The sequence below is a fragment of the Crinia signifera genome, chromosome 3 (assembly GCF_055691185.1).
Source record: "Crinia signifera chromosome 3, ASM5569118v1, whole genome shotgun sequence".
Classification (NCBI taxonomy): Eukaryota; Metazoa; Chordata; class Amphibia; order Anura; family Myobatrachidae; genus Crinia; species Crinia signifera.
The window spans coordinates 185307461-185379549 of record NC_139219.1 but is presented as its reverse complement, the minus strand read 5'-3'; the positions used below and the strand labels follow the sequence as shown (position 1 = coordinate 185379549).

General features: G+C 43.3%; 1 protein-coding gene across 1 annotated transcript; it reads left to right on the top strand.

Annotated features, from left to right (window-relative positions):
* The first annotated feature begins 29585 nt into the window (after positions 1–29585).
* Positions 29586–66995, top strand: PM20D2 (peptidase M20 domain containing 2). Its single transcript, XM_083177064.1, has 7 exons — positions 29586–30255; positions 40053–40201; positions 44525–44667; positions 46069–46223; positions 47658–47793; positions 61002–61109; positions 65261–66995. The coding sequence occupies exons 1-7, from the start codon at positions 29833–29835 to the stop codon at positions 65461–65463; spliced, it is 1317 nt and encodes a 438-aa protein (XP_083033190.1). The 5' UTR covers positions 29586–29832; the 3' UTR covers positions 65464–66995.
* Positions 66996–72089: the final 5094 nt, after the last annotated feature.

Here is a 72089-nt window from a genome sequence, read left to right as displayed (position 1 = left end):
TGTGGGTGCGAACTTGAGGCCCTTGTCGAGTATTTTCATGTAATCCATTGATATTTCTTGATCACTCAGGTTGAAGATACCTTTCCCTATCTTCGTCCCTTGTGGTTGGTTTTCCTCTGTTTTTTGCTGTTTGTCCCCGCCTCTGCAGCCTCTTCGTGTTTTTTGGGGTGGGTTTTTGTTCTTTTGCTTTGTCTGATGTTCGGGGGTTTGGTGCCCCGATTCTTCTCTAAAAAAAGGGGGTGTATTGTAACTTGTTTTTCTTGTGTGTCTTCTTGTTGTTTCTCGGATGTCGTTGCTTCTTGATCTTCAGGTGTCTCGGTATCTGTTGTTGGTGGATTTCTTGGTGTCGGGCTTGTGGTGATTGGGGTTAGGTCGAGGATCGGTGTGGGGTTGATTGATGGTGTATCGTCTAACTCGGTGTATTCCTCATCTGAGTTTCGGCTTGTGTCTGTCTTCAGGGTTGTGTGCTCTTTTCTTTGGTTGTTCTCGGTATTGTACAGTGTGCTGGTTATGCTGCTGTTGTCTCTCAAAGGTGGTGTCTTGTACTGAGGTTTCTTGTTCTATCTCTTCTCGTTCTGTTATTTGTTGTTCTGTTTTTTCTTGGTTGTTTGGGCTCTTCTTTGTGTTTTTCGTTTCTATGGAGTTTGGACATGTATTGTTGGTATGTTAGGTTGAGTCTTTTGTATACCGGGCTTCGTTTGTTGTGTCCGTCTCTGTCTGTTTCTTTGATTGGAGTTTTTGTTTTTTTCATTTTCTTGTCTTTTGGTTTGTCTGTCTGTTTCGTTACTTTAGTTTTTTCTACCTGTTTCTTGGTTCTGTTGATGTTGTATTTGTCTCGTATAATTTTCTTCCTTTTTGTGTGGATGATCTTGTTTTCGCTTCTTTGTAGGCGGTTGAAGGTGAGGGTGGATAGCGTGATGAATTCTGCTTGTTCTTTGTAGTGTTCCAGATCTTTGTCGAGTTGTGTTATTTCTTTGTCCAAATCAGTTAGTTTTGTTTCGTTATCTTCTATTAATAGTACTATCAGTTTTGTTGAGCAATCCTTTAGGATGGTGTCCCATTTGTTCATGAATTCCTTGTCATCTTGATTGTGTGTTGGGGATTTCTTGATGCGCAATCCCTTTGGTATGATGGAATTTTCTGTGTACCATTTAAGGGTCTGTGTGTCCCACCATAATTGTGTTTCTTTGTTTAATAGGCGTTCCAGGTGTAGGAAGCTGTTGCAGAATCTGTCTTTGTTGTCTCTTGTTGGTAGGTGATCTGTTATTGTGGCAAAAGCATCTTGCGCCCTTTGATCCCTGTTTTTTCTGATGTCACTGATTCCCATGGGTGAGCACTTGCTGCTGGTTGTTGGTCGATCGGTAACTGTAGATACTTGGGGGTAACCTGCTCACTGTGCTTTGTTCGGTGCTAGCGGCGGCACCAGCCGTTTGACCTGGCACGGCTAGTTTTGATAAATGCAGAAGAGGGTAGTGGTGCCGCGCTCTGCCCCTATAGTCCTTTTTGCTGGTGTGATGTATATGAACAAATGATGACTGGAAACTCTGGTCTATTTTGAAGAATATTGTAACTTTACTCATGAATAAATGTGAACATTGTATGCATTCCAAATGCTTTCACAGATAGGTTTATACAGTGTTAGTATCCACTGATATTGTTACTAATAAATAAAACAATGAAATGGGGATTAGGATAAACGTACAGATTAACAAATGCAAACACATCTATGCAGATTCATAAATGCAATCATATAAATGCAGATGTATATTTCTGTATGTGAGGGGTATTGGGCGGTGTAGGTGGGGGTGCACAGGGGGTCTGCAGGAAGGTGGATGGGGGCGTCCTGGAACGGAGATGGGCTGCCTTGCGGGGATGTTGTTGCTCGTCCCGGTAGATTTGAATCTACAGGTTCCCCGTGCTGGTCAGGGGGTGCTGGTATTCTCGTGTTGTCTGTTGTTCGTGTCGACCGTTTTCCTGGCGTCAGGTCTGCGGGTGGATGTCAGGTCTGCGGGTGGTAGCGGTGCACTAGCGGGTTGGGGGTTGGCGGTGGTTGGTCCGGAGGAACCTTATGCCGTTCTCCCTAGAAGAAGGCCCATCCAAAGGCCGAAACGCGTTGGAGAGAGAGACACCAAGGAACCAAAAAGCACCCACAATCCACAGCCTTCCCAAGAACCCTGAAGAGGAAAAAAAAAAAAAAAACCCACCCCTTAACCAGCCAGGGGCCTGCACAAATCAACAACAGCAGAGAAAGATTGGAACAGCCGGCAAACATCACTCGCAGTGATCCGAGACCACCAACTGACGGCATCACAAAGAGCGAGGACACGGAGAAGACCAAACAGCTGAAGAACACCGGCGGGTGCAGAGACTCGCAGCACGGGCATAACGGAGAGGGAGTAGGTGAGTAGGCACTCTGTCGGCAGGAGAGCGCAGCGGCAGGCGGCTAATCAGCGCAAACCGCTCCCGCCTCCCTGTCAGAAGAACCACACTAGACCGAACAGGAGTGACAGACAGCGCAGCAACCTGGACGGCGAACGGCGCTGAACTGTCACCCTGAAGAGGAACGGCATAAGGTTCCTCCGGACCAACCACCGCCAACCCCCAACCCGCTAGTGCACCGCTACCACCTGCAGACCTGACATCCACCCGCAGACCTGACGCCAGGAAAACGGTCGACACGAACAACAGACAACACGAGAATACCAGCACCCCCTGACCAGCACGGGGAACCTGTAGATTCAAATCTACCGGGACGAGCAACAACATCCCAGCAAGGCAGCCCATCTCCGTTCCAGGACGCCCCCATCCACCTTCCTGCAGACCCCCTGTGCACCCCCACCTACACCGCCCAATACCCCTCACATACAGAAATATACATCTGCATTTATATGATTGCATTTATGAATCTGCATAGATGTGTTTGCATTTGTTAATCTGTACGTTTATCCTAATCCCCATTTCATTGTTTTATTTATTAGTAACAATATCAGTGGATACTAACACTGTATAAACCTATCTGTGAAAGCATTTGGAATGCATACAATGTTCACATTTATTCATGAGTAAAGTTACAATATTCTTCAAAATAGACCAGAGTTTCCAGTCATCATTTGTTCATATACATCACACCAGCAAAAAGGACTATAGGGGCAGAGCGCGGCACCACTACCCTCTTCTGCATTTATCAAAACTAGCCGTGCCAGGCCAAACGGCTGGTGCCGCCGCTAGCACCGAACAAAGCACAGTGAACAGGTTACCCCCAAGTATCTACTGTCACTACTGGTGACTGCAGTGCAGTCAGAGATAGTGGCCTGTGGCTGCCTCCTGTGATGGGCATTCCGGTGTGCAATATAATGTGTAATGGACATTACGTTGTGCGGCACAATGTCTAATGGGCATTATAGTTTGCAACATAATATGGAATGGGTACTATGATGTGTAATGGGCATTACAGTGTGTGGCATAATGTCATGGGCATTATGGTGTGCTGCATAATATGTAATGGGCACTACTGTGTGCGGTATCATGTGTAATTTGCAATACAGTGTGAATTTGTAATGGACGCTACAGTGTGTGGCATAGGGCTTTATTCTGTTTCACTCTTAGAGGCAAATTTCTTCTCAAATGGACAAAACCATGTGCACTGCAGGTGGGGCAGATATAACATGTGCAGATAGAATTAGATTTGGGTGAGTTATTTGTTTCTGTGCTGGTATACTAACTGATTGCTTTATTTTTACACTACAATATAGATCTCACTTTGAAGAAAAACCCCACCCAAATCTAATTCTATCTGCACATGTTATATCTGCCCCCTGCAGTGCACATAGTTTTGTCCATTTGAGAAGGAAGTTGCCTCTAAGAGTGAACCAGAATAAGGCCCATAATGTATAATGGGCATTATGGTGTGTAGCATAATATGTCATAGGCATTATGGTGCGCTGCATAATATGGAATGGGCACTACGGTGTGCGGTATAATGTTTAATTTGCATTACAGTGTGTAACAAAGGGCCTTATTCTGGTTAGGTCGGTGAAACGTACGTGCGGTCCGTCTCACAGTATGTTTCCCGTACGCAAGCAGTGAGCGAAAGTCCGCCCACAGAACTGCCGCACACGGACGGTCACAAACACCGACAATGGGGAGTGGCGTACACTTGAGCGTACGCCACCGCATATGGACGGATCTCCCTCTTAGCCACCGACACCTTCCGTATATCTGAGCGTACGCCACAGTGCAAGTAGAAATTGAGTCCAAAAGCATTCTTGTTGCTCTTAGATGTGGTTTATGTGTCTTTTTCCATATTAAAAACTGGTATGTTTGTGCTACAGTGAAAAAGTTGACACATGTCGACTTCTGTGAATTGAGTGTCCTGCTTTTTAAAGTATACAAAAACACTTTCTGAATGGGTGTAGATGGTTATAAAATAAACTACCTTGACATATATAAGCAGGTCTTAGAATAAGTCTTACTTAAATTTAAACCTACCTTTACATGTTGAGATGTGTAGAAAGATATGCTTCCAATGTGTTTGAGGGCTGTGTGTGGCTTGCAGGTAGTGAAATAATGGTTTTCACTTAATAGCCTGCAGCATTGCTTATTACATTCAGGTGTATGTGTTTGAGTAGTAATCAGCGTTAATTAGCAAACCCAGGCATCCGCTCTCATGCGGTATCTCTATGGGTGGTCTGGAGCTATCTTTGGCGTCCGCCTGTTTTTTGTCCAAAATGCACGGTGCGTTCGCCGATCGAGGCGGTTGTGGTACATTGCATTTTGTGTGCACACCCCCATGTACGCCCATGTTTACGCCCAGTTTTCCTCATTACTCCAGCCGCTCCCATTAAAACGCCCACATGCCGCCCACAATGACCGTGCTCTTGCGGACAGGTTTTTTCGCACGGAGAGACCCGTCTGTGAGCGGTGTGAGGTCGCCGCACATGCGCATTTCGAAAGCTACGCATGCGCAGATGAAAAAAAACCTAATCCTCCAGTTTACGGTCCCACCGTACCAAACAGAATAAACCCCAATGTGTAATGGGCGTTACTGTGTGCAGCATAATATGTCATGGGCATTATGGTGTGCGGCATTATATGGAATGGACACTACGTGTGCGGTATAATGTGTAATGGGCATCACGTGTGTGAATGTGTGATGGGCATTACAGTGTGTGAATGTGTAATAGGCACTACAGTGTGTAATGGGCTTTAAATTTGAAGTAAACAAAGCAAAAAGCCACAATGTGGGATTTTTTGTGTGTTTGGGGGGCTGAAACCATACTTTTTAACCTGAGCCCACAACTCACTTGTTCCGCCTACGGCGCAAACTATCCCTGTTGTCTCTATTTTACGAAAATTTGTAAAGCTCTGACATGATGTGTAATTAACATTACGGTGTGTGGCATTAGTTTTGCCTGTCAACAATGTATCTAAGTATAGTGCTGTAATAATCCCGCCTACTGTTATGTTGGCTCCGCCCTTTATTGATTTGTTGCCGCCCACATGAGGCCACTTTCAGAAATTTTCCAGGGCCACTTTTAGTCCCCAATCTGCCCCTGCATGGGGTGTACGCATATGGTAATGTGCCCAAACAGCCCTTCACGCCCCTCTCCACCCCCTGCCCAGGTGGTTCCATATGATCGTTTTCTGCACGGACCTCACTCCGTGTTCGGACGTGCAAAGCATTCGCACATGTGCAAATACCAGACATCGGCCGTCCGACCGCACACGGAGCCGTCCGACTCAATCAGAATAAGGGCCACAATGAGGAAAATCCTCAATTAAAATGGTGCAAAACATGAAGAAAGATTGACAGAGAAAAGTATGAAAACTTGAAAAAGGGTTGATGTGATTTCTGCTGTCCCCTGTTTGTGACAAGGACAGTGAACATGGAACAGGAAATGAGATAGTCAAAGATACATCACAGGGAGATAACTTATACCCCTTTCAGACCGCACTTATTACCGCACTTATTACCCGGTAATAATTCCACTACCTCCTGCAGGTTTATTCAAAAAGTAAAGTATTATTACAATTATTTAGTTTCTCAAAGGGGCATCACAGATTGTTCATAGGGGGAGGGGCCCTAGACTGCACACCCTAGACATAGGGGTTTATTCTAATTGCATTGGTCACCGCATGGGGGACCAATGTTCAGATGCATTTCTGCGCATGTGCTGACACTGGGTGCGAGCAGGCACAACAAAATACATGGTGAACTTCCAAGAAAATGTTGGGCGTTCCCATGGTAATGGCCGCTTCCCGCACAGGAGATCTGAGACACCACAGTGAGACACTCGCAGCCATGCGAGTCAACCAGAATAAGGTCCTTAATGTGAGGTGCTACCTGCTGATACTTTTAGTGCAGCAAGCAGAAGGAGGAGAGTGCAAGTAAATACTCTAAATACAAATGCTAAACCTATTAATATTATTGCTATATTGCATTTCAGAGGTTCTTAGCATAATGATGGCCATTATTACCACCTTGTCCACCGCGTTCAGGTGACCTCTATCGGACAAGTCCTTAACACTACTATGGGACAAGATAGGGACTGATACTTGTGGAGTATCACGGCTCCCACGACCTGCATCGTATGCAGATCGTATGCTAAAAATCGCATCGCATCGCATCGCATGTGGCATACGATGGCATACGATGCGATGCGATGTTTTACCGATTTTTGACTATTTTAGCTCAAAAATCGTATGCCATCGCATAACATCGTATGCCATATGTAGTGGCATACGATGTCATACGATGCGATACGATGTTTTACCGATTTTTGAGCAAAAATGGTGAATAATCGGTAAAACATCGGATAACATCGTATGCCATATGTAGTGGCATACGATGTCATATGATGCGATACGATGTTTTACCGATTTTTGAGCAAAAATGGTGAAAAATCGGTAAAACATCGCATGGCATTGTATGCCATCGATACGATGTTTTACAGATTTTTGAGCCATTTTAGCTCAAAAATCGTATGCGATCGCATCGGATGCCATACGATGGCATCCGATGCGATGCGATGGCACCCGATTTTGCACTGAAATGCATCAGAATGCATTGAAATGTGTATTAAAGTAGTGAAATGCCCCCAAATGCCATTTTTCATAGTGCACCACCCCCACTATCAACGTCAACCCGAAGCGTGGCGAGCGCAGCGAGCCCGCGAGGGGCGGCGGTACGCGTCCTACGACCTTTTCATACCCCCACTATCCACGTCGGCGTGGAGTTGAGAATAGAATAGTGTGGCGAGCGCAGCGAGCCACCGAGCCCGAAGCGTGGCGAGCGCAGCGAGCCCCGCGAGGGGACGCGGATACCTTCACAGCTATACGCGTCTCCTCGCGGGCTTTACAGGTATCCGCGTCCCCTCGCGGGGCTCGCCACGCTTCGGGCTCGGTGGCTCGCTGCGCTCGCCACACTATTCTATTCTCAACTCCACGCCGACGTGGATAGTGGGGGTATGAAAAGGTCGTAGGACGCGGGCTCGCTGCGCTCGCCACGCTTCGGGTTGACGTTGATAGTGGGGGTGGTGCACTATGAAAAATGGCATTTGGGGGCATTTCACTACTTTAATACACATTTCAATGCATTCTGATGCATTTCAGTGCAGCATCGGATGCCATCGTATGGCATCCGATGCGATCGCATACGATTTTTGAGCTAAAATGGCTCAAAAATCGGTAAAACATCGTATCGCATCGATGGCATACAATGTCATGCGATGTTTTACCGATTTTTCACAATTTTTGCTCAAAAATCGGTAAAACATCGTATCGCATCGTATGACATCGTATGCCACTACATATGGCATACGATGTTATCCGATGTTTTACCGATTTTTGACCATTTTTGCTCAAAAATCGGTAAAACATCGTATCGCATCGTATGACATCGTATGCCACTACATATGGCATACGATGCCATGCGATGGCATACGATTTTTGAGCAAAAATGCTCAAAAATCGGTAAAACATCGTATCGCATCGTATGACATCGTATGCCACTACATATGGCATACGATGCCATGCGATGGCATACGATTTTTGAGCAAAAATGCTCAAAAATCGGTAAAACATTGCATCGCATCGTATGCCATCGTATGCCACTACATATGGCATACGATGCCATACGATGGGAGCCGTGATACTCCACAAGTACCCAAGATAGTGTAATGGTTAGCATTGCTGCCTCACAACATTTAAGTCATGGGTTTAATTCCACCACAGCCTTAACTTGCGTGAGTTTCCTCTGGGTAGTTTGGTTTCCTCCCACAATCCAAAAATACACTGAAAGGTTAGTAATTGGCTCCCAACAAAAAATTAACCCTAGTATTTAGCAATTGCAGACTGTCGCATGTTATGAGCCACCCAGCATAGGGCAAGTCCGCCCAGCATGAAAAGGCCTGCCCTGCGATTACATTCTAATTGCAATCACATCGCAGGAACCACCACGATCACAGTGATTAGGGTAGACCCTGCCTTCTTGTTGGTGCACTTGTAGAGAAAAATAAAGGAATAATTAAAATATACCTTTTATTATTATTCAATAAAAATGGAAAGATTTATTACGTGAAATACTTCCCAAAGAATTAATAAAATAAGTATTTAACTTTAACCCCTTCTCGACATTTGACGTACATTTACGTCATGGTCGGGAAGTACTTCCCGACACATGGCGTAAATGTACGTCATGGCTTGTAACTGTCACCGCGTCTATAGACGCGGTGACAGTTTCAACATGTCTGCTGTCCCTGACAGCAGACATGTCCCTGCATGCCCAGGGGGGGCTGCGATGCCGCCCCCCCGTCGGCGATCGCTGTGATTGGCTGTTCAGTGTGAACAGCCAATTACAGCGTTTTCTGTGTCACCGGCGAATAACGTTCGCCGGTGACACGCGATCGGAGGTGATTGGTGCTGTAAAGTACAGCACCAATCACAGCGGGGTGTAAGGGTGACACTGGTGTCACCCCACCTCACCCCGCCCGCCCCCAAAGGCCGTGATTGGTTCGTCGGACCGACGGACCAATCACAGCCAAGGAGGGGGATTTAAACTAACGGTGACTGCACTGCAGACGCCATTCCGGTCTGGAATTGCGTGCAGTGCGGTCACCGTGCCTAGCTGCCGCAGTATACTGACCTGAACCGAGCAAAATACTTACCTGATCACTGCTTCATCACTGCTTGTAGTGTGCTGGATGCTTCCTGGATCCTGTTACTACTTGTGACTTCCTGTGTTGTGAACTTGTGCTGCTGCAGTGTAATAGCGTTAGATAGAGAGAGAGAGATAGATAGAGAGAGATAGTGTCAGAGAGTGCTATATTTTGTGCTGCTGCAGTGTGATATAGTTATAGATAGAGAGATAGAGAGAGAGAGATAGAGAGAGATAGAGAGATAGTGACAGATTGTGCTATATATTTTTTATATAACTGACTGCTGCCCCCCCTTTTGTGCTGATCAGTATAAATTAACTGATCAGCAACTTTTTGGGGGCGCAGGGTTTTTTTAATATATATATACCTGTCAGTGCTGCTGCTGCAGTGTTATAGAGTGATAGATAGTGAGAGATAGAGAGATAGAGAGATAGAGAGAGATAGTGACAGAGAGTGATAGAGACTGCTATATTTTGTGTCTGCTGCCCCCATTTTGTGCACCCCCAGCAACTTTTTGGGGGTGCAGGGGTTATTTTTCATATATATAACTGTCAGTGCTGCTGCTGCAGTGTCATAGAGTGATAGATAGTGAGAGATAGAGAGATAGAGAGAGATAGTGACAGAGAGTGATAGAGAGTGCTAAATTTTGTGTCTGCTGCCCCCGCCTTTTGTGCTGATCACTATATCTGAGGTGATCAGCAACTTTTTGGGGGTGCAGAGGTTTTTTTTTTTATATATACCTGCCAGTTGCTGCCAGTTGCACTGTCAGTTGCACCAAAGGTTGTGCACCTGCTGCCCCTCACTGGTAATCAGTGTCGCATCACTGATCACCTTTTTTTTTTTTTGAGGCTGCTGTGGGGTCTTTTTTTAATTTTTTTTTTACACACACTGTGATTTTGTGGGTGTCCTGTGGCCACTGTGCGCTGATCAGTGACGTACATCACTGATCAGCTTTTTCGGCACAGGGTTGATCTTTTTTTTTTTTTTTTTGATCAAATTCCTGTTGCCTTTGAGCGCTGTTCAGTGACGGACGTTACTGACCAACATCTGTGCTCAATTTTTGGCGCAGGACCTTTTTTTTTTTTTTTTTAACCCCTTCAATTTTTTTTTTTAACCCCTTCAATTTTTTTTTTTTTTTAACCCCTTCAATTTTTTTTTTTTGTATAAAGTATTTTTTTTTTTCTGCACTACATACACACTACACACTACATACCCCCCGGGTTGAAATAAAGTTTGTACCCCCCCCTACACTATACACGTGTTGAAACATTTCACTACCAGTAACACAAAAATAAAAATGGCATCCCAAATGTCATCCCAAATGTCATCCCAGTCATCCAGAAGAATGTATTCAGCGGAGGAGGCATATGCCATGCTTGCCTCTGACTCTGACACAGCCAGTGATGCAAGCGGGGAATTTGAAGGCTTCGTCTTAAGCTCCTCTTCCTCCTCTAGTGATGAGGGATCCCCTCAAAGACGCCCCCGTAGAGCAGCTGAGACCCCCCCCCCAATAATTGATCTCGTATGGACCCCACCACCAGACAATTTTGAGCCCCAGGTTCCTGAGTTTTTGGCCATGCCAGGAATCCAATTTGATTCCACAGGTCTCAGAGAAATTGACTTTTTCAAATTATTTTTCTCTGATGATTTTATAAATTTAATGGTGGACCAAACTAATTTATATGCCCAGCAGTTTATTGCTCAAAACCCCACGTCATCATTTGCTAGGTGGACCCCTGTAGATGCAGTAGAGATGATGACGTTTTGGGGTCTGGTGTTTCATATGGGCATAGTAAAAAAGCCAGAAATTAGGCAATATTGGAGTACAGATGTTCTGTACAGCACCCCATTTTACCGTATGGCCATGCCCCGGGCTCGATTTGAGACGATCCTTAAATTTTTGCATTACAACGATAATGCACAGTGCCCACCCAGAGATGATTCCACCTTTGACCGGCTATTCAAAGTCAGGCCGGTCATTGATCATTTCAGTGCCAAATTTGAAGAGATGTACATCCCAGATAAATTCATTTGCATAGACGAGTCCCTTATACATTTTAAAGGAAGGGTTAAATTCCGCCAGTACCTTCCCAGTAAGAGGGCAAGGTATGGCATAAAAATGTATAAGCTGTGTGAAAGCACCTCAGGGTACACCCACAGGTTTAGGGTATATGAAGGGAAGGATTCAAGAATTGAACCGCCAGAATGCCCCCCCTCCCTCGTAGGTGTTAGTGGAAAAATTGTCTGGGATTTAGTGCACCCCTTCCTGGATAAAGGTTATCACCTCTATGTGGATAACTTTTACACCAGCATCCAACTGTTTAAGGCCCTTGGTTCAAGAGGTACAGCAGCTTGCGGTACTGTGCGCAAGAACCAAAGAGGCCTCCCAAAAACGCACATTGCCCAAGTAATGAGAAGGGGTGAAAGCAGGGGAATATGCACCGAAAATATGTTGTTGGTCAAATATAAGGACAAGAGGGATGTCCTTATACTGACAACAATTCACGGAGACAGTACCACCTCCGTCCCTGTACGAGGTACCAGTACCCACACCTCAAAACCTAATTGTATCCTGGATTACAATAGGTACATGGGCGGAGTGGATCTTTCAGATCAGGTACTGAAGCCGTACAGTGCCCTGCGGAAAACAAAAATCTGGTACAAGAAGCTGGCCGTGTATATCATCCAGATGGCACTGTATAACGCTTACGTGCTATTCCGTTAAACCGGCCAGAGGGGGACATTTATGCACTTTCAAGAGGAAGTCATAAAGGGCCTAGTATTTGGGAACCAGCAGGCAGAGGGCCCCAGTACTTCTAGTACTGGCCCCCGTATTGTACCAGGGCAGCATTTTCCTGATGAAATCCCCTCCACTGGAAAAAAGGGCAGGACACAAAAAAGGTGCAAAGTTTGCTATAAAAAGGGAATAAGAAAGCAAACTATTTTCCAGTGTGACACTTGCCCCGACAAACCCGGCCTATGTATAAAGGAGTGTTTTAAAATATACCACACATCTATGGATTTTTAGGTTCATCATTTCACCGTGCTTCGGGGGTCTTGCTAATGCCACATAGCACCCACCATTCATTCCACCAGAATCTGAGCCGCAAAATCCAAAAATCACTCCTTCCCTTCTGAGTCCTGCCATGCACCCAACTGGTATTTTTTGGTCACATGTGAGGCATTGCCGTACTCGGGAGAAATTGGGGCACAGATTTTGGGGTGCTTTTTCTCCTTCATACCTTCTGAAAATGAAAAATTTTGAGCCAGAACTGCATTTTTGTGTAAAAAAATGTAATTTTTCATTTTCACTGCCCAGTTGTATCAAAATTGGTGAAACCCCTGGGGGTTTGAAATGTACACTATACCCCTAGATGAATTCCCTGAGGGGTGTAGTTTGCAAAATGGGGTCACTTGTGGGGGGGTTCCACTGTATTGGTGCTTTGGGGGTCTTGCTAATGCGACATAGCACCCACCAACATTCCACCAGAATTTGTGCTGCAAAATCCAAATATCACTCCTTCCCTTCTGAGTCCTGCCACTTTTTGGTCACAAAGGAGGCATTGCCGTACTCGGGAGAAATTGGGGCACAGATTTTGGGGTGCTTTTTCTCCTTCATACCTTCTGAAAATGAAAAATTTTGAGCCAGAACTGCATTTTTGTGTAAAAAAATGTAATTTTTCATTTTCACTGCCCAGTTGTATCAAAATTGGTGAAACCCCTGGGGGTTTGAAATGTACACTATACCCCTAGATGAATTCCCTGAGGGGTGTAGTTTGCAAAATGGGGTCACTTGTGGGGGGGTTCCACTGTATTGGTGCTTTGGGGGTCTTGCTAATGCGACATAGCACCCACCAACATTCCACCAGAATTTGTGCTGCAAAATCCAAATATCACTCCTTCCCTTCTGAGTCCTGCCACTTTTTGGTCACACATGAGGCATTGCCGTACTCGGGAGAAATTGGGGCACAGATTTTGGGGTGCTTTTTCTCCTTCATACCTTCTGAAAATGAAAAATTTTGAGCCAGAACTGCATTTTTGTGTAAAAAAATGTAATTTTTCATTTTCACTGCCCAGTTGTATCAAAATTGGTGAAACCCCTGGGGGTTTGAAATGTACACTATACCCCTAGATGAATTCCCTGAGGGGTGTAGTTTGCAAAATGGGGTCACTTGTGGGGGGGTTCCACTGTATTGGTGCTTTGGGGGTCTTGCTAATGCGACATAGCACCCACCAACATTCCACCACCAAAAATCACTCCTTCCCTTCTGAGTCCTGCCATGCACCCAACTGGTATTTTTTGGTCACATATGAGGCATTGCCATACTCGGGAGAAATTGGGGCACAGATTTTGGGGTGCTTTTTCTCCTTCATACCTTCTGAAAATGAAAAATTTTGAGCCAGAACTGCATTTTTGTGTAAAAAAATGTAATTTTTCATTTTCACTGCCCAGTTGTATCAAAATTGGTGAAACCCCTGGGGGTTTGAAATGTACACTATACCCCTAGATGAATTCCCTGAGGGGTGTAGTTTGCAAAATGGGGTCACTTGTGGGGGGGTTCCACTGTATTGGTGCTTGGGGGGTCTTGCTAATGCAACATAGCACCCACCAACATTCCACCAGAATCTGAGCTGCAAAATCCAAAAATCACTCCTTCCTTTCTGAGTCCTGCCATGCACCCAAATGGTATTTTTTGGTCACATGTGAGGCATTGCCGTACTCGGGAGAAATTGGGGCACAGATTTTGGGGTGCTTTGTCTCCTTCATTCTTTGTGAAAATGAAAAATTTTGAGCCAGAACTGCATTTTTGTGTAAAAAATGTAATTTTGCATTTGCACAGCCCAGTTGTATCAAAATTGGTGAAACCCCTGGGGGTTTGAAATGTACACTATACCACTAGATGAATTCCCTGAGGGGTGTAGTTTGCAAAATGGGGTCACTTGTGGGGGGGTTCCACTGTATTGGTGCTTGGGGGGTCTTGCTAATGCGACATAGCACCCACCAAAATTCCACCAGAATCTGAGCTGCAAAATCCAAAAATCACTCCTTCCCTTCTGAGTCCTGCCATGCGCCCAAATGGTATTTTTTGATCACATGTGAGGCATTGCCCTACTCGGGAGAAATTGGGGCACAGATTTTGGGGTGCTTTTTCTCCTTCATACCTTCTGAAAATGAAAAATTTTGAGCCAGAACTGCATTTTGGTGTAAAAAAATGTAATTTTTCATTTTCACTGCCCAGTTGTATCAAAATTGGTGAAACCCCTGGGGGTTTGAAATGTACACTATACCCCTAGATGAATTCCCTGAGGGGTGTAGTTTGCAAAATGGGGTCACTTGTGGGGGGGTTCCACTGTATTGGTGCTTGAGGGGTCTTGCTAATGCAACATAGCACCCACCAACATTCCACCAGAATCTGAGCTGCAAAATCCAAAAATCACTCCTTCCTTTCTGAGTCCTGCCATGCACCCAAATGGTATTTTTTGGTCACATGTGAGGCATTGCCGTACTCGGGAGAAATTGGGGCACAGATTTTGGGGTGCTTTGTCTCCTTCATTCCTTGTGAAAATGAAAAATTTTGAGCCAGAACTGCATTTTTGTGTAAAAAATGTAATTTTGCATTTGCACAGCCCAGTTGTATCAAAATTGGTGAAACCCCTGGGGGTTTGAAATGTACACTATACCACTAGATGAATTCCCTGAGGGGTGTAGTTTGCAAAATGGGGTCACTTGTGGGGGGGTTCCACTGTATTGGTGCTTGGGGGGTCTTGCTAATGCGACATAGCACCCACCAAAATTCCACCAGAATCTGAGCTGCAAAATCCAAAAATCACTCCTTCCTTTCTGAGTCCTGCCATGCACCCAAATGGTATTTTTTGGTCACATGTGAGGCATTGCCGTACTCGGGAGAAATTGGGGCACAGATTTTGGGGTGCTTTGTCTCCTTCATTCTTTGTGAAAATGAAAAATTTTGAGCCAGAACTGCATTTTTGTGTAAAAAATGTAATTTTGCATTTGCACAGCCCAGTTGTATCAAAATTGGTGAAACCCCTGGGGGTTTGAAATGTACACTATACCACTAGATGAATTCCCTGAGGGGTGTAGTTTGCAAAATGGGGTCACTTGTGGGGGGGTTCCACTGTATTGGTGCTTGGGGGGTCTTGCTAATGCGACATAGCACCCACCAAAATTCCACCAGAATCTGAGCTGCAAAATCCAAAAATCACTCCTTCCCTTCTGAGTCCTGCCATGCGCCCAAATGGTATTTTTTGATCACATGTGAGGCATTGCCGTACTCGGGAGAAATTGGGGCACAGATTTTGGGGTGCTTTGTCTCCTTCATTCCTTGTGAAAATGAAAAATTTTGAGCCAGAACTGCATTTTTGTGTAAAAAATGTAATTTTGCATTTGCACAGCCCAGTTGTATCAAAATTGGTGAAACCCCTGGGGGTTTGAAATGTACACTATACCACTAGATGAATTCCCTGAGGGGTGTAGTTTGCAAAATGGGGTCACTTGTGGGGGGGTTCCACTGTATTGGTGCTTGGGGGGTCTTGCTAATGCGACATAGCACCCACCAAAATTCCACCAGAATCTGAGCTGCAAAATCCAAAAATCACTCCTTCCCTTCTGAGTCCTGCCATGCGCCCAAATGGTATTTTTTGGTCACATGTGAGGCATTGCCGTACTCGGGAGAAATTGGGGCACAGATTTTGGGGTGCTTTTTCTCCTTCATACCTTCTGAAAATGAAAAATTTTGAGCCAGAACTGCATTTTGGTGTAAAAAAATGTAATTTTTCATTTTCACTGCCCAGTTGTATCAAAATTGGTGAAACCCCTGGGGGTTTGAAATGTACACTATACCCCTAGATGAATTCCCTGAGGGGTGTAGTTTGCAAAATGGGGTCACTTGTGGGGGGGTTCCACTGTATTGGTGCTTGGGGGGTCTTGCTAATGCAACATAGCACCCACCAACATTCCACCAGAATCTGAGCTGCAAAATCCAAAAATCACTCCTTCCTTTCTGAGTCCTGCCATGCACCCAAATGGTATTTTTTGGTCACATGTGAGGCATTGCCATACTCGGGAGAAATTGGGGCACAGATTTTGGGGTGCTTTTTCTCCTTCATACCTTCTGAAAATGAAAAATTTTGAGCCAGAACTGCATTTTGGTGTAAAAAAATGTAATTTTTCATTTTCACTGCCCAGTTGTATCAAAATTGGTGAAACCCCTGGGGGTTTGAAATGTACACTATACCCCTAGATGAATTCCCTGAGGGGTGTAGTTTGCAAAATGGGGTCACTTGTGGGGGGGTTCCACTGTATTGGTGCTTGGGGGGTCTTGCTAATGCAACATAGCACCCACCAACATTCCACCAGAATCTGAGCTGCAAAATCCAAAAATCACTCCTTCCTTTCTGAGTCCTGCCATGCACCCAAATGGTATTTTTTGGTCACATGTGAGGCATTGCCATACTCGGGAGAAATTGGGGCACAGATTTTGGGGTGCTTTTTCTCCTTCATACCTTCTGAAAATGAAAAATTTTGAGCCAGAACTGCATTTTGGTGTAAAAAAATGTAATTTTTCATTTTCACTGCCCAGTTGTATCAAAATTGGTGAAACCCCTGGGGGTTTGAAATGTACACTATACCCCTAGATGAATTCCCTGAGGGGTGTAGTTTGCAAAATGGGGTCACTTGTGGGGGGGTTCCACTGTATTGGTGCTTGGGGGGTCTTGCTAATGCAACATAGCACCCACCAACATTCCACCAGAATCTGAGCTGCAAAATCCAAAAATCACTCCTTCCTTTCTGAGTCCTGCCATGCACCCAAATGGTATTTTTTGGTCACATGTGAGGCATTGCCATACTCGGGAGAAATTGGGGCACAGATTTTGGGGTGCTTTGTCTCCTTCATTCCTTGTGAAAATGAAAAATTTTGAGCCAGAACTGCATTTTTGTGTAAAAAATGTAATTTTGCATTTGCACAGCCCAGTTGTATCAAAATTGGTGAAACCCCTGGGGGTTTGAAATGTACACTATACCCCTAGATGAATTCCCTGAGGGGTGTAGTTTGCAAAATGGGGTCACTTGTGGGGGGGTTCCACTGTATTGGTGCTTGGGGGGTCTTGCTAATGCGACATAGCACCCACCAAAATTCCACCAGAATCTGAGCTGCAAAATCCAAAAATCACTCCTTCCCTTCTGAGTCCTGCCATGCGCCCAAATGGTATTTTTTGGTCACATGTGAGGCATTGCCGTACTCGGGAGAAATTGGGGCACAGATTTTGGGGTGCTTTTTCTCCTTCATACCTTCTGAAAATGAAAAATTTTGAGCCAGAACTGCATTTTTGTGTAAAAAAATGTAATTTTTCATTTTCACTGCCCAGTTGTATCAAAATTGGTGAAACCCCTGGGGGTTTGAAATGTACACTATACCCCTAGATGAATTCCCTGAGGGGTGTAGTTTGCAAAATGGGGTCACTTGTGGGGGGTTCCACTGTATTGGTGCTTTGGGGGTCTTGCTAATGCGACATAGCACCCACCAACATTCCACCACCAAAAATCACTCCTTCCCTTCTGAGTCCTGCCATGCACCCAACTGGTATTTTTTGGTCACATATGAGGCATTGCCATACTCGGGAGAAATTGGGGCACAGATTTTGGGGTGCTTTTTCTCCTTCATACCTTATGAAAATGAAAAATTTTGAGCCAGAACTGCATTTTTGTGTAAAAAAATGTAATTTTTCATTTTCACTGCCCAGTTGTATCAAAATTGGTGAAACCCCTGGGGGTTTGAAATGTACACTATACCCCTAGATGAATTCCCTGAGGGGTGTAGTTTGCAAAATGGGGTCACTTGTGGGGGGGGTTCCACTGTATTGGTGCTTGGGGGGTCTTGCTAATGCAACATAGCACCCACCAACATTCCACCAGAATCTGAGCTGCAAAATCCAAAAATCACTCCTTCCTTTCTGAGTCCTGCCATGCACCCAAATGGTATTTTTTGGTCACATGTGAGGCATTGCCGTACTCGGGAGAAATTGGGGCACAGATTTTGGGGTGCTTTTTCTCCTTCATACCTTCTGAAAATGAAAAATTTTGAGCCAGAACTGCATTTTTGTGTAAAAAATTTAATTTTTAATTTTCACTGCCCAGTTGTACCACAATTGGTGAAACCCCTGGGGGTTTGAAATGTACACTATACCCCTAGATGAATTCCCTGAGGGGTGTAGTTTGCAAAATGGGGTCATTTGTGGGGGGGTTCCTAAATTTTAGCATCTTATGGTGCCTAGAAACCTACATGGTGCCTAAAAAATAATCTCATAAAAAGGAGGCTCCAAAATCAAGTAGGTGCTCCTTCTATTATGAAGCCTGTGGTTTGGTCAACGTGCACACTAGGGCCACATATAGGATATTTATGAAAACAAAAGAATTGGGGGAATCAATTTTTAGTCACATTTCTCTAGTAAAATGTACTGTGTTCCTTAGAAAAATGTATTAAAATTGCAAATCTGCAAAAAAAAATGAAATTTTGAAATTTCACCTACACTTTGTTTTAATTCCTGTGAAACACCTAAAGGGTTAACAAACTTCCAAAATGCTGTTTTGAATACTGTGAGGGGTGCAGTTTTTGAAATGGTATCATTTATGGGGGTGTCTCACATACAAGTCCCTCAAAGTCACATCAGAACTGAACTGGTCCCTAAAAAAATCAGTGTTTGAAATTTTCTTGAAAATTTGAGAATTTGCTATTCATATTGTAAGCCTCCTAGTGTCCAAAAAAATTAAAAGGAAGTTGAAATAATGATGGAAACATAAAGTAGACATATGGTCTATGTTAGTTATTAACTATTTTGAGTGGTATGATTATTTGTCTCACAAGCAGAAAATTTAACATTTTGCAAATTGCTAAATTTTCCATTTTTTTACGACATTTTGGTATTTTTCACAAAAAAACACAGACTGTATCGACCCAAATTTACCACTAATTTGAAGTACAATGTGTCACGAAAAAACATTCTCAAAATCACTGGGATAAGTAAAAGCAAAAAAAAGTTATCCCCACTTAAGTGATACATGTCAGATTCGAAAAAAAGGGCTCTGTCAGGAACGCAAAAACTGGCTCTGTCAGGAAGGGGTTAAATTTTGGCTACGTGTGTCATTTTATATTAATCATTGTGATGGTCATATGGTATAGTGCAAATTCACGCATATATAGGTCACTGGAATATGAAGATTATCTTCCAGGACCGTACGCTGTAATTTTATTCACAAGATTATGCAGAGGTCCTTTGCTATTATAGTTATTATAGTTTCTGTATTAACTTGTTGCAAAGGATTAGTACATTGAACTTGTGAATATTGCAAAAAACAGACACATTTTAAGTGGCTTTTTTGATATAACATGTTTCTTTAATACACTGTATCTCTTTATTGGCCATGATTCATTTTCAGTATTATTGCAATCTTTAAGTGTATTTGCTTGTGATGCAATATTATTTATATGCTGGTTTCCACTTTACTGCAGGGCCTAAATGTATTGCCTAAGCCAGTAATAATTTATATATATGATGTATATTATTTTCAGGCTTTCTCTCCCGTATACATATAGGGGGAAATTTACTAAAGGAAATTTGTATAAAAAAATAGGTGTATTTGTATCCAGAAATACACTTATTTTTGCCGTATTTTCGGGATAGTAAATGTCAAAAATAAGTGTATTTCTGGATACAAATACACCTATTTTTTACAAATTTCCTTTAGTAAATTTCCCCCTTACTATCCTGAAAATACGGCAATTCTTAGTCGTATTGATGTGCTATCAATACGAATACGAATTGCCGTATTTTCAGGATAGTAAGGGGGAAATTTACTAAAGGAAATTTGTAAAAAAATAGGTGTATTTGTATCCAGAAATACACCTATTTTTGACATTTACTATCCCGAAAATACGGCAATTCGTAGTCGTATTGATGTGCTATCAATACGAATACGAATTGCTGTATTTTCGGGATAGTAAATGTCAAAAATAGGTGTATTTCTGGATACAAATACACCTATTTTTTTTTTACAAATTTCCTTTAGTAATTTCCCCCATAATGTACATTTTTGTTTCAATATAGATTGGGGATGGCAAACATATAATTTTGTAACAGCTCCTCAGACTGAGGTGATTAAACTTAATATCCTTAGGTCATCTCAGTCAGTGATTTTAATTAAAGAGCTTTATTGGCTGTCATCTCTTTATGTACCTCTTACTCTCTACTGTAACTCTCCATCCCTCCTTCCCTCTTTTTATGTACCTCTTACTCTATATCTGTCTCTTCTTCCCTCTATCAGCCATATACTTCCCCTTCCTCTCTATGGGCCTTATTCTAGTTCACTCTTTCTGACAAAATCCTTCTTACATGGACACTGCAAGGAGCAGATGTAACTTGTGCAGAGAGAATTAGATTTGTGTGAGTTATTTTGTTTCTGTAGAGGGAAAATACTCGATGCTTTATTTTTACACTGCAATTTAGATCTCCCTTTGAAGTAAAACCCCACCCAAATCTAATTCTCTCTTCACATTTTACAGCTGCCCCCCCCTGCAGTGCACATGGTTTTGTTCATCTAAGAAGGATTTTGTCAGAAAGAGTGAACTAGAATAAGGCCCTGTGTCCCATAACATGTGTCCAATTCAGTCCAAAAGCAAGGTTTCTGAAAAAGACAACTCCTGTTGCATAGAAGTGGAGACCAAAAAGACAAGCAATAGTGCAGATTATTTGCAACAAGGATGGATGAATTTAATAAAATGCACTTACAAACAAAGACAAATAAAACAGCATGTACAGAACCCAAAAGGCAAAGCTGCTCACATGTCCCAAGAGTCCAGGGATGTATTAGGTCACTACAAGTCCGGAATGGCAGACGACCTCCTGGTACAAAAAGTGTGGGTGACAGCCGATATAAGCAGGGCCACGCTTAATGCCATACAGATCCCTCAGATCCTTCTTCTGAAGCATGGCTGTGGCTCCCACTGACACTGGTTTTAAACACCCTTGATTGGCCGCACAGCTGGCCGGGTCTCGCCGCAATACATTATACACCATTATCACAAAAGAACATGGTGTTAATGAGGTTAAGTTTTTCCTGGATAAAAGTGATTTGAATGTAAAATTAATAAATTTTATTTTGGACAGTATTTCATTTATATTGTCAAATAATTATTTTCTAAATTCAGTGTATAGGGACCGCCATGGGCACCAGGTTTTCCCCCAGCTATGCCAATTTATTCATGGCCCATTGGGAGGAGGTAAACCATTTGGCATTAAGGTGAGCTGGCGGCAAACCTGGTGCTCTGGCATTGCTTCATTGAGGATGTCCTATTTATCTGGCGAGGTAGTGAGGAGAGCCTAATGGATTTTTGCACTTTATTGAATGTTAACTCCTTATCAATGAATTTAACTTTTAATATGAGCAAAACTTCAGTATCCTTTTAGATATATATAGATATATATAGATAGATAGATAGATAGATAGATAGATAGATAACGGTTCCCTGAAAACTAAAACCTTCAGAAAGGCTACGGATTCCAATAGTTTTATTGAAACCTGAAGCCTGCATCACTCCAACTGGCTAGATAATATACCCTTTGGGCAGTTCTCCAGGATTGAGAGGAACTGTACCGATCAAATGATTTGTGAAGAAAAAATTTAAGAGCTCTCTGAAAGATTTTCTGTTAAGGGATATTCCAAACATCTTTTGGAAGAAGCAAAATCCAAATTGGCTTTAGTAGATCGCAGTGAATTACTGGAAATGAAACAGCCAAAAAAGAAGATGATAGGTTTAAATGGGCATTTATATCCCAATTCAATAATTGTCATAAACAGATAGAAACAATCTTTCGAAAAAATTGGAAGATCCTCAAACAAGATCACTGAAAGACCATCTTGTGAGAAGTTCTATTGATACAACTAGTAGACATAGTGAATGTACCAATTGTTTTCATCGGTGCGGATCATGTCTAGCTTATAGAACAGTAAAATCTAAAGAAAGAAAATTGGTATGCTTTTTCAGTAAATAATAGGTTATGAAGTCCTTCATTTTATGTCTTGTCATTCAAAAAATGTGGTTTACCTATTTGAATGTAGGTGCGGTTTATTCTATGTAGGTAGAACCTGTCGCCAGCTCAAACTGTGTTTATCTGAGCACATTTATAATATCTTCAAGGGTCTCATTACCCATACAGTGTCATCCCATTTTAAGTCCCATCATGAATGTAGGGAAGAGTACTTAATTCATTTCTGGGGTATTCAAATTGTACACCCAAGTTGGTGTACCAGAAATCTAGAGATATGTCTTGCACAGACAGAGATGCGATAGATTCAGTGTTTGGGAACCCTTGTGCCCAAGGGAATAAACACTGAGTTTGAGTTAAAGCATTTCCTGTCTTAATTTCTTTCCATTTTTCCTGTATAATTTCTGAGACAGAGGGAACCAAATCTATATTTGAAGCACTTTTTTGATATCTCTAAACATGTATATGTAAATATGCCGGCAATCTGATTTTATCCAGTATTAATTTTAATTGTTATATTAAATTATTATTAGTGATAAATATGAAATTTTATTATCTGTAATGAATTTATTTTTAAAACAGTGCAATATATTTTTTAAGGATTGTTCTTACATCCGCACCCCAGCTCCGCCGCACATCGCATACATAATTATCGCATATGCTCTTACATATGCGATAATTATGGAAAAGGACAGCTCTTGCATAAAGAACTGTCCTTTGCGGTGAGTCAGCGGGTCCTATTGGGACCCGGCGGCTCCCCCTTCCCTCCCTTACCCGGGCACTCCTCCTCCCTGCACCCGGAAGATCATAATGCAGGGAGGAGGAGGTCACAGGTCCGGGCAGCACAGCTCTGTGCTGCCCGGACACAGGTGAGGGGGGGGGGTCGGTGCGGGGCGGCGGGGGGGTCGCCATAGGCTTCTATGGGGCAACGCCAGATTTTTCTGGCGATGCCCCCCACCACGGTAACCCAGCGGGGGATGCTTAGAGCATCCCAAAATGCGGTAAAACCCCAGATAACGGGGTTTTTGCCACATTTTTAGTTTAGAGAATCTCCCCCTTAATCTGATTTTTAGTGACATATATATTGTTTTATATGTAATTATGTGATGTTCACTATGTATTTTTGTTTTTATATAATCATGATTTGTAATAATATTATCCTAATAAGGATCCCCGGATTGGCTTAGCACATGTATTCTGGACCTTACAGCTGTATCTACTTATACCATTCAAATGCCCCCTGGAACTTTATTAGATATGCCCATGATATGTAGATATGTGGACTCCGCAGTGGAATGCAAACACGGCACTTCCTACTCTGTGGAACGCATCATACTCTGTAGAAAGCATCACCATATTGTTTCCGGCGGACCGGCACATGCGCATTTGCGGGAAACCTCCGATTAGTGGCAAGACCCGGCCAGCTCTGCGGCCAATCAAGGGGGTTTAAAACCAGTGTCAGTTGGAGCCACAGCCATGCATCAGAAGAAGGATCTGAGGGATCCGAAATGCATTTAGCGTGGCCCCGCTTACTTAACCCATCGGCTGTCACCCAGACTTTTTGCACCAGGAGGTCATCTGCCATTCCGGACTGGTAGTGACCTATTCCATCCCTGGACTCTTGGGGCATGCTTTGCCTTTTGGGTTCCGTACATGCTGTTTTATTTGCCTTTGTGTAAGGATTCTGGGAGTATCCCCGGCAGCCTAACTCCGTTGCCTCTGACTGGAATCGACGGACGTGTGCGGTGCTAGGCTTCACCTGGGCCCGTCTCGGCTGAAGGGCGAATTAGGTCCGCCCCACTCCGCTACAGGCAGGTCTTAGGAAAAGACAACACATCCGCCGAGGCCAGGAGAGAGCAAGGGGACAACCTAACTAAACCCCTGAACCGGGGAACTCCCAGAACCCCAGGGAAGCAATAAGGCTGAGCAGGTGACACTGACTGGCAACAATGCAAGAGAGATGTTATATAAAGAAATGGCAACAATGCTAATGAGATGTTATATAATGAAATGGCAACAATGCTAGTAAAGATCTTATAAAGAGAAATGGTAATGATACTGAGGAAGATGCCCAGTAACAAAGAATGCCAAACTGCGTAAGGAGAAACACAGGGTAACCCCTGACTTATCTGGGAAGATGACGGAGTCCCAGACAAGCACTTGCAGATCTCTTAAGATGAAGAGTGTAACAGCGGGGCACACTAGCTGAATCCCAGGCACGGCAGGACAAAACCAGGCAGGGCAGGACAGGCGGGGAACAACAGGAGGGCTTCCGACAGAAACCAGGACCAGGAACACGATCTGACAGAGGCTGAAAGAACGCTATAACCGGCGTCTGTCCGAGAGAGACGCCGGCTTATATTTTGAATCTGCCGCCCCCTTGAGTGACGTCACATCCGGTCCATCCTGCAGAGTCTTCCCCCTGCAGAGACGGCCGCGGCTGAAGTTCGGGGCGTTGCCTAGCAACGTCCCCGAAGCCTCCCAGTGACGCGTCCCAGGAAGATGGCTGCCGTCCTAGCAGCGCAGATGCTGCTGAAGGATTAGGACGGCGACGACGCCCGGGACGGCGTCTAACAGTAACCCCCCCTTGAGGAGGGGTCAAGGGACCCCCAACCCTGGGTTTATGGGGAAATTATTCAAAAAACCTCCTCTTGAGAGAAGGAGCGTGGAGCTCGTGGTCTGGGATCCAGGATCTCTCCTCCGGGCCATATCCCTTCCAATGAACCAGAAATTTGAGCTGATTGCGAGTCACCTTAGAATCAAGAATCCTTTCAATAACAAACTCCTTGTGACCTTGGACAAGGATAGGTGCGGGTCCCTTGCGCTTGGGCTGAGATGCCTGCTTGAAAAGAGAGCAATGAAAAGTATTGTGACGGGACGGCGTCTAACACTTTGTTTGTAACTGCATTTTATTAAATTCATCCATCCTTGTTGAAAATAATCTGCACTGTAGATGGTCTTGTAAATTAACAAAAGCAGCCGGTCTGGATCCCGACACTCCAATTCTTTCTCTGCCAGGCATGAGGGATCTTAAGGAACAACAAGGAGGGTTAGTTTGGAACTCCTATGGTATTAGTACAATAGGCCAATGGTGCCAGGAAGGGGTGTTGAAATCATTCTCTCAGCTGCAGGCAGAATTTAGTATACCAAAGGCAGTTTTCTTCAGATATCTTCAAGTAACGAGTGCTATGACCGTAGGAGGCAAGTCCACCCGGTGGGAGGTGGTGGAGGCTCCTTGCAAAACTTTCATTAAACAACTAGCGAAGGGCAAGCGCTTGTCCAAAATGTATCATTATCTACATTCATTTACTCAATCTGAGGAATTAGGGGTCCTACGGGTAAAATGGACCAAGGACATCCCCCAGCTAGATGAAAATGGGTGGAGGGTGGCCCTGGCAGGTCCACGACAAGCGACAAATTTAATGCGGACTCAACAGGTCCAATTTTACACAGGACTTATGTAACGCCTGTCAGAATGAAAAAATATGCCGGAGGAGTGTCTGATAGTTGTCCAAAATGTGGAGAAGGGGATGCCACCCTTGACCACTTGCTGTGGAGTTGCAAGATGGTTAGTAGGTTTTGGGACGAAATAATTAAAACTTTGGTTCAGATTGGTGTCCCGCGAAATACCCTAAATAAATTAAATCTGGTCCTTGGGATTTGGGCGGAAGGGACAATTAACTGGGAAATGAAGCAGTTGGTTAAGAACTTAGCGGCCCTAGCGAAGGTAATAATAGCACGTAGGTGGATGTCCCCTTTGGGACCGCTCCATAGAGAATGGGTTAATCTGGTAAACCAGACTAGTGAACATGAGAAATTTGTGCATGCATCCAGGGGCTCGAGTACTAAATACCAGGGCATTTGGGGCTATTGGAATAGGTCAGCAGACCATAGAGTCAACAACAGTGAGAGGTTGAATGTTTGAATGTATAAGCACTTTTATATTGTTCCTATTCAAATAAGTAGATAACATAGGTTAAGAAGCACGTATGAGGAGAGATCTCCTCTCTTACACAGAATGAGGTTCAGTAACTCTATCACATCAGATAAAGTTGATGTTTTTTTTTTTTTTTGTTTGGTTGGGTGCACAGAGCGCACAAGTAGTGAAGAGAGAGCGCATATAAGTGCTGGAGGAGATTGTAGTGAAAAGTAGCCACATGTAGCGTATTCATAGAGAGGTGACTAGGTCATGCAAAGACCCACATAGGAAGTGTAGACACAAAGTAATGTTTAGCTTAATCAATCTGCTTGTGTTTTTTTTTTTTTTTTTCTTGGTTTGTTTTGTTTGTTGTAGCGGGCACGAGTAGTGAGGAGAAAGGCGCATATCAGTGCTAGAGGAGATTCTAGTGGAAAGTAGTCACATGTAGCATATTCACAGGAAGGTGATCGACATGTAAAGATATACACAGGAATTGTAGATATAAAGTAATATTCAGCTTAATTAATTTGGTGGGTTTGTAATTATTTCTTTTTTTTGCCTTCTCCTCTCCTGAAGGTGGGTCTCTATGGGTCAAATACGGTATAGCCCCAAAGGCCAAGGGAAGGTACAGTATGTTACTATTAACATCCTTGCTGGCGGGTCGCCAGAACGTACTCGCTGGCGACCCGCCAGCAGCCTCGCCAGCGAGGAGACTGAGACGCACGTGCGTCTCACGCGCACGCGCGTCTCAGTCTCCGTCGCTGGCGCGACGGAAAACCCTGTCCGTCTCCACCTCAGGGAGACGGACAGGGTTAGGGGGGGTTAGGGGGGGTGCGGGCAGGCGGCGGGGACCCCGGGTTACCGCCGGCAAGCCGGCGGGGACCCGGGGGAACGGATCGAAGCGCCGTCGGAAGGGGACGCGCGCGCCTCTCGTGCGCGCGCGTCCCCTTCTCACCATCGCCATGGCGCTGGCGGGGGATGGCGGCTGGCGACGCCAGCGCCATCCCCTGCAAAGATGGACCCTGACCCATCTGTAATAAAGATAGTAGGTATTTTAGTCAACAGTTGAGTACTATACAAAGTTAGAGTAGGAGCCCAATAAGTAGGATATGTATTTGTGTGTCTCGTTTTTTTTATATTGAAAACTAAATAAAGACACAATTAAAAAAAAAAAGAAAATAATCTGCACTATTGCTGGTCTTTTTGGTCACCCACTTCTATGCAAGCGGAGTTTGTCTTTTTCAGGAACCTTGCTTTTGGACTGAGTTGGACACATGTTGTGGGACACAGTTCCTAAATAAAAGGATAGTATTTTTTTCAAATACTTATTTGTGTGTTTGACTATAGGCACTTCTTAGCGCTGTGGTGTATTGTATTTTTCCCCATATATCGCTAATCAAATGTTTGATGTCATTTGCCTACTATATCACCTAGCTGCATGAGAAGTTTATCCGACCCAAAATGTAGATGTTTTGTTCCCAGAGCCATTTACTTATCAATTTTGCCTTTTGGCAAGGTGCTCCATCATGCTTGAAAAGGCAATTTTTGTCACCAAACTGTTCTTGGAAGGTTGAGAGAAATTGAACCCACTCCCTTGGCTAAGAAGCAAACCCACAAATGACAGGTCTCAGGTTGCTTTACTGTTGGCATGACACAGGACTGATGGTAGCGCTCTCCTTTCCTTCTCTGGCCCCTCAGCTGAATCAACTTTAGGACACAGTGCGGGCACTTGCTGGGTTTCCTTTGGCACCCTGAAGCCTTCTTCACAGCTATTGAACCTACTTGAAGTTCTTGATTATCTGATAAATGGTTGATTTAGTTGCAATCTTACTAGAAGCATATCCTTTCCTGTGAAGCCCTTTTTGTGCAAAGCAATAATGACTGCATGGGTTTCCTTGCAGGTAACCATGGTTAATAGAGGAAGAACAATGATTTTAAGTACCACCCTCCTTTTAAAGCTTCCAGTCTGTTATTCTAATTCAATCAACATGATAGAGTGATCTCCAGCCTTGTCTTCATCAAAACTCTTCCCTGTGTTCATGAGATAATCATTGACCTGATGTCAGCTGGTCCTTTTGAGGCAGGGTAGAAAGGCAGAAGACATGTTGTTTTTGGAAATCCGTTCATTGTCATGGCAAAGAGGAACTTTGTAATTAATTGCAATTCATCTGATAACTTCATGACATTCTGGAGTATATGCAAATTGTCATCGTAACAAATGAGACTGCAGACTTAGTAAAAATGTATATTTGTGTCATTCTCCAAACTTTTGCCCATGCATGTACAGTATATTTATATTCTCATTATATACTCCTCTCCAGTGTGGGACTCCCATGCCTTTCAATCCATCTTCTTTCGGGTAACATGAAATTCTTGCCAAATCTAAATTTTGACATTCCTCACACAGATTTCTGATCTCTTTAAATTGCGCCCCTTCACTGGATAGGCTAACAGTCAAATAGTAGAAAAAAGATACTTACTTGTAACTGTCCATGGAAGCCCTTGTTTACTCTGGAAAATGTATCAAAACACACATAATTTGCCTTATTCAATATAGCTGGGCAAATTTATCAGCATGGTTTATGAACATTCATTAAGAATATTTGCTAATTACGGCTGATATTTGGTGCGCCACTCAGCTTCTAACTGTCATGTGGTTGACAAATGTGTGACAAGAAATTCACTTGTTCAATCTGTCCCTAAATTCTTTAAAGAATTATTAAAAAAAACTATTGTAATCCCTCAGATATTTTGTTTATTAAGAAAACAAATGCTTTGGATGTCAGCTTGCTGTTTCATTCCTTTACTAGATGAAGTTTCAGTGCTTGTATTTTTAAATGTATTTGCCATGTTTTTGGCCAGTATATCCTTCTTGTTGACTTCCCTAGAATCACCCCTCCCCCCAATTCTTGGTAATCCTGATATCAGGTTATGCCTACTGTTTCACAACATTAAGAAACATGGAACCATAGTCATCAGAGTAAACAGCCGGTGGGGCTGCTCAATAGTTGGACCCAAATGGGAGTAGTTTTCCATTTTAAAAAGGACCAGAAAATAATTGCGTACCTGTGCACATAATATGCAGGACTGGAGAAGTGCTGCAGGCAGCTAGCATGCCAGCTGCACGCATATACTGTGGCACATCCCAAATAGCTGTGTATGAAAAACTATTTAAAAACAAAAAACAAGTATATAATAATAATTTTTCATTACTGTCTATTGTACTGTGAATAATTACTGTCTGTATTGCACTGTGAGTTACTGTCTAATGCGCTATAGCTTTCCAGGCACACAGTAATAAATGACGATGTCTACATAGTTAGTTTATCGCGTTCCAGAGAAGAACATTGGGCAGTGGCACAGCGCTTGAAGTAAAAATAGCGGATTGGGAACCCTACACTCGCTCACCCATTAAGGAGCGCTGAAAACAAACCCCGGGTGACTCTGGGAAGTGGAGTACCTGGGCAAAGATGTAGTAAGGGCAGCAACGAAGTACGGACTACATTTCCCAGGTGGCCATTGCGGTGAGCCTCAGGATGCGTTCTGTAGCCTGCTCCTGCTGTTTACAGGTACATGATGTCACGGCCAGCGTTTGGTGTCAGGGATAAATGCCAGCCGCGGTCTGTGTGAGCCTCAATCATTCATCACCGCTAGAAAGACAGCAGCAGCAGAGGAGAAAGAACAAGTGCCGCCGCCATGGGACCTGACGGAGAGCCGTGCGGCGCGGATACCGCGCACCGGTTGGAGCAATGCAAGAAGCGAGTTTGCGACACTATAGAGAAGGAGTCGGAGCGGCTGCACTCGCTGAGCCAGGACATATGGAGGCAGCCGGAGCTGGCTTATCAGGAGCACAAGGCTCACGATCTGCTCACAAGCTTCTTCTCCAGCAAGGCATGGGCGGTGCAGCCCCACTACCACCTGAACACCGCATTCCGAGCGGAATGGCTCTCTACCCGTACCTGCTCCCCGCTCCTACACGTGGGCTTCCTGTGCGAGTACGACGCGCTGCCCGGCCTGGGGCACGCCTGTGGCCACAACCTGATCGCCGAGGTCGGTGTCGCCGCCGCCCTGGGGCTGAGGGAGGCTCTGGAGAGTGCGGAGCCGCCACGGCAGGTTAAGGTGAGGGCACACTGTCAGGGGGAGGTAGAGGGGCACATTACTACCTGCCAGCCTGTAATAACGGGACTAAGTAAAAACCGGACCCGGATAAGACACCGGAACGCCGGACCAGACATCAAACTCTGCATTCCGGAGCTTATAGTGTCTGGTCTGAGGGGTGTCCCATGCGGGGGGTGTCTTGTCCGGGGGGATGCCTGTGATTGCTCACACCAGGGACATGGGGAAGGGGTGATTACACCCCCGGACCATGCGGTGAGGCTGTATTCTCCCCCCTCTCCTCTCCCAGGTGACAGGTGCGAGAGCAGCCTCATCAGATGCAGCACCCCCGGACAGGACACCCCCGGACCGGATACTACAAGCTCCGGAATGCAGAGTTTGATGTCCAGTCCGGCATTCCGGTGTCTTATCCGATTCCGGATTTTACCCATACCCTGTAATAACCTTGTGCTGACAGCAATACTGCAGCTCATCGACTGCTCTTCCGGGTAGCTGGCAAAGGGGTTGGGAACTTGTGTAGGGTATGGTTCATTGGATAGACCTCAATTAGGTCGACATGCATCAAGGTCGACATGGGGTAAGGTGGAAAGTCAAAAGGTCAACATGGGGTTTTTCACCTTTTTTTCCCTGAATTTTGACACAGTCGACATGGACAGTGAAACGTAGAACTGCGTCCCTTCGCTACTCTCAGCCCAATATTTTCTTCTCCCACCACGCCCTAGTGGATGGTAGGGCATGAAATACCACCTGTCGGCTCAACTAAAAAGTGAAAAACACCATGTTGACCTTTTGACTCAACCTTCTCCCTGTTGACCTAATGACTAGATCGATCTTGTGGTGTTGAACTAATGCTTGTGCATGGGTCGACCCAATTTAGGTCAACATGCATGGGTTTGACACATGAAATAGGTGAGAAGGTCAACACAAGCCTTAGGTTGACAATGGGAATGTTGATAGTCAAAAGGTCGCTATTTGTTTTTGTACCGCGTGTCCTCGCATGGCTCGCTGCACTTGCCATGCTTCAGGCATGGTCCCTCGCTGTGCTTAACGCACTATTCTCCCACCATGCCATAGTGCAGTGTTTTTTCAACCACTGTGCCGTGGCACACTAGTGTGCCTTGAGCTGTTCTCAAGTGTGCCCCCAGATCTAGAGATGCCCAAACCAGTTTACAGCAATCACCAGTTCAACTGTTATTTATTGGTCTTCATGTAAAGGGCCAATGTATTTTAGTTTGTTACCAGTGTGTTTGTTTTTTATATGGGGGCCAATAGATTTTTTTTTCTGTGGGGGCCAATGTGTTTTGCCCTGTGGGGATCTCATGGTGTGCCTTGGCAATTTTTAAATCGTATTTAGTGTGCCACAAGGTAAAAAGGTTGAAAATCACTGCCATAGTGGATGGTAGGGCATGAAATCCTTCCTATCGGCTCAAAGAAAACGTATAAAAATCATGTCAACCTTCCCATTGTCAACTTAATGCTTGTGTGGACCTTTAGCCAGGTCATCAACACAAGCATGTCACAAGCGGTATCTCACATCGACGGGGCCAAACACACTGAGTGATCCATGCTTAGCTTGCTTAGAACCTGATCTTAAACAGTCCTGAGAGCCAATATCTGCCAACAAAAAGTAAATTTATAAGCACAAAGTTTATAAAATATAAGTAAATGTACAACTAGTGTACAGATTGATCAGTGTCTAAAGGTGGCCATACACACGCAGATTTATCTTCAGATCTGGCTGGTTGGAACAAAAACACGGTTATGGATGAGAGCAAATGACAGTTGACCATTTGCTTGGAAATGCTGGAAACCTGACAAACTGTCACTCATCCATAACCAGGTGTTTCTTCCAACCAGCCAGATCTGCAGATAAATCTTACTAGTGTATGGGCACCTTTAAGTAGATGGTGGGTTATGGATGGGGAACTCTTCTATGGACAGCTGTAGATGGGGATCTATCCTATGGACTGCAGTAGATGGTGGGATATAGATGGGGACCTATTCAATGGAAAGGAGTAGATAAATGGATAGGGACCTATCCCATGAACCAGTAATCAAAACGGCAACATGAACAATGAAATCCGGTCTCTATATAAAATTCCATTTGGTATTCTATAATTTGTTCTATATAAATTTTGCAATTCATATCTGCTACCACGAAAAATGTATTTGTTCTGCCACTTCACAATATATAGAAAATAAAGGTAATAGTAACACCACACCAAGGTGTGGTTTTACTTACCATATATACTCGAGTATAAGCCTACTTTTTCAGAACATTTTTTTATGCTGAAAAAAGCCCCCCTCGGCTTATACTCGAATGAGGGTCCCACTTGAGTCAATAAGTTTTCCGAGTTTTTTTTTGTTGTTGTAAAATTAGGTGCCTCGGCTTATATTTGGGTCGGCTTATACTCTAGTATATACGGGTAGTTTAGAGACAAACAGTGTTTAAAAATGAACTATTTAATCACGTCAATAAACCATATATTCGTGTAATAATACAGGTTGAGTATCCCTTATCCAAAATGCTCGGGACCAGGAGAATTTTGGATAACGGATTATTCCGTATTTCGGAATATTTTAATATTTCAATGATGTATTTTGAAGTATCTTGCATTTATGCTGTATAAACACATAATATACACACAAATATATTTTATTACCACATAAAATACACACAAATATATTTTAATTGTTCAAAAAACAAGGTTTCAAAACGTGAAACAAAATGTGTGTACTATCTCAGCACTGAATTTGAATGCCAAGCAATCATTGTCTTGCACATATATAGTGCCAGTTACATATCATGTCCCCAGTGATGCTGTTACAAATGTCCCCAGTGAGTTTTTAGCAAAAAAAAAAAAAATTTTCACTTTCTGGAATGTCCGTATTTCGGAATAATTCGGATAACGGATATTCGGATACGGGATACTCGACCTGTAAATAAAAAGATTTCCGATAGCACGGTTTAGTTTACCACCAATTGCAGTGGTAATAATTAATCTGTCACCCATTGCTTTTTTTTGTTAGTGTAAGCCAGTGGTAGCCAATGCCAGTCCTCGAGAGTTCACGGTTTCTGGATGACCTAGCTGGGGCACAGGTGCACTCATTATTAACTGACACATTATAAATGATCCACAGGTGGAGCTAATTACTTCACTTATGATTCTGTGAGGAGACCTGGAAACCTTAACTGTTGGTAGCTCTCGAGGACTGGAGTTGGCTATCCCTGGTGTAAGCAATAAAAGTTTCGGTACTCTTTACTTAGAAGGGCGCCCACGATTTTGATCGTGGGCATCGTTAGTAAAAAATCTCGGGCATTGAATGCACTAAAAAATCGGGTGCAATCAACCGACGAGATGCCCGAGATTTCCCATAGGGAACAATGTTAAATGTCTCAATTGACCCAATTTTCCTGTTGACGTTGATCGTGGGGTGGCGTTAACAATTCGGGTGGCCATTATTCACTTCAGGGTGCCTATTTGGCCTCTGTGGCCCATTTAACATTGTTTCCTATGGAAAAATTGGGTCAATTGAGGCATTGAACAGGAAAATCGGGTCAATTGAGACATTTAACATTGTTCCCTATGGGAAATCTCGGGCATCTCGTCTGTCGCATCGCACCTGATTTTTTAGTGCATTCAATGCCCGAGATGGCCGAGATGGGCGCCCTTCTAAGTAAAGAGTACCAAAGTTTCCAGTTCATGATAGGTTATATATGACCCAATCCACTTAAGACTCTCCAAATCGCCTCTAATGAATTCTAAAAGGTAAGATATTCCATACGGTTGAAAGTCAAGATGAAATGAATGTTGATGAGTAGGAGTATATTTTATTATTTACAGTTTCTTATATAGCGCAGCAGATTCCGTTGCACTTTACAATTGTAGACAGTGACAAAACAAACAACAGACAGACTTGGAGGTAAGAGGCCCTACTGCAAGCCTACAGTCTATAGCAGTGGTAGCCAACCCTAGCCCTCGAGAGCTACCAACAGTTCACATTTTCCAGACAACCTAGGTTCTGCACTCATTAATCACCGGCACATTTTAAAAGATACACAGATGGAGCTAATTAGCTCACTTGTGATTCTGTGAGGAGACCTGCAAAACATGCACTGTTGGTAGCTCTCGAGGACTAGGGTTGGCTACCCCAGGTCTATAGGGACATAGGAGGGAAACACAAGGACAGGCACCAGTAATAGCATAGCAGTCCTACCAAATTGCAGGTACAGAAGGGAAGCTATATAATACATAAGTGCCTCAGAGGGTTATGCGTGTGGTACTTAAATATGATACAGACGGAGTGGCCGATATATGCTGGTGCAGTATGGCTAATAGCTTTATATGCAAGTAGAAATATTTTATATTGAATACGGTAAAATACAGGCAACCAATGGAGGGAATGGCAGAGCGGATCAGCAGATGATGAGAGTCTTGCTAGGAAGATCAGCCTAGCAGCAGCATATTTGCAGTGTGATCTGGCCGACCAAGGTCAAATTGGACCTTGGTCTTGCCCAGTGTGGTACTAGAGCTATTGTGCGGGTATAATCCTGCTGACTGCACATAGACAGAGGACATTTGCACAGATGGTTTCGAGGCAACCCTGAGCCAAATGCGGTGAGTAGTATATAGGCTACAATGGATTACCACTGTAGCTGCAGGAGACCGATATTTTGGTTTCTTCACATTCTGGATATTGGTAAATATGGCAGTATAGCATCACCCATAGAAACATATGGGGTTTGCAGTTGCAGGCTGGAATAGAGGGATTGTAACAGGCAGATATATCTGCTGCTTTCCCTCTTTGATAGGTTTGCCGGATACTTAATATTTTTGAGTAACCCCACAAAAATAGTTTTTTCATTCAAATAGCTGCAAATAATGTTTGAGAAATTGGCCCATAGTGAGCGTCAGTTACAGCACTTTGCATCAGGAGGGTCCATATGCAGAGTGATCCTGCTGTTATATCTGGATACTATCCTCAGTCACCTGCATCACTGATCTGCAAATTTGGAGAGACAGGAGAGAGTTATGCTATTTTAGAACATCTAGGCCCAGGATTTGGAGGTAACCGAGGCTGTATTATCTCTTTGGATTCATATACTCCTACTCATTAGTGTTCCTTTTCCATCTGAACTGTTAGCCGTATGGAACTTTAGATATTTTACATTCTTTAGAGGCGATTAGGAGAGGCTTAAGTGGATTGCGTCATATATAAACTATCATGCACTGGAAACAAAAACAGGTGACAGATAGCCACACATTGCTGGGGTAGTAATTCAATTGAACAGTCCCATATGAAACCTTTATATTTTTATTTGTAAATGCTGTTGGGTTCTAATGTAAGATCACCATTGAGGTGCCCACTAGTGCGATATGGACACTTTTCACCCGAATGCAAGACAGCGGGCCAAGAAATCACATGAAAAGTGTCAAATCGTGTGTGTGTGTGTGTTTTTTTACCTCCGATTCTGATCTGATGCATGGTCCAGTGCGTATCGGACCTGAGCCAGAGATCATGCCACAAAGTTTTATCAGATACCGCAGCCATGACTGGGATCGTATAGGATACATCGTATACAAAAGAACTGCATATGGTGTATTGTATGTGATCCTGCTACCAGGGAGTTCAGGGGAATTCACATGCAACTTCAAGGTTCTGTTAAGTGCACCAGTGTGTCAGGCCCTGTGGTGAAGCGTTATTATTACTTTTACTTCCTTTTAAACCACACTGCACAAATGCAAACTCCGCAAATGATGATGTTGATCCAATTTTCATAAAAAAAATATTTTACGTATGTAGTATACTGCTGGCAGTGACACATATGGCCAGATATGATATTTGTGTCCCTGCTAGGAGTAAAACACACAAAATCACCAAGTTCTTCAAATATCAGTAATTTTTTATTTATTTTTATTCCAGTAAATTTATTTAATCCACTACCTTCAATGTTGTGTCTGCTTTATTTCATCTGTGCCGGTTAGGTCATGCAGTATTATTCTAATCTACTCACCTGTAAATCTCTAAATCTGGGGACAAACTATGCTAACGATATCCTCAAAACTCTTGAGCAAACGCTATAGTGCATATACGATATACAATATTGTTCAGTGACGTCACCTTAATGACAAGTGCCATTTATTTCTGCATAAAGAAGCATTTAATGGCATAATCTCATGTATTTTCAGGATGAGGTCTCACCAGGTTGGTTGAAAAAGTCTTCAAAAGTGGGAGACAGGGATCTCTATTCAGTGGTTCTTCTAAATTCCCCTTTATTTGTCTCACAGCCCAAGCCAGATGCTGTTGTCTTTGTGAAGCTGCAGAGAAATCATAAAGACCGCAGCTACTCATTGGCTCCCTCTCTCACACCCACTTTGCTGCTATTTTGAAGGGTTGACTGTAAGATATGCTAATACCAGTTTAGGTGGATTTCCTTTTTGCAACCTCGCACTGCTTTTCTAAGGTCCCACATAAAACAATGCACTCTAGAAAGACCATTTTTTAGCTTTGGCTATAGTTTCCCATGGCTGGAGACATGCATTGCATACCAACATTTCCCATAAGGGAGGATTTCTAGCTGTGGAAAAATACTCAGCAGATGATGTTTGCATCGGTTGGAGACATTGTTGGAAATTTACTAAGACGGGAGTTCTATTTCACATGGAATGTTGCTATGGGCAACCAATCAGAATCTACTTATTTAACACCTTCTAAAAGATAATAGATAGGGGTAAATTTACTAAGATATGAGTTATATGAAAGATATGATGTTGCCCATAACAACCAATCAGGTTTTATTATCATCTAGAAGGTGCTAAATAAATGAATAGAATCTGATTGGTTGCTATGGGCAACATCACATCTTTAATAGAACTCCCATCTTAGTAAATTTCCCCCATTAGGACCTTTTTTTGAATTTCCTTTTATCCTATGACTTTATTTTCAGTCACCGGTTTTCCCTGTAAATACTGCCCAGTAGTATTTCTTTGAGCTTGGCCATATCTGTGTAGAAGGGTTCAATGTGAGTCTGTTGCCCAATATATATTTTTCTTGTTTGGGATGGTATATTTCCATTGAGGACATAATCGCTTTCCTTAATCACCATACTATATGTACTTTTTGCATACTGCCTTATGTGTTGTATAACCAAATATTCTGTAAGGAAAAATGATGAATCTGTCTTGGATCAACAGTATACTGCCATGGAGGGATGCAAGTATCCACAGGCTATGCTAGTGTGTCTATGTTAGTGTTCCTTCTAGGAACTTCGGCGGGCAGGGCGCCACTTCGAAGGGGGGCGGACCGGGCCTGCCAACGGCACAAAAGGGGTGTGGCGGTGCCATCAAGAAAAGGGGCAGCCCAGTCGCTGCCAGCATAGAAGGGGGTGGGCCGGCAGCCCCTAAGGCTTTGCACTGGCAGGGACGCGCCGGGCATCGCTATCTACTGCGGCGCCAGGCTTCCCTGGTCTCACGTGGAGTCAGGAAGGCAGGCTGTTTTAGCGGGCTGCTGCCAGGGAGGCAGGGCGCATTTTACCCTTTAAAAATCGGGCAGGGCGCAGCACCCCGCTAAAACAGCCTAGCAGGAACACTATATGTGCTAGATCGTTAAAGATTCACGCTGGTTGTTAACAACAAACAAACAAACACACACACACACACACACCTGGAGTCTGAACGTGTAGTTCAGTGTTGACTACAGTGTATCGTCGTCTGTATGTTTAGTGGGGACCAAGTGACAATATTGTTCAGTTTAGAAGTAGCATTATTTAGAACGTTTAAGATCTCTTCATGCATGTGGACCTAGTGGTGTCAACCAAATGCTTGTCGACCTAGTTGCTGTAGACCTAGTGACCGTATCCCATTCATTTGTGGGGCCTATATAACCACCTGCAACTAATCCATAGAGCTCTTTTAGCAAATGTGTAACTGTGAAGTACATTCCAAGTCAGCAAAGTTGATGTGAGACTAAATGATCTTTTGTGCCTTTGGACTTTTACCTCCACAGTTAGCCAGATCCAGACTACAGTAACTGGCTGGATTATTGTTTTATTAGAGACTGTTTATGGTTCTCATTGGACTTTTACCTTTTTATTTATACATTTCTACATTATTCTTTAATATTGTTGCTACAGATATTTAGAGTAAAGGCCCATAAACCCCGGGGCGATTTTGAGCTAAAAGCAGCTCAGTTTCACTATTTTCAGCTCAAAAGTCACTCGGTGTGTATGGGCAGACGGTGAGCGCTGATGCAGGATTCCGCACCCTCGCCGGAGGCCGTCTTCATCTGCTGGTATTACCAGCAGACTGACCAGCTTTGGTAGCGTCTTGCTGTGATGTCTTAAAAAAAAAAAAAAAAGAGAAGAAAAACCTATTCTACAAAAAAAAAAAAAATTTTGGCCAGTGACCTGCCTCATGTTAATTGACTGATTTTTACATTTTGTGTTACTATTCACATTTATTGAATTGTAATAAGTAGGACTTAAGAACCAACTTGATGTTAAGCTTATTTTCATTTACATCTATGTTTTTTAGTCTATATACATATATTCGGATGTAATAGGAATCATAAGTAAAAAATGGTTTTATTGAAATACCAGCTACAAGCCTGTCAAAATAAACAGAACAGTATGATAAGTCAACCCCGGTGGCTGTGCGTGCCTGAGCGGCGCAACACTTCACTGCTACATCGGGTGCCATATAGTGGCCACCAATATACACACATACATACACATACACACACACACACACACACACACGAACCCCCCTAGTGCTGAGGAGCATTTTTTTGCCTTTCATTGTATAGGACAGAGTTTCCCAAACTGTGTGCTGTGGCTCCCTGGGGTGCCATGGGTTGGAGGACCAGGACTAATTCATATTATTTATGGTCACCAGTGCTGGTGGCTGCCAATCCTAAAATATCTGGATGAACAGAACCAAATTAGTGTTCCCGCTAAGTTGTTTTAGCGGGGCGCTGCGCCCTGCCCGATTTTTTTAAAGGGCAGAATGCGCCCTGCCCCTCTAGCAGCGCCCCGCTAAAACAGCCTGCTGCCTGCCCGCCGGAGTGCACCGGTGAAGCCCAGCGCCGCCATAGATTGCGGTGCACGGCGCTTTCCCGGCAGCTCGGGGACGTAGTTACAGCCGGGCACGCCCCCTTCAGTGACGCGCCGGCCCGGGCACTCCCCCATTTGTGCCGCGCCGGCCCGGGCACTCCCCCCATTTGTGCCGCGCCGGCCCGGGCACTCCCCCATTTGTGCCGGCCCGGGCACTCCCCCATTTGTGCCGCGCCGGCCCGGGCACGCCCCCGTTTGTGCCGCGCCGGCCTCGGCACGCCCCCATTTGTGACGCGCCGGCCCGGGCGCGCCCCCTTTAGTGACGTTGGCGTGCCCGGTCAGCCCCTCCAGCGCCCTGCCCCGTTTGGTTCCTAGAAGGAACACTACAAATCCTACCATTCATTACATAACTGAACTCAAGGATGACATATAAACACAATGTACTTAATTATAAACTTTGGGGGGCACTAGAGGTGCCATTAAAAAATTCTAATACGTACGGGTGCTGTGATACATAAGTTTTCTGAACCATTGATACAGGATATATGTATGTAAAATGAGTCAAATCATTGCCTGATGACATTATTACTGGTTGAAAGCACTTAAACTTTGTGTGTGTGGAGTGTTTTTAGTTTATGCAAGTGACTAGTTTAGTTTATGAAGGTGTTGCCTGTATGTAGTTTCACACATATAAATCTCAGGTATATGTGCTTTTAAAAAAAAGTCTGTTTTCTCTTTCCTTGGCTAGATCACTGTTTTAGGGACGCCTGCCGAGGAGGAGGGCGGTGGTAAAGTTGATCTTATAAATGCCGGAGCTTTTGACAATATGGATGTTGTGTTTATGGCCCATCCTGCCCAATCTGATGCTGCCTATCTACCTGATGTTGCTGTACATGAGTAAGTAGCACAGTGCTAAAGGAAAAATAATAAAAAAAAAAGGGTACTTATGTAGTATCTGGGCTGCCGATTTTTTGATTGTATGCCTTAAGTTAAGGCATACAATCAGATGCGATGCGATATCGCATCGCATCGCATGCGACCATCGGATGCGATGACCCGATTTTTCCATAGGAATCAATGTTAAAATGGACTGAGTCCATTTTAACATGGAATTCAATGGGAAAAAGGGGTCCTTTTCATACCCCTACTATCCAAGTGGGCATGGAGTTGGATATAAACCTGTGGCGAGCGTAGCGAGCCACCGAGCCCGAAGCGTGGCGAGCGAAGCGAGCCCCGCGAGGGGCCGGTATTCTGTGTCCCCTCGCGGGGCTCGCTACGCTCGCCACGCTTCGGGCTCGGTGGCTCGCTACGCTCGCCACAGGTTTATATCCAACTCCATGCCCACTTGGATAGTAGGGGTATGAAAAGGACCCCTTTTTCCCATTGAATTCCATGTTAAAATGGACTCAGTCCATTTTAACATTGATTCCTATGGAAAAATCGGGTCATCGCATCGCATCGCATCGATGGTCGCATGCGATGCGATGCGATGTGCCCGATTCGACCCGATTTAGAAATCGGCAGCCCAGATACTACATAAGTACCAAAAAAAGTAACCCTGAGGTTTATCAATAAGCCGCCCACCCGAATTCATTGGAAAGCGTACATTTGAAAAGTTGATCCAGGCTGACTTTTCTTTTCAAACAGTGGAGAAATCATATGAGCGACCATCGAATGATGTCTCCCATCGGGCTGCATGCAAACTGTTGTGTATGTGAACATATCTGCCCGTGTGCTGGGGGGAGGCTGAAATTTTGCAGGCACAGTTTACCTGCTCGCTAGGCTGTGAATATACGCAGCCTAGCAAACAGGTCCGAATCAGGCCCTGTGTGTATATGTAAACCTACCTATCACCCAACACTATGGCGTTGAACAGATTATTCCCCTCCTTTGAGGCATTATTCTGCTTATCAGGTGCTGTACGTCTCAGCTTTGCTGATAACATTTCCCAAATTCAGTGCAAGGGCTCTAAAAGCTTTACAAGGGGTTCCCTTTTAAGCTGGGTACACATATATATACAATCGTCGGGCCGTTCATCTGTTCTGGGACAAACGGCTGTTGGATTGTATAGGTGTGTACGCTGTCCCAACTCCCTTTGTACGATCGATAAACGGTCTTGTCCGTCCATACTCGGGTCAGTTAAAGGTTCAGTGCTGTTTAATATGCATCCGACAGACCTGGCCCATATCGGAACAAAAGTGCAGTGTGTACGCACGTTCGATCGATATGCTGCCCGTTCTTGCGACAATACTGCCAAAGCTGGAACGCCCATGTGGGCGTTCCATAGCTGCATGATCTCTCCTACAGCACAAGAAGCGTTCACCTTCACCAGCTGCTATAAAGACTGGGTACGCGACTACAGTCAGCCGGCAGGGGGACTATGGACAGAGCAAGGAAAGAAATATTATTTATTGGACAAATATAGGGCCAGGCTCCCATATACCAGGCTTGACACTCAGTGTATTACTATTATTTCTGCAATAAACTGCTTTATAATAATGTGTCAAGTTATTGTATCACTATTTGTACAGGATATAACTTTTTTATCTTTATTAGAATGCATGTTTATCAAGCTCCTCCAAGAGTCTTCTAGGTGTAGTATTACCGGTAATTTAAATGTTAGCTGAAAAAATATACACACAAGGGGAACCAAGACTTTATGGTGTACTTTTTATCTCTCCCAGCGTTGCTCTCAATCAGCAACCCGGTGCACCTTATCTCGGTATTGAGCCTTTTAGATCAAAGTTCCTACAAAAGGACACTTACTACAAAGCGTTATAATGTCCTGCAGTTAATGGAGTGCTGATTTATATATGATTCCTGCAGTTAAGATGAGTTAAAGAGATGTCGGGGGAACAGTGGCTTGTAAATCATTAATTGTCGGTAGATTTAGTCAGTGTCCCCGCACATTAAAGCTTCAACATTGATTTTATTATAGTAGTACAAATAGTTAGCCCTGACAAACTGCTATAAAGATGGGGGAAAACATCTACAGTCAGCCGGCAGGGTGACTATGGACTGATACCGCAAGCTGACTGTAGTCGCGTACCCCGTCTTTATAGCAGTGTGCCATATCTGTCCATAGTCACCCTGCCGGCTGACTGTAGACGCTTTCCCCGTCTTTATAGCAGTTCGCCGTATCTGTCCATAGGCACCCTGCCGCCTGACTGTAGACGCGTACGCCGACTTTTGTTTAGGTTCTGTACTCGCACCTCTTTGTTTTGGTATGCCCTTAACCCAGCCCATTATGATGATTGATGTCTGTCTGTCTGTCTGTGTACGGTGGTACAATCTTTTTCTTGCGACTGTTTGGACAGGAGTACATTGGGTGTCGCAAGTAAAATTGTACAGGTGTGGATGGTCCGTCGCGTCTATGGTCCGTCGCAAGAAAACAGGGATTGTATATGTGTACCCAGCTTTAAAGCTCTGTGGGTATTCAAATCTGTATACAGATGTGTCCTCATATCTTTGCTAAAAATGCGGGGTGGCCGCACAAGGAGACTGCTGATTCATTTTGTGTGTATGTGAGACAGAGTCCATCAATATTTGTGTTTGATTAAAAGCAGGGATTCCCCAGGACCCACATCTCCAGCCAGTTGATTTAGGAAAAAACACTTTATGGACAAACACTGATCATGTTAACTATGTTGGTCAGTTTTCCAAAGCGAAGTATCATTTTGGGGTTAAATGCCATGGTACTGAGCCAGACAGTGGTTCGTTGTATGCACTCTTATTTAAAACACTTCAAATTAGCAGAATGATTTAGAGTTGGCTCAATTCAAAATTTCAGTGTTCGTTCATTATTTATTAAACAGTTTGTTCTATATCGCCGTAAATTCCATTGCTTTACAATTGAAAACAGCATACCTCCCAACATGATCCATTCCAGGAGGGACACAATGCTCGGTTTCTGGACTTCCCTCTTAATGTATGATTGCCATCTGTTGAACAGGTTAATTGATAAGAAAGGTGCTTCACCCCAGGTGATGGCAATCTTAAATTAAGAGGATTGTCCAGGACTAGAGCATTCTGACCCTCCTGGAGAGGGTCATGTTGGGAGGTATGAAACATTGATAACCAAACAAAACAATTGGAAACAACAGTGTAAAAACAAGACTGAGTAATAACAGACATTGAGGTAGGAAGACCCTGTGTCAAGCTTACAATCTATATCAGTGGTCAGGGAACTCGGTCCTCATTACCCCACGCAGTGCATGTTTTGCAGGTCTTCTCACAGAATCACAAGTGAAATAATTAACTCCACCTGCGGACCTTATAATATGTGTCTGTGAGTAATTAGTACACTTGTGCACCTCCTGGGTTACCAGCAAAACATGTACTGTGTGGGGTAATGAGGACCGAGTTCCCTGACCACTGATCTATATGGACGAACGCATTGATACACAAGGATAGGTGTTCACTATAGCATAAAGGTCCAGGAGATTGCAAACTTCTGTGCTGGATAATTTTGTCATACTGCGAGATTGGCCTGGGGTCAGGAGATTGTAAAGTGAAGAACGGGAACATATGTGTGAATATAAGTGGATTCTACAGTCAGGAAGTAATTTATGAAGTTTTATGAAGGTTAGCATACTAAAGGACGCTAGCGATCCTGTCATGTTTGATGTTCATGTGACTGGGAGTTCACATAATGAACATACACACTGAGCGAAACAGCATATTGGCCTGACCTTGCTCCAGTGAGTATGTGGCTTTAGAAGTTTAAGGGCTATTTCACACGCTCCGGCTCCTGCCGGGCGGCGAAATCCCACACAGCCAGGAAGCCGTGCCGCACACAGAAGTTGTCAATGGAGGGGATGGCCACAGCCCGGCAGCCATCCCTTCCAGTGGTGGGATCCGCCCCGTGTGAACGGACACATTTGTGTCCATTATTACCTACGATGTGCTTCCTGGCCGTGCAGGGTTTTGCAGTCCGGCAGGAGCCGGAGCGTGTGAAATAGCCCTTAGGAGCCTTGACAATGCATGTGTAGACTTGCAAAAGTATTTCTGCACGTATTATACTGTGTGTGTGTGTGTGTGTGTGTGTGTGTGTGTGTGTGTATAGTATAGTATAATATAATATATATATATATATATATATATATATATATATATATATATATTCTTGCTTAGTGTGTTAACCGTTTTATATTGTGCACTGGTCAGATAAAGATTAAAGCGAAATCGTAATGAATATAATTGCTGGCTTTTATTTCCTAGTGTTATGGTGAAGTATTATGGGAAAGCTTCTCATGCAGCCGCGTACCCATGGGAAGGAGTTAATGCATTAGATGCTGCTGTTCTTGCATACAACAATCTTTCTGTCTTAAGGCAGCAAATGAAACCCTCATGGAGAACTCATGGTGAGAACTGTACTTTTTAAACGGTTTTTCTTTGTGTATTTCTGAAAAAGATTGCTATTTGTAGTTTGTACACACCTAACTCTACTTTGTTAGAATAATTTGTTACTATCACAGATGTGCCCACATACATCTATCTCCCATGGGATAGAAGTTGCTTTATACATAATGTATGCTTTCCGTGTGACTGTATCTGTTGTGCTGTAAGCAATCTTTGCATTACTGTATATCTAAACCTTGCTGTGGGAGCCTTCATTGAGGAGCCATGCTAAGAAACTCTCCTCGCACTAATGTAGGGTACACACCAGAACGACCATGATAGTGCGACGATCGTGAAACTATTTCCTGAAATCATACAATGGTCGCACGATTGGATTGGAATACATGATCTGCACCCAATTAAATGTAGATCACAAATCTTTAGTGCAGCAGGTAAAATCTCCAAAGCAACCAAAAGACCGGTAGGGATACGCATAGGACAGGAATCGCATTGAAAACATGTACAATTCTGCTCTTTTTACATAGAATTAGTCGTTTGACTCGTCGAAATTGGGGAAATTGAGCCCAAATCATTCTGGTGTGTGTACTCAGCATAAGTTGTTCAGCTGTATTGGCATACAAGCACAGCTGCCTGCCTTCTCTCCTTCATAATCCAGGGGGTAAACGGGGACTGAGATTAAAGACTCCGTGGTCTCACTCTATGTCCTCCACTCTTGTATAAATCAAGAAAGCGATATGGGCAAATGAAATGGTCCATTTAATTTGACCCAACAGATCAAGTAAGAGTGGAGTTTTTGAGCGGAAACCTTGTAATGGTTAGAACAGTGTGACTGCACAACAAATGTAGATTTGCATGGATTCCCTGCAAATACAGGAACTTTCAGATGATATTAAGAATAATTCTTCGAGGAAAGTTGCAGTTGTATTCCTCTACAGCAGGGGTGGGGAACCTTTTTTGTGCCAAGGTCCATTTGTAATGGGTAGAAATCCTTTGGGATCATATATAAAAATGCCACTAACAAATGTTCCTGCTGCAGCCGTCCCACGCTCTGGCGGCTGCTGCTGACTAGAACTCCCAGTCTCCAGCTGCTGCTGAATAAGAGGCATCTCGCGAGAACTCAGGAGGTTCCCCACCCCTGCTATACAGTGACTTGAACTATGAACATTTTTTTTTTGTCATAGGTAATGCTACATTTTCTATAAGAATGGATACAGAATACAATGAACAACTTGCTTTGCTTGTGTCTGAGAACACAATTATTGAATTGTAACAATTTGTACATTGTGTCTGGATTCTGTTTCTATCCTTTTTAATGATTGCTTTTGTTTCCAGCACTTGGACGTACTTATTGCTAAATATTGATAACTGCTACAAGACTTTAACTGTTCTATTTTTGCTTCTAGGCGTCATAAAAAATGGTGGAGTTAAGCCTAACATCATTCCATCATACACTGAATTAGAATTTTATTTGCGAGCACCATCACGCAAAGAACTCTCCATTTTACATGAAAAGGCCAGTGCCTGCTTTCATGCTGCAGCTACGGCTACTGGATGCAAGGTAAGTCATGAGATCTTCGTGTGTGGGAGGAACCTGTCTTGACACCATTCTACTAAATAATTATTATTCAGACAAATGTTTACTGATCTATCAACACCTGGAAAATGCTTCTTGATCTACATTTACTGAGAAGTGACACAATTCTCAGGCTGTACATTGTCAGCACTAAATCCAGAAAGGATCTTTTTAGATATGCACCACATAGATAACACATACTGGGGCAGATGTATTAAGCCTTAACAAGAGATAAATGCAAGGGTGATAAGGAGAGATAAACGTCCAGCCAATCAGCTCCTTACTGACTTTTTTCAAACACAGCCTGTAACATGGCAGTTAGCAGGTGATTGGCTGGATGTTTATCTATCTTTATCACCCTTGTATTTATCTCTTGTTAAGGCTTAATACATCTGCCCCATTGAGCCTGATTCAGACCCAGTCGCGGGGCTGTGAATAGGCAGCTCTGCTAATTATCAAACGACTGCGCACGGTGCACAGACAATCATAATAACAATAATGTTGTTATTTGTGTTATTGTTCATTACCTTTCCACTTCATTAGCGAAATGCAGCTGGAAAATTAAAAATTAATAATAATTTTTTTTTACTAAAAATCACCATCTCCTTTTGTTTGTCCTCCTCATGGTGCATATCTTTCATTAATAGTAAAGGTGCCCACACACTAGAAAGATCTGCGATCATAAGATGTGCGCATAAATTAGCCTTCAAATCTTTTGTCCGATCTGGACAAAAGATTTCAGGCAAGCGCACATCTTTACCAAAGATTTTTCTTAAGATCCCGTGTGCGTTCCTATGGATCTTTTGTTAAATCTTCTGATCTTTTGTGCAGCACGTAAGATCAGAAGTTTTAGCAAAAGATCCACGTGAGCGAGCATCGGCCGATTTCCGACCGATTATCGGTAAATATCGGCCGATTTATCGAAAATCGGCCCAAAAATCGTTCTAGTGTGTGTGGGCACCTTTACACGTATAAGGAACCTGTTACATTTCCGCATGTTTTGACTATTCAGCATTGGCGCCCCGATCTCAAGCTCCTAAAAAGACGGCCTTCGCTCCTGCAGTTCAGAGTGTAATAAGGAATCCATTAGGATACCTCCACCTCTTCTATGTGTGCATGCGGGAACCAAGTTCACATGCAGTATGTGCACTTCTACTGCCTATCTCTGTAAGCTTCCACTGTTACTAATTAGCAGCAAAAGTGATTTCAGCGCAATACTAAATTGCAGTAGTGCATTCATTGGCCTTTGAGAATCACAGTGATTATATATTCCTTAGCACCATCATACGTTTATAATGAATAGGTTCCTAAGACGGGTGTGTACTTGTTTTGTGAACATCAAATATTGACATGTACATTATAGTAACTATAGTATTGCATGTTCTAGAATTGTAACTTCTAATGATGTTTCCTTTTCAGGTAGAGTTGTGTCCTGTTGGACATGAATACTTTAATGTGCTTGAAAACAAAAGTCTAGCAAAGGCATATACAGAGAATGGCAAAAAACTGGGAATGCAGTTTACAACAGATCAATTGGTTTTAAATGCTCTTACAGGTAATTTTGTATAAGTTTGTAACCCTTTTCAGTCTATTTTGTTAAAACGGAGAAGTAGAAATGTAGTAAAGTGGGATTTTTCTTCCTTTTTTAAAGCCAATGAAAATGGCTTCAAAATGGCAAAAAATTGTTGCCTACTTGGTACCGCTCTATTTCTAGCGGGTGCTGGACGGGGTCCCGACAGTGAATTACCCGACATCGGGATCCCGACTGTCAAAACGCAGATAGCCGGGTTCCCAACGACCACCTGCTATTTTCCCTCGTGTGGGTCCACCACCCCCATAGAGGGGGAATAGAATATGTGGCTAGCGTAGAGAGCGCAGCAAGCCCGCATGCTATCTGGGTCCGGTCAGTCGGGATCCTGATGTCGGGCTATTGACTGTCGGACCCCTGTACCACACCCATTTCTAGCAAATTTCCATCGTTTCAATGTGCCCACCAATTGCGGTGCGGTTTCCAGCAGGTGCATTACATGTAAAATATCATTGCGATGGATGGGAAAAGCTTGATTTCAGAGAACATTAGGAATATTTTGATATTTGGACACCCTTCTGAGATGATATGAACTCTGTTTGGGAATGAATAGGTACATTGCTGCTAGAATTGTGTTTGCATTTGTACTTAAACAAAGCCTTCACTGTCAACTGCCCCGCGGTTAATAGTAGAACCTAGCACACACTGTGTACTTTTCCCACCTGCTCTTTACACACATTTAGCAGACTGTTATATGCAGATTGGTTCATATGATGACTATCATTACATGTGCAGACGCCACAGAAACAATGCACCTTTTCATTGTATTAGTTTGATTTTGAGAAGCTCTTGCATACACAATATACGTATTTTGCTTTCATGGGATATTTGGACTATACAGTAGTATAGGATCTTGGACCCAATGTACTGTGTAATTGTGGGGAATACCATTATACTTTGTTCTGTATTAGCTAATCTTACCCTGTGTGATTTATTCACATTATTACTACTATGCAATGTTTATTGCATTTTACATGATTCTTAAGTATTTTTTTTCTGATCTGTCACAGTGGGTTATTTCAAATTTTTTTACAACTATAAGAGTTCCTCTATAAAGGGTTTTAATTTCTTATGACCACATAAATCAGACAATTAGTGTCTGGAGACAGCTCTGGCCTATTGAATCGTTCAAAGGGCATTGTAAAAGGTATTATGAAATAGGTTGTTATTTTTTTACACTGATGTTTCCTCTACCTCCCCCATGGCAGCCATTACATATGGGTTCTTCCCTGATTGGGTAGCTTTGGAAAGGAAAAAAAGACTCCTCCTGTATAAAAGGCTCCTCCTTCTCCCTTCTTGTGTCTTTTTTTTTTCCTTTCCCTAAAACGGGTAGCAGAGAGGTGGTGGCTTACCCTGTGAAGTGTTGGCCGTTCTTCCCCCTTACCTTCCGGGGTTCCAGGGGGGAGACAAGGTGCTGGGTCCCAGTACTAGCCTCAACAGGCCGCATGCCGTCCTCAGGTGTGGGCGGCTACAGGCGGTGGCATCCTAGGTGGCCGGCGGGAGCGGCCATCTGCCCGGGTGCATCAGCAGGTGAAGCCGGGCGGGCGTCTACACTCGCGGCAAGGAAACTGGAGCCGCGAGTGAGGTGGCATGCACACGCGTGGCGCCGGAGGATGATGTCAGGCGCAGCAGCGTCTGCTGTGGGCGTGGCAATGACGGAGGGCGCGTGCACGGAGGGCGCGGCTGGCGTGACGCGGCCGGCCACGATTGAAGGGTTGCCGGCGCGCGGGTATATGAAGACAGCTGCAGTGTGCACTATGCCACCAATGGAGGAGGACTTATATTGCTCCCAGGCTGTGAGGTCAGGATTGCCGGAAAGCTGCAGATCCATTTTTGTCTGGAAGCAGCGCTAGTTACCACTGTGTGGTAAGTGCATATAATCACCCTGTTTATTAGGGTTATGGTTGTTATGTCTGGCACTATGGTATCATGTCTTTTTAGACTTTAAGTACCTAAGATGGAGGAGGAAAAGAGGCAGGCCTTGCAAAAGTCAGGGTAAGCCACCATGAAGATAAGTTTGTTATTTGATACTGTTGGATGGAATAGTGAAACAAAAATACATATGTATTATGCAGGTCTGACAACAGTAAGGATAAAGGAGAAGGAAAAGCCAAGCATAGGAAGCAGCATGTTGCTAAATGCTTAATGTGTAACAAGGCTTTGCCAGACAAACGTGGGCAGCGTCTGTGATGCCTGTAGAGTCCCACGGATACCGTTGTCACAAATGTCTAGATTGGTGGACATTCTTAAAACGGCCCTCACTGGCACTTTTGTGACAAAGGAGGACCTAGTAAAGGCAACGGGGAAAAGAAGCCGCTCCAGGATGAGCGAAGGGTCAGCAGAGTCTGGAGATGAGGCTGGAGTTTCTACGGCAGAGGCCATGGATGAACCAGAGGATCCACCGGTGGATAAGTCAGAGAGTGAATTCAGCATGGATATGGTTGAGAATTTGCTAGCCTTGATACACAAGGCACTTAACATAGAGGATGCACCGGAGGAGTTAAAGTTACAGGAGTTGCTATTTAGAGACAAAAAAAAAAGAGAAGTAAAACATTTCCCTTATCACAGTCATTGATGGATATGGTTCTGGATGAGTGGAAACATCCGGATAAGAGGACGGTAGTCCCAGTAAAGATGGGGAATATGTATCCGTTCCAGAAGGATCTGATATCCACATGTGATGAGCTGCCGAAAGTAGACGCAGCAATTGCTAGACTTTCAAAAAAGACAACCCTCCCATTGGAGGACGCAAATAATTTTAAGGACCCAATGGATCGCCGAATTGAGCTAGGTTTAAGAAAACAACACCTGATAATGGGAGCAGCATTGAGGCCGGCGGCAGCTATGGCCATCACATCAAGGGTGACGAGAGAGTGGTGCAACCAGCTAGAGGCGTATATGCTGGATGGCATAAGGAGGTCCGACTTGCTGAAGACAGTGCAGAATGTACAGTTGGCTATCGAATTCCTGTGCGAGGCTTCGTTCGATGCCATGAGGCTGGCGGCTAGAGCCGGTGCGACAGCAGCAGTGACCAGACGGGCCCTATGGCTCAAACCGTGGGCAGCTGATGTCCAATCAAAAAACAAGTTATTAACCCTTCCTTTTCAGGGGGATTACTTGTTTGGCACCCAGCTGGACCAGATTATAACGAAGATTTCAGGAGGCAAATCCGTGTGGTTGCCTCAAGAGAAACCGAACAGGAAAGTGTCAGGAAATAGAAACTTCAAATTTCAGTCTCAAGAATTCAGAGAGGCAAGAGGCAAGAAGTTATAGGCCAGGTAGGGGATACAGAAGAGGTACCTGGCTGTCAAGGGCGAATTTTCGTACCCAAAGGGGTAGAGAGAATAAATTTGCCACAAAGCAGAATCCGCAATGACGCCGAACCCCAGGCGGTCGGGGCCAGGCTGCTGAAATTCCGGAGCGCCTGGGAAGTATCCACCTCAGACAGGTGGGTGCTAGAGATCATACGACACGGTTACAAAATAGAGTTCAAAAGGCGTCCAGGGGCATATTTCACAGAGTCTCCGATACCAAGGGACCCAGTAGAGAAGGAAGCGTTACCATCCAGTCTGAAAGAAATGATACAACAAGTAGTGGTGAAGACACCACAGTCACAAATAGGAGACGGATGGTATTCGTGGTTTTTCGTGGTCCAAAAACCATCGGGGGGATTCAAGACGATACTAGACCTTCGAAAGTTGAATCAGTTCGTCGAAGTAAAATCGTTCAGGATGGAGTCGGTAAGAAGCATATTACCAGATCTCAAAGAAAATGCCTACATGACCTCTATAGACCTCAAGGATGCCTATCTTCACGTACCCATATGTTCCAGTCACCAAAAATATCTGAGGTTCTCGTTTCAAGGAGTAAGTTACCAATTTACAGCACTTCTGTTCGGCCTAGCGACATCACCAAGAACTTTCACCAAGGTGATAGTCGCAAAATTAAGGCAAAAGGGAATAGTGATATGGCCGTACTTAGACAATTTACTAATTATGGCAGAGACAAGAGAGCTGGCGGCAAAACACACCGAGGAGGTCTTACAATATCTGGCGATACACGGCTGGCTGATAAACAGGAAAAAGAGTCAGCTAGAACCCTCGACCAGGGTAAAGTACCTAGGGGTTATATTAGACACTCAGGGTCTAAGAGTCGCCCTGACACCGGAGAGACAAGCAAAGATAATTCAGTCGATAAGATCCTTGCTAGAGAAGTCGGTGGTGTCAGCAGAGATGTGTGAGAGTATTGGGGCTCATGGCCTCGGCACTAGAGACATTGCAGTGGGCGAGGTTTCATACAAGGAAACTGCAAAGGTGCTTCTTGACCCAATGGAATGGCAACAACAAGGATCTGACACAAAAAATTCGGCTGACGCAAAGGGCCAAGGAGGACCTGAGATGGTGGTCGAACAAAATCAGGTTGCAAGCAGGAAGGTCGTTCGCCCCAGTAGAGCAGGTGGTAGTCACCACAGATGCCAGCGGAGCCGGTTGGGGGGCAGTGTGCAAGGATCAAACGACCCAGAGGATCTGGTCAGAACAAGAAAAGAGAATGCATTCGAACCTCAAGGAGATGAGGGCGGTGGTGTATGCATGCAGAGTCAGGAAAAAGTAAAAAGCAAGGAGCTGATAATCAGGTCAGACAATCAGGCCGTTGTTTCATACATAAACAAGGAGGCACGCTGGGGTGGGGGCGTGGCCACGGCAGGGCGCGAGTGAGAGCGTGTGTCTGAACCTCCCTGTGCCATGAACTAAGGAGCTCTCTCCCATGCACATCCACATACCACTCCAAGAAAAAAGCGTGAGCCTGAGCCTGTGGATGCGGTGAACCCTGGTGGAGGAGTACAGCACGTGGATCCCTCGATTCGGCGGTGCTGGGCGCCGGCAGAAGAGACTGGTGAGAAAGCACCTGGATCAGCGGGGAGAGAAAGGCGCTGCCACACAGAGATACAGGAGCCGCGTCATCAATAGCGTCATCCCTGAGCTCCCGGCGCCAGCGAGTGACGCGCTGGGAGAGAGAGGTCCCGAGCACAGGCTGTGTCTCGGAGATCCCGGAGCCAACACACGCAGCTGCAGCACAGAGTACCCGGCGCTAACAAGCGACGCGCGGGGAGAGAGAGGCCCTGAGGACAGCGTGCAAGGCACAGCAGAGCGGCAGCCCGGGCCCCCCGCTGTAGAGAAAGAGGGCGCAAGGTGCGGCGTGGCATAAGTGGCACTGATATCCCAGGCTCCAGCCCCATGTGAGAGCCCAAAAAAGGAGTTGAGCATCTTTTGGGAAATATACTGGTGAAGACGGTCGGCTGCAAGGTGGCCTATAGAGCCCGCAGGAACCCAGGCTGCATGCTGTAAACCAGGAGAAATTGACCTGCCAACAGCGACAAAGGTATTTTTGAACTGTACCCTTTTGCACTAATCAATATATATCAGAACTAGTATATTGAGAATCAAGCAATGAAGGTTGGCTGAGAAAGGCCCTCGCCCATACTGGTCATAAAATTTGCGGTGCAACCAGAACTTTTGAACAGTAAGTTATTACGAATTAATAATAATGGGGAAAGCCAGCCAAAATACAGCTACAGCACGATTAGAAAAATTTGCCAGGCACCAGACTGGTAACAGTTCCCAGGCCAGTACACCGCACACTACTCCAGTGAAGGAGAATAAAAACCCTCCATCTCAAGAAGTCACCCTACAACAACTGCTAGAGGCCATTAACTCTAGTGAGTCGCGTATGGTGGAACAAACCAACAAAATACAAAGTGACCTAATGCTGCTGAGAGATGACGTACGTAAAATCAGAGATCGAGTGGCCGAAGTGGAGAATAGGGTATCGGCAGTAGAAGATACAGTAGCGCCACTCCAGAGCCAGGTCAAAAAAATGACAGGCCAAATGCAGGATATGCAGCGCAAAATGGTCGACATTGAGGGGCGGCTCAGGCGTAATAACCTGCGTTTCATTGGCTTTGACGAAGGAGCAGAAGGAAACACACCAGAAAAATTTATTGAAGAGTGGGTGATACAAGCCCTGGGTAATAAGTCACTTACGGGACAGTTCGCAGTGGAAAGGGCGCATCGCATCCCCGGGCGACCCCCAATCCCTGGAGGCCCCCCGCGTACCCTCATTGCGAAGCTGCTGCACTTTAAAGACAGAGACACTATTTTAAGACTGGCAAGAGAAAAAAAAGATCTCTCATTTAATGGAAAATGTGTGTCAGTATATCCAGACTTCGCGATGGAGGTCCAGAAAGACCGAGCCAGGTTTCGTGAAGTGAAAGCAAGACTCAGGGAAATTGGTTTGCCTTATACAATGATCTTTCCGGCTAAGCTGAGGGTGGTGGTCGACGGCAGGACTCAGTTCTTCCAAACACCCAGTGAGGTTGCACACTGGCTCGACCAAAACCATCAGGGCAAAAAACAGATATGATAGCTGGAGATTAATGACATTGCATGAATGTCTTGTAGCTTTAAAGTAAAATTGAACCGGTTGATTAATTGTAGTAGTCTTACATTAGGAGTGGTGGGATGTGCGGGGGGGAGGGGGATGGGTAAAATTCACGACAAGTTTTTGTTGATTTAATCCGGCACAGGGAGGGTAAAGGCGGACCCTGATAGTGGCTTTATAGTAACAAAGCCAGAGGAATAAGATAGGGTTAGTTAGAAAGGGTTTGGATAAAGTATGCCTAGGGGTATAGGTCATACAGGGTGGGAAGGGAGGGAGGGTATTTGTTTTGTCATGTCAATGTCTAGGTCTATGTTTGATATACACTTGTTGAAATTAAAGATCAAAGATGCAGTAATGTTGGGAATAAGTAACCCTAAACCTCCCTATATGCCAGCCTGGAATTGGTGGAAGGAAGTTTCCAATGGTTAAGATCATGACATGGAACATTAGGGGCCTGAATGATAAGTGCAAAAGGGCACTAGTGTTTAAACAGTGCAAAAAATATAATGCAGAGGTGATTTGTCTCCAGGAGACACATATGTGTAAAGAAAGAGCCCCTGCTTTAAAACGCCCTTGGATATCACACTCCTTCCACTCTTTCTTTACAGCAAGCTCTAGGGGGGTTTCGGTCATGATTAGAAAATCCCTGATGTTTGAATTGCATGCATGTAAAATCGATCCGGGAGGTAGATACGTGTTCTTAAACTGCAGTTTAGAAAGAACACGTGTCTGTCTATTAGCAGTGTACATCCCCCCCCCCCCTTTTCACTTGAGGTCCTGAAGGCCGCAGTAGAATTTGTTTCCTCCTTTCCTGATAACCCGGTGATATGTACGGGGGACTTCAACAATGTGCTATATCCACGGTTGGATAGATGGCATAAAGATGTGAAATATGATGTGGGATCGAGAAATCGTTTTGCCGAATTTGTTACTGAAATAGGGTGGGCAGACCCATGGCGGCTAAGATACCCAAAGCGCCAGCAATATTCATGCCATTCGCTATCCCACAGCACATTTTCTAGATTAGATATGATCTTGGTCTCCGAAAATTTTCTGCATAAAGTCACTCATATTGAATATAATGCCAGAGGGATCTCGGACCACTCCCCCCTGATTGCCCATCTGGATTTGAAGATCTCGACAGGGCTTATACCCTGGAAATTACAACCATATTGGGTGGAACAGATGGGCACTCAGGAGGAAGTGGGTAAAGTGGTGTGTGATTTCTTTGAGTCTAACGCGGAAACAGCAAGTTGGGGTATAGTGTGGGACGCTGGCAAAGCATATCTGAGGGGTATATTTATTAAGAAAATTGCATTTTTAAAGAAAGAACACAGGCAACGCCGGGAGGAATTGGAGGATAAAGTATTAGATCTAGAAACCCAATACCTTAGACAACCTACAGATGATACCAAAGAGAGATGGGCAAATGCAGAAAAGGAGTGGGTGGAGTACCTGAAAGACATAACCTGTCGTAGGATGAAGTATGGTTCATATAAGTGGTATTTTGAATCAGACCGGGCAGGTAAATTGATGTCGTATTTAATCAAACAAGAAAAACCACCAAATAATATTCCTCGGATAAGGCTAGAATCTGGTGAAATATCCCTAGATCCCGGAAAAATAGGAGCGGAATTTATGAATTATTTTAATGAACTATATAAATCCAAACTTGTTTATGATGATGTAGAGATACAAAATTTTTTGAATAAAATAGAACTACCCCGCCTTAATGATCAATCCAGAGCCTTCTTAGACGGCCCGATCGAGCTAGAGGAAATAACGGAGGCTATTAAATCTTTAAAAGCGGGCAAGGCACCCGGTTTAGATGGATTCCCTGCAGAATTTTATCAAAAATTCTCTAGCGAGATAGCCCCTTATCTGTATAAATTGTTCCTGGGGATGAGAGAGGAGAGGGGGACACCCCCATCTATGATGGAGGCATCAATAATAATGCTACTAAAGAATGGGAAGGATCCGTTACAGATAGATTCTTATAGACCTATCTCACTCATAACAGCCGACGCAAAAATTTATGCAAAGATCCTCGCTAACCGTCTAAATAAGGTACTGGACCAGATAATACATAGAGATCAAACTGGATTCATGGCGAACAAATCTACCATGATAAATTTGCGGAGGGTCTTTGCATATATACAACATGTGAGATGGCGTTCCACGGAGTCAATTATTGCGTCATTTGATACCAACAAAGCTTTTGACTCCGTGGAATGGAGGTTTCTATGGGCTGTATTAAGAGCGTTCGGAGTGGGTGAGGGCTTTATTAAACTCGCTTCCTTACTATATCAAAACCCTACAGCTCGAATACTGATTAATGGTCAGCTTTCCACTCCCTTCTCTCTGTCTAGGGGTACACGTCAGGGATGTCCGCTGTCTCCGCTATTATTTGCGGTCGCGGTGGAACCCCTGGCGTGTATGCTAAGAACGGCGCTAAGGGTCGGGATTGAGAACTACATGATATCCTTATATGCGGATGATCTATTGGTGGGTATGGAGCAGCCGCAGAAATATCTCCCGATAGTGATAGAGTTAATACAAACATATGGCGAGTACTCGGGATTATTAATAAACTGGGCCAAATCAAATATACTACAACTGGGGGGGCGGGGCATCTTGCATATACCTAGAGACGTACCGCTGAAGAGAGTAGATAAATTTCGTTATTTGGGGATAGTTCTGACGAACTCTGCCGAGAGCTATGTATATGACAACATAGACCCCCTGTATGAGGAGGTGAGGACAAAATTGCGGTGTTGGGGTAGTTTACCAATAGTACAAATAGGGCGGATCAATCTTATTAAAATGGCTATATTGCCTAAATTCTTATATGTAATTCAAAACTCCCCGGTATACTTGAAAGAAGAGGTGTTTAAAAAAATCAATGGCCTGATAAGCTCTTTTGTGTGGCGAAATAAAAAGCCAAGGATCGGGATAGAAACACTCAGTCGAGATAGAGATAAGGGAGGCTTAGCCCTCCCTGATCTCAAGTTATACTATATCGCAACACAACTGCTACATATCAGCACTTGGATGCGGGGTGATGAAGAGTTGTTAGAAATGAAGAATCTCATAGAATTAACAGACCCTGGCATAACTCCATTTCAAAGGTTGATGGTGAGGGAGTCACACAGAAACCTTCCCCCCCTAGTAAGCCAGGCCATCAGAGTCTGGAGGTGGGCAAACAAGCTAATGGGATACACTGGCATAGACCCAGACACCGCAATCTTGTCCATAAACACAATTAGGGCCTTGGAGGAATCACAGGGAAAGGGTATTTGGAAAAGATATGGGATAACAACCCTTGGACAGGTGTTCCAAGGGGATGAGTTAAAAACAACCCTCCAACTACAGTTAGAATTTAGCATCCCCAATAATAGGGTTTTCAATCTTTTCCAACTAACAAGCGCACTTAAGAAGTATAGCAACAATAGAGCCATGGTACTGGAGGATTCGCCAGGGAAAAAATATTTGATGCAATTGGGAAGTAAGAAGAGACTCTCAAAAATTTATAAATACCTGCATTCATATAAGCAAGGGGAGATAATAGGATCAGTTAAAGAAAGATGGCAAAGAGACATCTTAAATCTAGATGAGCTAAGTTGGTTGATGGCACTGAAAGCTCCATCGCTGGCTACAAATTCGATGCGCGTGCAGCAGATACAAGTTAACATTCTATACAGGACTTACATGTCCCCGGTTAGATTAAAAAACTTTAAATGCCGGAGTTCAGACAGTTGCCCCAAATGCGGGGAAACAAGGGCAACATTCTGGCATCTCCTATGGAGCTGCCAGAAGGTTAGCAGGTTCTGGGATGGAGTTAAGGATGTACTGATCCAGTTGGGCATTCCAGGGGACATACTGAATGAAAGAAACATATTATTGGGCATATGGAAAGTGGGCCCTCAAATAAGGGATAAAGTACAACTTGCACATAATCTGACGTCACTAGCTAAAGTAGTGATATCGAGACACTGGATGGCACGGGAGAGCCCGAATATGGAGGAGTGGATTAACTTGGTTAATTACACGTTTGATCACGAGAGGTTTATATTCGCTTCACGTAAAGTAATACAGAAATTCCATAAAATTTGGGACATATGGCACAACTCTAAATACTTAAAGTGGTTCACAATTATTGACAATATATATATAGAAGATAATATGATAGATAGGCACTCACTTTAAAAAAAAAAAAAAAAAAAAAAAAAACACACAAATGATTTATTGGATAGGAAAATAATGAACACAAAATGCACGGTTGTGTTAGAAATGATTTAATAAACAAATTAAGATAATGACACGAGAAATTAGAGTTTAAAGAGTCACAGCAAGGGATAGATAAGGTAGGAAAAGGATGTTTCCTCTCTAGATTCGAAAGAGGACCACTATGGGCCTAATCCAGTGTAATAGAAAAGGTTATGAAGAAAAGGGGTGTGGAGGGTGAAAGGTATATCTGGGATATCTAGGCTTGTTATTTAATTGGAAGCGGGTGATATGCTTTTTATGATCTGTGTCTAAGATCGTGAGAATTTATGATCATGTGATAAACAAGTGTATATGTCTAATGTCTTATGTTTGTGTACTGGGATTGTATATGTTTTAAAGTGTATGTTTTTCTATGTTGTTTGTTTTAATATGAAAATCATATAAATAAAGACTCAATTAAAAAAAAAAAACAAGGAGGCACGCGGAAGTATGATGCAGGAAGCCGAAAGTCTGTTGATCTGGGCAGAAGGACAAGAGCAAGGCCTGAAAGCTGTATACTTGGCAGGCAAGGAGAACTGTGTGGCGGACGGTCTGAGCAGGACCTTGTGCGTGCCAGGCGAATGGGGGCTGAACAAGGAAGTGTTCACAGAGCTGACAAATAAATGGGGCAGCCCTCATGTGGATCTCATGGCATCAAGACAAAACAGGAAAATATAAAGGTACTTTTCAAGGTTCCAAGATCCTCAGGCCGAACAGTGGGACGCGTTAACAGCAGTTTGGCCAAGACAACTGCTTTATGCATTCCCGCTGTTCCCGATAATTCCAAGGTTCTTAAGGAAGGTGCGACGAGAAAAGGCGACAGTGATTGCAATTTTACCGTGTTGGCCGAGAAGGGCTTGGTTTCCCCAGCTACTTCACATGACAGTAGAGGGACCGTGGAAACTTCCGGAGAGACCGAACCTACTGATACAAGGCAAAGTGCAACAACCTCAGCCATTAGCCTGGAATCTAATGGCGTGGCTATTGAAACCAGGACACTCCTAAATAAAGGTTTTTCTAGTCAAGTAATAGATACATTGCTTAAGGCGAGGAAACCTAATACGTCAAAAACATATTATAAGGTCTGGTTAAAGTATGCGTCATGGTGCAAAGAAAAGAACCGAAGACCCGAACAAATATCAGTAATATTGGACTTCTTGCAGGGGGGTCTGGATAGAAGGCTGGCAGTCAGTACCTTTGAAGGTTCAGGTGTCAGCGCTGGCGGCCATGCTAGATAAGGATATAGCAGATAATCGCTACATTAAGAGATTCTTTCAAGCAGCTAAGAAGATAAGGCCCAGGTTTCACCTGCACTTACTGAAGGGCCGTTCGAACCACTGCAGGAAGTTCCGCTCAAAATACTTACCTGGAAAGTATCGTTTCTGGTGGCGATAACATCAGCCCGAAGTGTCGGAAATGCAAGCATTATGGTCGGAAGAACCCTTTATGAATATGTTTGAGGATAAAGTGGTAATGCGTACGAACCCACAGTTTTTGCCCAAAGTAGTGTCGAATTTCCATGTGAATCAGGAAATTATTCTACCATCGTTCTGTGCTAGCCTAAGAATAGTAAAGAGGCACGATTGAACACATTGGATGTGGTTAGAGCACTCAGCATTTATAAGCAAAGGACCTTAGAGCTCTAAACTTGTTTATACTTACAGAGGGCAAGAACAAAGGGCAGAAGGCATCAAAGATAACTATTGCTCGATGGTAAAGGAGTTGTATTATAGAGGCCTATAAAGCAAGTAAGCCAGAACCGCCAAAAGGGTTGAAGGCGCATTCGACCAGGGCGATGGCAACTTCCTGGGCAGAAAAGGGTGAGGCTTCTATATTGGAGTTATGCAAGGCCGCAGGATGGGCCTCGGTACACACCTTCGCCAAACATTACAGGTTGGATGTTATGGCTTCAGCAGACGCCAAGTTTGGACGTAAGGTATTGTCTGCAGTGATATAAAAAAAAAATAAAGGTATATTGATATATATGTACGATAAAAAAAAAAAATATATATAGTTTATGTATATATGCATGTAAAAAAAAAAAGTTTATTGCGTTATGATTTGGCCCGGCCCAGTGATATTAACTGCTAGGGTATTACCCATATGTAATGGCTGCCATGGGGGAGGTAGAGGAAATATCAGATTCTTACCTGATAATGTTTTCCTCTACTCCACCATGGCAGCATAGTTCCCAACCCTGTGTTATGTATGCAATTAACTGTTTGTGTTTGAGAGCTAGAAACAAAGACACAAGAAGGAAGGAGGAGGAGCCTTTTATACAGGAGGAGTCTTTTTTTTTTTTTCCTTTCCAAAGCTACCCAATCAGGGAAGAACCCATATGTAATGGCTGCCATGGTGGAGCAGAGGAAAACATATTATCAGATAAGAATCTGATATTTCCTTGTTTTACACTAAACTCCTATTACAATCTTTTTTTCAATGTGGTTAAACATTTCTTTTATTTTTTTTAGGCTCTACAGATTTTGGAAATGTTACCTTTGTGGTTCCTGGAATTCATCCTTATTTTTATATTGGTTCTGATGCTCTGAATCACACTGAAGACTACACTAAATCTGCAGGTAAACACAGAAATGGGGAAATCCATGTGGTAGACAAAAACCTAAACTGTACTAATTGAAAAAAAAAAAAGTATGTATATAGATAGATAGATAGATATTGTAGTAGAAGACTGTGTCACTAAAAGCCTGAGGGCTGAAACGTCAACCTATCTACTGTTTGGCTACGAGTTGTTTGTTATTGAGCAAGTCCCGAGTGACGCAGTCTTCTACTAACGTCAGGTACGAACGTCAGGTCCCATATAACGTCAGGTCCCATATAATAACCCCTTTGAATATGAGGGGTGTCAGCTTAGTCAAGGAACAGTGGTGTGCTGTTCAAAGGGTAGTTTTGGAAAGAAGGTTTGGTTTGGACTGTAATAGCGACTTATATGCACATATCAAGTACACATGGGACAGTAATTGTAAATAAAAGTAAACAGTTTATTTAGCACAGAGAACAAAAGTGGGGTAAAAAACTGGGTTTTTTCTTAAAACATAAAAAAATTACTTCTAAAAAAATACCGTATATTTTGTGCACAATAAAAGGTGGGAGGGTGGTGTTTGTCAGTACATCAGACTGGCCAAACTAAAAAGTATACAATAAGAAAGCTAATGGCTGTAGTCTAAAAGCAGGATCACTATAATATTTCAATGACAGGGTATTCAGTTTTAAAATGAAAAAAAACAAGGAATAAATAGAAATCAGCTTAACTTGGAGCAGTGCGGTGAGGAGCAGGTGACCGAAGTTATCCCAACCTGTTTCGTCCAACATGTTAATAAGACTAGTGGTCCTAAAATCAAATGATACTAATAAATGCATTTCAGAATGGTTTACTTGTTTCTCATATTATACATCCAAGCACATTGCAGTGGTCTCTGATGGCCTTATTAAAGTCATGTATTGTTTGGTTCAAAACAGAAAAGTTGTAGCCTAAAATAGTCAAGTCTCAGAAATACAAATGTTTCAGGGCCAGATTCTCTAAGCTTCAAAAGTGATAAAATGGAGAGTGATAAAAAGCCAGCCAATCAGCTCCTACCTGCCATGTCACAGACTGTGTTTGAAAACTGTCAGACAGGAGCTGATTGGCTGGCTGTTTATCACTCTCCATTTTATCACTTTTGAACCTTCGAGAATCTGGCCCCTAATCTCCAAATCCTCAGATAGAAGCACTGATAAATAGTAGGGTGGTAAAGGGATTCATTTCAGTTCTATGCAATCCTCCACCGCTGGGGTATGCAATCCTCCACCGCTGTTCCTGACAGGGGAAATAGCGGCGGGGCCCTATTCAATGCTGTCTTTACCAACAGCATTGAAGAGGGATCACGGCAGAATGAGCCTGACTTTAGAAGCTGTCAGGCCCGCTCTGCCGATATTGTGGATGTTCTGATCCCTGCCGTAGATCGACAATCCACGGCCATTTTCACAGACACACTCTCTTTTTGCAGATTGGCAGTCGGGACATTGAATCCCACCTGCCGATTTGCTGTCGGGCAAACTTCAAACGGACCTGGGTCACGGCTGATGGGAGGGATCGACAGCCGTGATCCGAGATTGCATACCCCTCTCTTTGTGGCTCGTTAAAGTCAGTATGGTTCTTTCCTGTGGATGCTAGATTAGCAGGATTCAGCTTTCAATCCTCTAGTGTGGTGGTTCCCAAAGTGTTTTTTTTTTTAATTTAGACACCCTGGAGTATCAGAATTTTTTTCATGGCACCCTTAGGGCAAAAATTTCTTGATGATAAAATCAGGAAAAAAATGTATATTAAATTGTGTTTATATCACATCCTTTGTGTCAGTTATGTGGTAATGCACAGGATTCACTTCTGTTTGTTCACATATTGCCTATTACATTGGTCATAAATAATTAGAATTGGCCATGGATCACTAAGCCGGGCCCCTGCAAGTGCCATAAGGCACCCCAGGGTGCTACGGCACACAGTTTGGGAACCACTGCTCTAGTGTTTTCTAAAGATTTTCAACTTCAATCTGATTGGTTGCTGTGGGCAACACACTTACTTTTCTTTTATAGACCTTTTTATTTATTTTTTAAGTAAATCTACCCAATAGTCCTACATAAAGAAAGGTGCATAACCAATCCTTAAAAAAAAAAAAAAAAAAAAAGATAAACCTACAAAGAAATCAGATCATATTACAAAGAAATCAGATCATATTACAATCATTATTAATTTGTTCATATTTTTTGTACCTTACATTTTGACAGTCTGGTTAATTGTCTGACTGAGATACTCCAAAACAACTGATTGGATTGTGATGCATTTTTACTATTATGTTGGTAATTTTCCCAGGCAGGTTTGGGGCTGCAGACGGAGACTTTATTTATAAAAATGTGTTTAAATGACAGAAATCCCTCTAAAGGTGCCCACACACGCACCGATCCCGGCGTGCGTTGTGGGCTTAACTAGCACACATAGCATCGCATCGTATGCCTTGTGCATACGATGTGCATGCGATGCTATGCTAGAAAAAACTAGTACAAAAAGTATTTGCAGCACATACTTTTTGTACTGTGCGATGAGGTGCCGCGGGAGCGCGCACCCCATTGTACAGCATCGCACCGCCGGGATCGGTGCGTGTGTGGGCACCTTAACACGCTTGAATACTTACAGCTGTCGCCAAAACCCCATCCCAAAGCCACAGCTATATCACTCTACAGTGTCATTCAGAGAGACACTACTCGCTGCCAACAGCACAGCCTCCCTGACCGATGCATACACATTTTTGACAGAAATATTTAAAAAGAAATGTCTCACAGTACCTGGCATCAATTCTTACCACAAATGACTAGTTTAATGATAATATGTGGATCCTGTTCTGTAAATTTCACCCTGCATCATTTCACAGAACCATTTTGTAACAGGGACCATTGATTCATAAAATTGTTCTTTTCACAATAAACACTATTGGTACCACAGCTATCTGACCCCCCTTGAGCTGCCCAGGACCTTCCTGGGTGGCAGGGTTGCTTACAATACATCACATCACATGTGGTCCTTTTTACATGCAATGTATATTGCATGCGACCCCGCTGCTGGATCCCATTCGATGCCCAAGGGACCGTACATTGGATCTGATGTCAAACACATCTGATTTGGTCAGAATCCGGTCAAAGCAACCCAAATCTGACTAGTGTTTGTGGGCCTTAAAACCTGCACAACTCCTTGAGCTGTTTGTATTTCCAAAATGCTCCTTCCTGCCCAAGTATGTGTGGCTCTAGCCCTATGGTCCCAATTCATAGGCTGTTGCTGATGTGGGGTTTACTGCACTAAAAAGATGCCTGGCACAATACCAGAGTTTGACATTCTTTGCTTCTATATTGGTTAGTCACACTGGCTACCCTTGATGTCTATGTTGTACTTGCCAGTGGAAGTATTTGTTTTCTAGTCCAAAGTGGGAGATGCAAGCAATTCTACCATAAGAATAGAAATTTCGGGATGTGCTTTTGCATACGTGGAATTCAGTTGCATATTTTATTCAAGCACTCTACCTGCTGTCTGAAAGATCTCTCTACAGCTTGTATTCCAATACAAATTTTATGTTCAATTTGAACTTTACAAAAAAAATAAAAAATACATAGTAGATATTTGAAGGTGGCTATGGATATTTTTGGCATGGAGTGTTGAAGTATTTTTTACCTCTAATTAGAGAATATATCTTTGCTTACTGGCTCTAAAACAGCAGTCCTTAGGGCTTCAAACCAGTAATGGGGCAGATTTATTAAGCCTTAAAAAGAGATAAATGCAAAGGTGATCAGGAGAGCTAAACGTCCAGCCAATCAGCTCCTTACTGATTTTTTTTTTTTCAAACACAGCCTGTAACATGGCAGTTAGCAGGTGATTGGCTGGACGTTTATCTCTCTTTATCACCCTTGTATTTATCTCTTGTTAAGGCTTAATACATCTGCCCCATTGTTTCTAATGTCACCCAGCAAGTGCACTCATTACTTACTCAGACTCTTTAAATGACTCACAGGTGTAGCTAATTTTTTGCTTGGATCCTGTGAGGAGACCTGGAGGAACTGTTTGTTTGTTTATGGGCCCGAGGACCAAGTTTGAGAAACTTTTTTGATGTTTGTACTCTAAATAACTGCAGTGTAAATATAGTTTTTTTTTTCTTTTCTTTTAATTTTCTGTTCCCTTTTATTTCTTGCAAAGGCTCAAAAGATGCTCAATTTTACACACTTCGGACTGCGAAATCATTGGCAATGACTGCACTCGATGTTATTTTCAAACCAGACTTGCTGGGTCATGTTCGTGAAGACTGGAACACAATGAAACAAATGGAAGAAGAGCATAATTCTGGTACATCTGACAAAGGCCGGGAGTCAAGCAGTGGGGCAGCATCTGCCTCATGCTGAACACGTTTTCCTACAGAAACTATATTGCTATCTACACTTCCCTTTGTACTGTAGAAAGCTGTGGAGTGGGATCATTTGGGTGGTTACATTTTACCAGCTTTATTTTGCAAAGTGCATTTTTAAATCTTTTTTTACGTCATCTGTTTATATAAATTTTTTTTGTAAATACACTGCCTACATTTAGTACTTTTGTGTGCAGCGCTTTCTCATTTTTTTTTTTTGAGAATATGGGCAGTATTCAATGCTTTTTGCGAGCTGTGACGGTGAGCAGTGCTGACTGCTCGCGGTCACAGCTCTCACGGTCAGTATTCAACTGACCCCCTGCACACGCCCTTTCAACCTTGCTGGGTTTTTACAGCGATGTGGAAATGGCGTGTGCAGCCGACAAAACAACGAGGCTCGTTGCTAAATGCAGCAGCCGCGAACCTCTCCGTTTGGGGGAATCCTCACTGTCCTCTGACAGCGAGGATTCCCCCCGGAATGTTGAATACTGTGAGCGGCCGGTGCGGGGGTTAAATGGCGAGGGTCCCTTGTTTTCGGTGATCCTTTAACCCCCTCACCGGCCGCATTGAATATGGCCTTTGTATGAATAATTGCTTCTGGATGTCACCATTGTATTGTCCTTCAGTCAAGCAGCTCTATCAAATTTGTTCTCCACCTTCCAGATACATTTCAGCAATTATTCTAGATAAATGTGAGGTTATCTACTTCATTCTCAATGTAATGCTATCCATGAGGTGGAGAGGGCAGTTTCTTGCTGGTAAGTTATGCTACTGGAGATGAAACCACATTGCATAAAATAACCTTTTACTTTTATGAAGTACTTACAGGTTGCAAAAGCACTTGTTGGCATCGTGCTGATGGGGGAACGCTACCATTTTTTATGAGAACCTTTTGCTTTTAAAATCTCCAGAAGTGGATAGTACAAACCCAGAAGCATACTCTGTGTGGGGATACGGTCGTATTGTCGACCCGACTTAGGTTGACAGTCATTAGGTCGACACCGTTTGGGTCAACAGGTAACAAGGTCGACAGGTGTCTAGGTTGACATGGTTTTAGGTCGACATGGCACATGTCGGCTCAAAAAACAGTGAAAAAACCTGACAGGCGGTATTTCATGCCCTACCATCCACTAGGGCATGGTGGGAGAATAAAATAGTGTGCCAAGCGCAGCAAGGCACCGTGCCCGAAGCGAGGGGCTGCGGTTGACTTCCAACTGTGTCCATGTCGACATTCGGGTAAAAAAAACTGTGAAAAAACACATGTTGACCTGTCGAGCTAACTCATTTGTCAACCTTGTCCCATGTCGACCTACACCTGTCGACCTAGTTGCCTGTTGACCCAACGGTGTCGACCTAATGACTGTCAACCATAGTCAGGTCAACAATACGATCCACACCCCTTTGTGGTGTCCTTTAAAGATGTAGTGCCTTGCAAAAGTAGTCTTTCAAATAAATGATCCTTATAAATGTACCTTAATGTTTGGAAAATATTGTGTGTCTTCAAACTAGTGGAGTAAATATTTTATTTTATGTTTTTGGGTGATTTTTTAATTTTGGAACCTGATTAGTGGTCCTGCAAATGTATTTATTGTGATCCATTACACTTGCACAAAAAATGTTACAGCCTATGAGCTTGTATAAAAGTAGAGGTTCAATGTTTCTCTTTTAAACCATGTTTTTGGCCACATGCGGAGAACTGCCGACTGGCCATGTGACCAATAGACAGCACAGATTGCAACAGCTCACATTGTAGAGCCAGCAGAACAATAGTTTTTGTGAGAATTCTGTTTTCACAATTTTGGAAAAGGAAAAGTTGAAAATGGAAGCACACATTTTGTTAAAAAAAAAAGTTGCTTTTTATTGGGCGATTGCCAGAAAAAAAATTAATGGGAAAAATTGCAGCATTTTTTTCAACATTTTCCATACTAGGCCACTGTCTCCCCAGTCACTGCTGTGCAGGTTTGAACCTGTGATGTAAGTTTTTTTTTTTTTTTACTGCGGTGCAAGAAAAAATGGCTGCCCAACTTGCACAAAAGAAGAGCAGTATGCGGTGATTCTGTTATATTTTTTATTTATTTTTTTGTGGTCAGAGAGTGTGCCTGGTGCCAGTATCATAAACCGTTGTGCACAGTGTGGAGAAAGGATCCTTATCTTCCTTTTGGTGGCCATATTTATTTCACCACTGCAGTGGAGTGTGTATGCTGCTCTCTGACCAGTATTGCTTCACCCCATTGGACTTGGACCAGCTTCTATTAATTCCTATACTTGTAAATTATTGAAGGGGAGGGGTGCCTGCTCGGTGGGCAGTACCCTGCCCTAAAAAAATCATAGAGTGAACACTAAATTTTATTTGACATAACTTTTATATGTCCGTATTATTATGGTTACTCATTAAAGAAGTTTAAAAGTTTTGAGACTGACTCAAGTTTGCTGCTTCAGGGTTTTTAGTCATTTTTATTGTCAGATGTTACTATGGTATTCTGAAGTAAAATTACAAGTATTTCATGAGTATTAAAGGCTTTTATTGACAATTACATTAAGTTTATGCAAATAATGAATATTTGCAATGTTGATCCTTCTTTTTCAAGACCTCTACAATCTGCCCTGGTATGCTGTCCATCAACTTCTGGAATGCTGAACCGATGGCTGTCCATTCCTGCCTAATCAATGCTTAGCGTTTGTCAGAATTTGTGGATTCTTTTTTTTTGTCCACGCATCTCTTGAGGACATGTGACATAACAATGGTTAACAGAGGAAGAACAATGATTTCAAGCACCACTCACCTTTTTAAAGCTTCCAGTCTGTTGTTCTAACTCAATCAGCATGGCCGTGATCTCCAGCCTTATTGTCATCAACACTCTCACCTGTATGACATGTCAGCTTGTCCTTTTGGCAAGGTGGAAATTCTATTTTTGGGATTAAGGGCCTGGTTCAGTCCTGATCGCTCATCTGCAGACAGTGAAAACTAGCCCTGTGTAAATCTGCGAGTGATTTGGGAAAATATGCTATCCTGTCGCACACCCATATGCAATTCACTTACATTTGCACATAGTTGGAATATCATTCAATGGTAACACTGACCCTTTCAGAACTCTGACAGATACTGTACAGGCTGATCAGTGGTGGTGCTAACATCACAGCCTATCCCTTAAAATACCTGGGCATGCCTGCATTTTTTCTGTCACGCCCAGCAACTTTTTGTCCCTCAAATTACAATTTAATTGTGATTAGTTCATTTCTGCCACTCTTTGGGCTCAGACATGCACAATTCAGTCTGTATGCACGTGCAGTCATTCAATAATCAAATGGATTGAGAATTCGCACAATATTTATCAACTCTGAATAAACTCCTAAATTCATAGTTCTGGTAAAGAGCAGAGGGATGATGCAATTAATTGCCATTCATCTGATGACTCTTCATGACATTCTGGAGTATATGCAAATAGTCATCATAAAAATTGAGGTCGGCAAACTTTGTAAAAAAAAAACAACGAAATTTGTGTCATTCTCAAAACTTGGCATTGGCTGTATGTATAATATAATACAGGACAACAACATTTAATGATTAAACAGCGAGACTAATATTTTTAGTAACTTTTCCAACTTTATGTCACTGTTCTTACACATGTGATATGAATACTGCACCCATTCTCTACTCCCTTCACTGCCTGCCTGTAAGGTGGCAAATCTATTGCTTACAGAGGATCCAAATTCGTACAACCACACTTCAGTTTTCATATCTTGGACTATTAGCCTTAATTCAGTTGGATTTTGAGCTTTTAGTTTTGTGTTCCAGTGCGGAGGCATCTGGTGTGTCTTTAGGACCGTAAGTAGACTGCTGAAATCTTCTTCCATATAAAGAGATTCTAGAAGATGCAAAAGAAAAGTTTCTGATTTTGTTACCTACTGTACTAATGTGTACAATTGTATTGCTTCTGTAGGGATAAAAATGAATTCTCATTTTTTTTTTTTTTTTAATACCCCTTTGTAATGATCTTTGTTCTGTTTCCCTTTCAGTGTGTGATCTTTGCTGTGTATCTCTTCAGTGCATGGGGTGCCCAATCATTTTTGAACCATGGCACCCTAGAGTATCAGAATTATTTCAAGGCACCCCTAGGCCAAATCAAAACACAGAATGAATATAATATTAAGTAAATTGGGTTTATATGCGATTCTTAGGGTCAGTTATGTGGTAAAGGACAGGATTTGCTTCTGTTTGTACACATTTTATGATTGACTACCACCAGCACTGGTTTTGGCCTTAAATAATTCACCATAAATCATTTAAATTGGTCCTGGACCACCAACCCCAGGGAGCGACGTCACACCGTTTGTGAACCACTGCTTTAGTGTATGATTTTTGGGCCTGTTTCAGACCTAGTTGTACTTTTTGCGACATTTTGAAAAATACAAGTCTGTGGGGGGCAGCCCAGCACAAGGCAAGGCTGCCCCGCTCGCTGGGTCAAAATAAATTGCAGGCACATCGCTAAAATGTGAAATCTATGCTACACAGTGAAGCGGTCACACATTACCAGCTGAAAAGCCAGACAAAGGGCTGGCCATGTTTAGGGTCGTAGCAGCTGCCTGTGGCGTCACGCAGCAAGAGTAACTTTCCCCAGAGCAGCATAGACAGGTTGCTCAGACATGCCCCCCCTCTAATAGTCCATCGCCTCCCCTTTGTTGGAACTTAATTGTGATCACCTTGCAATCTTAGTTTAAGGGTTCATGCACTCGCAAATCTCCAAAAACATGCAATCTGTGATTGTGTCTAAATCAAGCCCTTTGTTCTTTTCATTATTATTTATTAACAGTTTCTAACATAGCGCACACATATTCCCGCAGCGCTTTACAGATAATATTTGAACATTCACATCAGCCCCTGCCCCAGTGGAGCTTACAATCTATATTCCCTACCACATGTACACACGCAGACATTCTAGGGTTAATTTGTTGGGAGCATATTAACCTACCAGTATATTTTTGGATTGTGGGAGGAAACCAGAGTACCCTGAGGAAACCCACGCAAGCACAGGGAGAACATACAAACTCTGCACAGTTAGGGTCATGACCTCAGTGCTGTGAGACAGTAATGCTAACCATTACACCATCCGTACTGTTTCTTTTTAGAACTAGGTCACTGCAAAATTGACAAACGCAAATAAAATTATTTCAGAATACTTTAACTTTTGGAAACCTGTGGAAATATGTACTTGACTCTGAATATTTCAGAACCTGATTGTCATTTTTGCAGACTAAAGCTATCTGTACACCATGCTCTCTAATCTTTAGCCCATTTTTTTCCTCCAAAGCAATCTGCCCATATATATCCTGTGCCAAACTGCACCCATCCAGCTGTTCAGGCATTGAACTAACTGGCTGGATCAAAAAAGAAATCTGCATCTATTGCTTCCAGGATAGCAAATGACCTACTATATACTCCACTGAAAGCAAATCCCACTTTCCATTTGGCCCGATAAATGTCATATCAAATATTAATTATTCACATTGATTGTTGAGAAGGGTGTATTTATAGTGCAGCTCCCTTTTAAAGTGGGGGCACATTGCCATTACAGCCACGTAAAAGAATTCATCTACACAAGCTCAGAGCTGTAAGGCTTGCTAGAATTTCAGTGGGAGTAATTTTGTTTATACAACATGCGGCCCCTCAGCTGCTGTGGAACTTCACAACCCAGCACGCCCTACCATAGTTTAACATGCCCTAATAATAGATCTATGGCAGTGTGCTGGGATGTTTAGTTTCACCACAACTGGTGGACCACAGGATAGACGTGGAATCTACCTGTTTCACATATGAAATCAAAATAATAAGAACATTACAACACATGCAATATTATCAATGCGGTATATTTTATATGTGAAGAATTTGTTAGCAGTGCTCATTGTTAACCCATTGAATGCCACTGCCATGCGGATTTGACCAAATAGGTGTGAAAATTGGCAAGTACATTTTGTATTCATCATAATGACCTGTAATGGTTACCTTTTATATAGGAAATATATTTTTTTTACACAACATTTTCTATTTGAATTTAAATAACCAATGTGAGCGACTCTGGCCTTTTTTAGCGGATCTTTTGCCCATATCTAACAGATGTTGGCACTTAAAGGGTTAATATTTATTGTAGGGTTGCACACCAAGCATAGAAAGCTATCCTGTTACTCTGTATTCTACTGTGCTTGGCATTGTTTTATGTCTATGCTGCTGCCAGAATACCTATGAAAATACACTGATCCCTATAATAAGAGTTGTCCAAGCCCAATCACAATACACCTTGCTCTGCAAAGCAACTAAATGTCACAGAAATGGTCTAAAATCATACTGGAGTTTTTATGTTCCATCTGTTATCATGTTACCCAAACTATAAACCTGCAGGTTTTATACCATGAGATTAAGCTTAAGATCAGAGAGGAGAGGGCAGGGATTGCACACAGGACTCCGCCTCTCAATATGTCCTGGCCAGCGTCATAACTAGAACTTTGTGGGCTCCATAGCAAAATTATGATATTGTGTTTTTATGTTAAAGTCTTTTTACAATTGATTGGTGAAAAAAGTTGTTTTAGTGAGCCTTCCTTGCCCACAGCTACTGTTCCACTGTCACTCCA

Bases quoted from the DNA above. Each gene is read 5' to 3' on its own strand.
- PM20D2 (XM_083177064.1), top strand. From the start codon at position 29,833: ATGGGACCTGACGGAGAGCCGTGCGGCGCGGATACCGCGCACCGGTTG. The intron at 40,202-44,524 runs GTAAGTAGCACA...TTTATTTCCTAG, and splicing joins CCTGATGTTGCTGTACATGA to TGTTATGGTGAAGTATTATG. The intron at 44,668-46,068 runs GTGAGAACTGTA...TTTTGCTTCTAG, and splicing joins ACCCTCATGGAGAACTCATG to GCGTCATAAAAAATGGTGGA.